This window comes from Lytechinus pictus, chromosome 11 (assembly GCF_037042905.1).
Source record: "Lytechinus pictus isolate F3 Inbred chromosome 11, Lp3.0, whole genome shotgun sequence".
NCBI lineage: Eukaryota > Metazoa > Echinodermata > Echinoidea > Temnopleuroida > Toxopneustidae > Lytechinus > Lytechinus pictus.
The window spans coordinates 2,008,394-2,080,482 of record NC_087255.1 but is presented as its reverse complement, the minus strand read 5'-3'; the positions used below and the strand labels follow the sequence as shown (position 1 = coordinate 2,080,482).

Sequence of the window (72,089 nt, the reverse complement as noted above, 5' to 3'; positions counted from 1 at the left end):
GATAGAAAATAACATGACATATGAATTTTATCTCGACAGGCACACTGTTACATTCGATCATGAAACGATCGCGCTGTTTCACTCATTGTACACGCGCAACTCTATCTGAATTGTTTCATCTGTCCTCAATGCGGCAAACACCAGCAGTGCAGTGACGATAATAAGTTGCAGTTGCACGTGCGCGGAGAATGAATTAAATTCGGCGGCTGAGTAAAGTCTAGCGAGAAAGGTACGTCACCAGCGAACTTCACGATAGACCACGCCTACTTGCCGAGGTAACCAACGTTGATTGACGGCCCATTTAGTTTTTTGAGTAGTATGAAAAAGTACAGGCATGTATAAACTTCATTTTAGTTTGAATTCATTAAAAAAACACATTTTTCTTCTAATATAGATGTTTCAAACATATTCCATGTGGAAAACATAATTTTTAAAACATTTATTGCTATATTTTTATCATGAAAAAATGATTTCTTACGCAACAACAAGTATGATATGTGTGGGCAAGAGAACTACCGTTTTAGCCATAAAGCATATTTTTTATGATTTTATTGTGAGCCTACTCAAGGATTTTTGTTTATTTTTTATGAATTTCCAGACCAAGTTCAACAGCGCCGTCTCGAGCTTGCAATAACGCATGCGATCGCACGCATTTTTCTCCATAGCGAATACACGCGACGAAACTCTGTGGATTTCTCGTGGATTTAACCTCCAAACGTCACTTTCGATACCACATGAAGGTAAGACACTTCATCCCACATAAGTAAATTTAAATATAAAAAACACAGGGCCTAATTTTTTTCACTAAGATGAACTAATTTGCTGAGGAAAAGCATTTCAATGCTCATTTTTGCCGTCGAGAACAGACGATGGTGGCAATGCACACTGTTTACGCACTTGCAATTGACTTTTCATTTGCCCATAGCAATTTTGCTCAGTGGATCGGCCGACCTTTTGGTAACTCTACTAGAAAAGTAGAATGTAAATTCGATGTAAAAAAGCACATCGAAGTCTGGACAGTTAGGCCTAGGCCTAGGCCTAATCGACAAAAGGGAGGATGTGATAACACATGCGAGCTCACACTAACACACTAGGCCTACCGTCGGTGAATGGGGATGATAGTAAAATGTCAGAAATTGTTGAATAAATCCCCAGAAACGACGGTTATTCCTGTCTAAACGAGACCCACACCTAAATATATGAGTGGGACTGTAGTGAATTAGTAGAAACAAAAACTGGACTACAGTTGCATTATTTCATGATATGAAAGTGAATTAATGAATTATACAGATAAGCATACCTAATTCCAGTGCTAATACTCCACAAATAATTTGTCTTATTATTGTAATTCGTAAATATCGTCGGTTTTCCTCACGCCACAGGATTAGACACAGTTCCTGTACGGTAGTTATTGAACCTATCAATCTTAAGTCAGACGTCATCATGGTCATGGTGTCCTGAAATAAATAAAAAATTAGTTCTGCAGAAACGTCTTTCCAAACCGTACGGCCCTTTTTCCGTGTTTCATCATTACATGGTTGTGATTTGAATCATGATTACTTTTGACTAGACGCAACCGTGATTCTGCAGAAACGTCTTTTGACTCATGATTCAAATCATGATTCTAGTGTAGACTCGTGAAAAAAAAAGTGGTGCATAAACACATCCTTAGGCTTGCGCTTAGGCCCATAATTGAGATAGAGGGGAACTTCACGTGACCCTGACGAAAAGTTCATTGTAAAAATAGCAACAACAACAAAATGTAACATATTGGTGAAGGTTTGATAAAAATCCATTTAAGATTAAAATCTTTACTAGAATTTTAGGCTGTTGATTTGTGACGTCATAAAAGAGCAGCTGCCCCATATTTTATGTAATATAAAATGCATAAATTTTCAACTTTTGAAGGTTCACAATAATATTTATTTAAGGAGCCGGTGTGAAAAAATAATTTGTCTGTTGATATACTAAAAGTACAATCAAATCCATTTTCTTATTTTTTTTCAGAAAATGACATTTCATTTCCTTTTTTCTTAATTTGCGATACATGTGAAGCTGTTCGCATGTGACCGTCACACATAAAAAACAAAATTTTAATATTATTCTTTGATGGATTTCCTCAAACCTTCACACCAATCTTTTAAGCCATTTTTCTGCTATTTTTAAAATAACTTTTTTTCATGGTGAACTTCCCCTTTAAAGTGAACTCAAGAATTTCTTGTCTTAAATAATCCCCCCTATTTAATTAAGATGCTAACTTAATGAATGAATAAAAAGGGAATTAAGAGAATGAGGAAAGATCAGGAAAGAGATGAAAAATAATTATAAAAAGAAAGGTATCAACTTAAAGCGGACAAAAAACTTAAATGAAATATAGGAGGGAATTAAACAAATTAAGGAGGAACTTAGGGGGGAAAATTCTAAAATATATTTCGCCAATTGCCTGTTTAGTGATAATGTCCAAGTAACCCAGGTGGGCTCGACGCCACGCCGCATCGAAGCCGCCCACCTGTTTATAACCAATTAGTAGACATGGGGACAGTTGCCTTGCCCCCCCCCCCCCAGAAAATTTGAAAGGCTTACAATTTTTTAACTTTTTTCCACAAAATTTACCTACGAAAAATACACGAAAAAAAAATCAATTTCACTTTAAAATACATTTTATTTTTTAAATAATACAATATTTCAATTTTTACAGATTTGACAATAAGGACACTCGATCTTGTTTGACCCGCAAAATGTTAAAACAATGGTAATCCAACATGTTCAGGAATTAAGGAATCAAACTTTGTGTCACATGACAATGAAACGAAAAATAGAATGTTTAATGTAATTGAATACAAAAGAAATTGTGAGTGGATGATTTCATCAGCCTCATTATTAAAAAGAACGTGAATATAATTGTTTCGTGAAATTAAGCTAGGAAACTTTAAAATGTCACAACTTTTTTATTTTCCAACCGATTATGATGAAATTTTATGCTTGTTTGAGTTTTATTTGAATAACATTTTGTTGAGCTGGACTTGTCCTTAAAAAAAAGATCAACTCAGTCGAGCTTCTTGCTCGCTTTGTGTGTTCTCTATATAATAAGTCTTGCTTAAATTGTTCCTTTAGTATGTCAAAAAAAAAATTCGCGGTTCGAGCTTGCATTATTAGTTATGGTTACAAATTTTGCTTATATAGAGTGTTCTATTTTAGGTATTTATATTGTAGGCCTATTTGTTTAATTAACCAGGGAAGCGGGAGTTATAGTCCCACTTCCATGACTTCACCGTGGTGACCCACATGTATTTAGAAAAGTCTGCCGTTCAGCGAGCCCGTGACATTACAAAAAAGTGAGAAAAATGACAATGCACTGCATACCACATTAAATGAATCGCTATCTCAAACTAGCAAAGATGAGAACAACTTCAAATATCACTGCCCTTGCAAAACTTGTAAATCAGTGGTCGTTAAACATTGATAACAATTTAATTTCTGGAGTTGCGTTCATAGATCTTCGGAAGACCTTTGATACCGTGGACCATGAGCTGCTTTTAAAGAAATTAGCTTGCATTGGTTGTAGTAATAGGACTATCACTTGGTTCAAATCATATTTATTTGATCGACAACAAGTGACACAATTCAAAGGAGCCAAATCGCACCCTTCAATCGTCAAATTAGGCGTGCCACAAGGGTCAATTCTAGGTCCCCTTTTATTTTCAATATATGTTAATAGTTTACCTGAATGTATTCATGAAGGTATCATAGATATGTACGCTGACGACACGACACTTACCGTCAGTGCAAATGATGCGACAGTTTTGGAAGAAAAATTAACTGTTGCATTAAACAAGGTCATGGCATGGATTAAAGATAATCAGCTCGTCCTCAACACTGAAAAAACTTGTGTCATGATAATAGGTTCTCGTGCTAATCTCAGGAAAATAGATTCTTTCACGATTTCGTTAAACGGTGATTTGATAAATAGAGTTCAATTCACCAAATGCTTAGGAGTTTTGATAGATGAAGAAATGAAATGGTCAAAACAAATTGAAAATGTATGTAAACTTACTCAGAAAAGTATTGGCATAATAAAGAGAGCGAAAAGTTCTTTGCCTGTGCAGTCCTTAAAGTTGCTTTATAACAGTTTAGTGTTGCCAAGATTTGATTACTGTTCTGCTGTATCGTCGAATAGATTTCAATCCCATACAATTAAGCTGCAAAAATTCAGAAGAGGGCTGCAAGAATAATATTGAACAAGACATACGACACACCGTCGGCTGATTTGTTCGCAAGTCTAAAATGGATGACACTAGACAAACGATTTGAGCTCAGTCGCGTTTTGATGATATATAAATGTGTTCATAATTTAGCACCTTCTTACCTTCAGGTAAACTTAACCAATCCAAATGATGTACACGAACATCATACCAGACAGAGAAACAGTGGATATTTACGTGTGCCCAAGTTTCGCACTGATTGTTATAAGTGTAGTCCAATTGTTTCTTCAATATTTGAATGGAATAAGCTTGATAATACAATTAGAACAGCTCCTTCTGTCATTTCATTTAAGAGAATGTTTAGAAGAACTTGTATTTTATAAATAACTTGCGGAACATCCACTGTTGTGCGTATTTTGTGTTAGCATGACCTTGATGATTTGGTGTATATTATCAGTATTTTCAAGATGTCGTTCTTAGTTAATTTGATTTATTGATATTTGATTATACGTCAAACGAGTGCCCGTCTACGTTTTGTTTGCTGCTAAGTTTGTTAATGTTTCGTTTTACATTCAAATCCTAATGTGAATCTTAATGCCGTAACATTCTGTACATACGTTATGCATTTTGTAAATATGTTTATTGTTATTCAGGGCCCCATGGAAGACCACTACTCAGTGGCGTAACTACGGGGGGGCATGGGGGGGCACGTGCCCCCCCAATCGGCTGACCAAAAAAAAAAAAAAAAAAAAAAAACGAGGAAAAGGAGAAAAAGAGGGAGAAAGGAAGAGAAACGTAGTGGGAAAGAAGAAATTATTATGCATTATAATGATATATTATAATTATGTTATGTTATATTACATAGGAAACATTTTTTTCTTAACTTTATGAAACATAATTTGCTAAGGGCCTTTGTCTTCATTGTTCTTGGTGCTCGCATTGTCTGTTTATTAAACGATATATAAACCTGTTGTACGAAAACCTCCCGTTTTCAAGGCAATATACACCAAATATATTATTGTTTTATGTAGTGACATATGCTTCTTTTTCATGACTACTTAAAGTGATTGCCCAAGGTTAAGGTCTTGATATAAAACATTTCCTGTCCGTGAGTACGTTCGCATAAGTGGAATGGTGAGATATGTCTGCTCTCCATGAATTCCTAAAAATCAGACCTTAAAATGTCCCTTTTTCTGATCTGAATTTAAAAAAATTTCAGCTCGCGCTTCGCGCTCGCATCATTCGGTTAGTGAAATACGTATGGTCTTAGTGAATTCCTACAAACAAGCCTTATAATGCCCCGCTTCAGGTCTGAATTATCTAAATTTTCAGCTCGTGCTTCGCGCTCGCATCATTTGGTTAGTGGAATACGTATGGTTTCGTGAATTCCTACAAACAAGCCTTAAAATGCCCCTCTTCAGGTCTGAATTTTCTAAATTTTCAGCTCGCGCTTCGCGCTCGCAATATTTGATTAGTGAGATGCGTATGTTATTCATGATTACAATGACTACAAGTGCTTCATATGTGTTTAAATGTAATTCTAACAAAATCAGCAAGCGCTTGGCACTCGCATTAGATGACTATGGTGAGATATGTATATTATTAAGGGATTCATAAAATATAGTCCTTAAGATCTCCCTGTTTGGGGTCAATATATACAAAAATTTCCGCTCGCGCTTCGCGGTCGAATTTTTAAGCGAGACAGGTACGTATCATGATTACAAAAATTATAATGTCCCTTTTTAGGTCTGAATATCAAAAATTTTTAGCTCGCGCTTCGCGCTCGCATTATTTGATTACTGAGATGTGTATGTTATTCATGATTACAATGACTACAAGTGCTTCCTTAATATGTCTCTATTAGGTCAGTATACCTGACAACTGAGTGCGCTTCGCGCGCTCACTAAGTGACTCAAATTTTTTGCTGGTGCCCCCCAATGCCGTGACCCACGGTACGCCACTGCCACTACTTATTGGTGAATGGGCTACCCTGTCAAAATATCAGAAATAAATAAATAAATAAATAAAAACCACATGATTGCAGAGATAAATAATTTTATGAAAATAATATCTCTAGCCGCATAGGCGGATCCAGGAGGGCCAGGCGGCCCATTGGCGGAGCAAAAAAAAAAGAAAAAAGAGGGAAAGAAAAAAGGGAGATAAAAAGAAAATAAGGTAAAAGAGGGGAGAAAGGGAAAGGAAAATAAGAGGAGGAAGACGATTAAACAAGATAAGATGAGGGGAAGACTTGGAAAATGTCACTATATAAAAATTTTGCTAGCGCTCGCATTGACTGATATGATACATATCTTACTCAATAGGCTGACATACAGCTTTGATTAAATATATTAAGCTTGAAGTCATTATACAAAACATATTTTTATTTCGGATATCGAGCTTTCATTATTTTGTTTGATTTAAAAATCAATTTGAAAAAAAAGTGCTTTGTAAAATTTCCGCCAATGGTCTAAATATCATCATTTTCAGCTCGCGCTGTGCGTTAGAATTATTTGATTGGTCAAGTATCTATTCCCAAAGTGTATTCAGTCCATAGGCGGCGGAAGCGGGGGACATGCCCCCCCCCCCTAAATTTGAGGTGGGGGACGATCCCCCCCCCTAAAATTTTAGTTGATAACCTTTTTTTTTTTTTTTTTTTTTTGCTTGTCAAATTTTTTTGCTGGTAACCCCCTAAAATTTTAGTTGATACTTTTGTTCTTTTTTTTGCTTCTCAAAATTTTTTGCTGGTCCCCCCCCCTAATTTGGGGGGCTTCCGCCGCCATTGATTTAGTCATGGAGGTAGAAACCTCCATGATTCAATAAAGTTATAAAAAATATCCCTTTTCAGGTCTGCGCGCCCGCATTTTATTAGTAATGTTACTTATACCTCTATAATAATTTTATTAAAAACTTCTTAATATCCTCTTTTCATTGCAGTTTATCAATGAAAACTTTCGGCTCGTGATTTTTGCTCGCATCAATAGTTAAAAATAGTTACCCATGCATGCTATTTATAATTTCAAAATTGCTCAAAATGTCGTTTTCAGGCCTTGATATCAACAAATTTCGCGCTGTCATTAGGCTTATGAGATCAATATGTAATATTTTTTAATGAATTTATATATAAATAAAGTGTCCTCTTTTTTAGAATGAAATATCGACAAGTTTTATCTCGCGCTTAAGAAGAGTAATAGGAAGATAGTCATTATTTTTATATGATGACGAATTTCCTTAGAATGCCCCATTCCTAAGTCAAAATAATATGAAAAATATGAGCTCGCGCTTAGCGCTCGCATCATTTATTAAGTGCGATCCATATCCACTTCGCAATTTTCCTACACAGTGCTTAAATCGACCCTTTCAAGATCGGAATATCAAATATTTTCAGCTCCCGCTTCGTGCTCGCATTATTGATTTTCATGATAAAAAATGAATTTAGAATGCCCAGATTTCTGGTCTATAATTATCTAGAACACGCGCACGCATGTTTAATGAGATACGCAGCTTGTTCTTTGTTCAAAACGTGCTTAAATTATCCAGTTTCAGATCAGAACATCAAACATTTTCTGCTCGCATTATGTAAGTAAGAAGATACACAATTGCCAAGTTTTCATGATTTACGGAGCATGAATTAATAGAGTGTCCCGTTTTTAGGTCTAAATCTCATTTTTTCCGCTCGCGCTTCGCGCTTGCATCAATCGATCGTTTACTTATCCTGTAGATGGTTACAAAATAGTGCTTAGAATTCCATTTTTATTTCAAAAAGTAAAAAAAAAATAGGTTTGCGCTACGCGCTCGCATTATTTGATTGTTGAAATATGTATTGTCATCATGGCTAACTGAAAAACAGTCCTTAACAGGTTCCTTTTCGATCAGGCTGTAATGTATATTTAAGCTTTCTGCTCGCGCTTCGCGCTCGCAGTAATTATTTAGTTACATACGCATCTTGTTCAGGATTAAAAATATTGCCCTGAATGTTCAATTTTCAGGACAGTATACATGAAATTTCCAAAATTTTAGCTCGCGCTTCGCGCTAGCACTATTCATATTGGGCCTATGGGATTGAGATATATTGACATTTTAAAATGATAAAGCCATAGTGACTGTTAAGACTACCCCTTCAAAAGAACAAACAAAAATCAATTTTGAGCAGCTGATCGGGGAAAATATGGGTGAAAAAAATCGCCCCCCCCCCCCCCCTATTGGCGAAGGCTGGATCCGCCCCTGTAGCCGTCCCCTCCCGCAGATTGGTTATCTATGAAATTAATTGTGTTACGAATAAAAAGAATTTATTTAATTCCCAGGTGCAGCAATCGGAAAATAATTCTGCAAATACATACCTACATGATTGTAAGTCTATAGACCTCCGTTCCTTTTGTGAGAATTATTATCCTGACACTATGATAATTCTAGGACGTATACGTACAAAAAAAGTTGTCTACATAGTTTAAAATTTCAGCTCACGCTTTGCGCTCGAATTAGAATAAAATGTATTCTTGCTTGTAAGAAGAGATATAATATTTATAGAATTAAATCTATGTGATCCCTCCTTCACGCCAATAATTCATTTTTATTTTGTCCTAAATATTAGGTATTATACCCTAATATTGCGGGTCTATTCAGTGGCGTAGGCCTAAGAGCACAAATTTTTAGAGGGCACAAGAAGTACAGGGGCCTGGGAAATATTTTTTAACTTGGGGTGTGCTGGTTTGTTGAAAAAAAAATGACAAGCCGCCCTAAAAAACAAAGAGCTTCATTTGATAACAAAAGGTGATTGATTTGGATCAAATTTATTGATTATAGCATACCAAACTAATTTCAGCAGAGCCCCAGAAAAAAATTTAGGGGGTGTGCCCTCACTTCCCAAGGCCATAGCACACGCATGCAGTGTGTGGCAAAATTAATCAAATGTCCCGAGCGAGCGAAGTGAGCAAGCTAAAACTTTTGCCTTTTTAAAGATCAAGTACATCTCATAAAAATGTTGATTTGAATCAATAGAGAACAATCAGACAAGCATGACGCTGAAAATTTCATCAAGATCGGATGTAAAATAAGAAAGTTATGACATTTAAAGTTTCGCTTATTTTTCACAAAATAGTTATAAGCACAATTTAGTCACATGCAAACGAAAGAATCGATGATGTCCCTCACTCACTATTTCTTTTGTTTTTTATTGTTCGAATTATACATTATTTCAATTTGTGCAGATTTGACAATAAGGACCAACTTGACTGAACCATAAAATGTTAAGCAATGGTAATTCAACATGTTCAGGGAGAAATAAAACTTTGTTTCACAGGACAATCAGGAGAAAATTAGAATATTTCATATTTCATATAATTAAAATACAAAAGAAATAGTAAGTGAGTGATGTCATCAGTTCCCTCATTTGCAAACCGACCGGGATGTGCATATAACTGTTTGTGAAATTAAGCGAAACTTTAAAATGTCACAACTTTCTTATATTGCATCTGATTTCGATGAAATTTTCAGTGTTATGCTTGTTGGATTTTTCTCTTTTTATTCAAATCAAATTTTTGCTAGGTGGACTTTTCCTTTAAAAATGAAAATCTAATTTAATTTGTGATAGATCTTTTACCTTCCATTTTCTTTACTTTTCTCCCTTTTCCTTTTTTTCTCTTGATTCGTTGATACTTTGGGGAGTGGGGTGTCCCATCTGTACATAAGTGAGATATGTTATAGTCGTATTATCTTTATCATCATCTGTTGTAATTTTTCTAAGATTTTGATGCTTTGAAAATCGAAATAAAAAACCGTCTTCTTCTTCTTCTGTATCCTACCTCCGCTGTATCGGAGATCCGCAGTTTAATATTGCATTAATATTAGCGTTACATATTTTGACGTGAGAGTAAGGTAGACCGAGAGAGGTGAATCTTATGCAAGAAATTTAAGACAAGTAGGTTGAGGTCATTTCTGGAGGAATCTGTTAATTCGACGTCAGGTAGAAACAGGACGGAAACGGTAAATTGTTGAGGTTCTTGATCATTGAAATGCTCAGAAAAATACGGCAGTTCCTCGTCTTCTTTTAAGTTTAGAAGTGTATTCCTGTGTGTGCTAAAGTAAACGCTGGGAATTCTCCAACAAAATGTATAACACTTCCCAATTCGGAGTGGCAGAACTTGCAGGACTTTATGTTACTTTGATTCAGAGAGAATAACCTTCTATTCGTTGGGTATGTACTGCAGGATAATTGAGCTCTGATGGATATAGCTTCCCTCAGGAGAGGGCTGGAGACTTGTTTTGGGTAATAATTCTTCTTATCACGTTGGATCATGCCCAACCATAGACTTAGAGAAGATTTTTTAGCAATTGCAATTTCAAGGGCAGCATAGTGGTGTTTATAAATTTGTCCCAGTGCTAGCTTATTCCATATTTTATATGGAATGTGATCTCTGAGGATGTTAGTGAGACTTGGAAGCTGATAACTATTGAGAATTTTCATCCAGCGTCTAACCAAAGGTGTATTGTTGGCTATAGCAATCAGCAGGATCCTTCTTTCGGTGCGTTCGTCTGAAAGGCTTGCATATTGCCCAAGTAAGAGAAGAATTTCATAATCGATTCGCTTATCCATTGGGAGGATATCGAGCAATAAATAAATAGTTTCATCAGCCGCACTCCTTGGCAAACCAAGCACTCTTTTAAACAGGAATGGTTTGAGCCTTGTTCAAACATTGTTCAAACATTGTACCCTATATTGTTTCTCGCCCTAGATGGCGCTTTAACCCTTCTTGTTTTTACAACTTTGCTTCCGCATATCGTGACGTGCCGGTAGGTGCAGAACTGCGTTGATTGTTTCTTCAAATATGCCACTTTGTCACCTCTGAACATACGTATACGAAGTGAGTATGATATTCCATACCTCTTTAATCATCATGTAATTATGTATAATGATAAAATTTATGATTTCATGTGAAAATTATTTGCTTTGAATCAGATAAAGTTGTGACATATCATTGTTGTCGCGGTGCGTGCGGCGTACACTTGTCTCTCAGTCTCTGTATGCCGTGAACTCTGGCGTAGCTATCGGTACAGCGCCGCACAGCCGCGTCCGCTTGGCCGGGTGGGCCGTGGGGAGTGTTTTGTGTGAAAAAAGATCATCATCTGCTATAATCTTCAAAGGGCTCTGCAGCCTATCTCAAAGATGAAATTAGACTTGGATATACGGTATGAGGAGGAGTGAGGCGAGCCTAAGCCTAACTTAAGATTATTAATAATAATAATACCCAGCAATGCATGCCCTAGACAGCTGGCACTAGTGGCAGCTGTCTGTTTCGAGGAGTTTTTTAACATTTTAAATTTTTTTGAATTTCTCCTCGTAGTCGTACACAGATGGCTCGCTATCGTGCAGCCATCATTAGGGGGGTAACAATGCAAAATCCTTCCGTCGGGGCTCATCGATTTTTGTCTTTATTTCATAAAAATATATAAAAAGAACTACCAAAATAAAGATTATTATTCTGTTTTGGCCTGAAATGCACCAAAACGGGAAAAATAAACTTGAAAGGGGAAAAAACAGTGACTTACTTCGGCTGTCACGCATCTTCACTTCCCTGTTTTGGGCCGAACTTAATACATAAACATATGGCCATTGAGTCCCCTGTACAGATCGAGCTAGAACTTCGGTATCTGTATAATGTATTTGGTGAGTGGAGCCAATGGAGTTCAGCGGAACAACCAACATAACAGAGACCGAAGCTTTTGGTCTATGCAGGCCCAAGGGAGCTCTGGCCCGCGAAGCGGGCTGGAGCCCAGTACTCGTCCTCGTAATACTAGTCAAACATATACTCTCCAAAATGGGGTCGCAATAGTAATCCAAATAAAAGGGGAAAAAATAAATTATGCACTTACCTCGATTATATGGATGAAGGTCTATCGTGACACAGAATCCTGACATCGAGGCACAAACTGGACCCTCAAAAAAAGGAAAAGTTCTGTCTCGTTCGTTCTCCTGTCAAAATTGAAAACAAAATGGCCGATCGATACCAAAACGAATGCGACATAGACGTCTATGTGTTTGACTAGTATTACACGGAAGAGTCCTGGGCTCCGGCCCGCTTCGTGGGCTGGAGCTCCCTGGGTTAGGTGATTATTTGCTTGAGTACTAGTACTGTAGGCGTAGGGACCATTTTCCCAATTTTCGAAATTTCATCGTGCCTCCTTTTAAGCGCAACAATATAAAATGTAAAATAAAGGGGAAGATCTGAAAATTTGGGTTAAAAACAAATGGAGAGTTGTCCACAAAATCAGCCATTTTGAAGCATGTTTGCCAATTTGAGGATCCCCATAGAAAGTACAACAAGACTTTTTAAACGTCCATAACTTGCTTATTTTTTAATAACCGATTTTGATGAAACTTGTTTTAAATTGTTCCTCTCATTTCACTCTTTCCAATAAAGATTGATTCTCTTCTTGAGTTTTGATTTCCTTTAAAGCTTAAAGGACAAGTCCACCCAAACAAGAAGTTGATTTTGATAAAAAGAGAAAAATCCAACAAGCACAACACTGAAAATTTCAACGAAATCGGATGTAAAATAAGAAAGTTATTACATTTTAATGTTTCGCTTAATTTCACAAATTAGTTATATGCACATCCCGGTCGGTATGCAAATGAGGGAACTGATGACATCACTCACTGTTTCTTTTGTATTTTGATTTTCTCGTCATTGTACTGTGAAACAAAGTTTTATTTCGCACTGAACATATGGCATTGCCATTGTTTAACATTTTATGGTTCAGTCAAGTTGGTCCATATTGTCAAATCTTTAAAAATTGATATATTGTATAATTCAAACACTGAAAAACAAAAGAAATAGTGAGTGAGGGACATAATTGATTCTCACATTTGCATGTGACTAATTTGTACATATTTAACTATTTTGTAGAAAATAAGCAAAACTTTAAAATGTCATAATTTTCTTATTTTACATCCGATTTTGATGAAATTTTCAGCATTATGCTTGTCTGATTTTTCTCTATTTATTCAAATCAACATTGTTCTGAAGTGTACTTGACCTTTAATATTGACATCATTTTCTGATGCGGATGCATGCATTTGGTAATACAAGGCTGGTCCGTTAATATACAATCACTCACTATATACCCTTTTCCTAAAATACTTGTAAATTACATAAGTAGCATCATGGTGTAGCGGTTCTGACTCTCGCCTTGCAGTCAGAGGGTCGTGTGTTCGAATCCCACCGCGGCCTAGCGTCCTTTTGCAAGGCATGAATCCACAATTTGCCACTCTCCACCCAGGTGTTAAATGGGTACCCAGTAGGATGCGAAAGCCTATGTACTGTAGTATGCCTAGCAATTGAGTCTTGGAACTCTTGTTGGAATGCTCCCCAGGGAGTGGAGAAAGTGCAAGCATATTGTGTATGGGCATGTCAGGATCCGATGACCAGGGTAATAATAATTGTGATGTAAAGCGCTTAGAAACAAGGTGTAATAAGCTAGCCTCGAGGACTCCATGATGATTTTTAAAAATATTTTTACATCTACTTTTTCATCAGGGAGCCTTGAAAACCTTCCCATGGACGCATAAGCGAGACCTATACACCCGGATGGATTTCCCTAGGAAATCCCTATTCAGAGGGTGAAGTCGGTTTGTATCTATTTATTTTATTTATCTATGAACCTTCATACGCCTACTGTGTATGAAGGTGTAAAAAGTGTGTTAGTAAAAAGATGAAAAATTCGAGGTTTCTTACCAGACCGATCTCGCGTAGATCCCTCGATCCATTTGTAAACAAAGCAAATACAATAGGCTTGACCCTTGAACCACTTCGTTATGACGTACCTTCGATTAGCGATGTTACAAAATGCTGTTTTGAAGAACAATTTTTAGATATTATATTATTATTTAATAAATAATAAAATTTGATATGTGATTATAAATAATTATTATAATAATTATTATTTATAATCACGTATTAAATAGATACAAACCGATGTCACCTTCTAAATATGGATTTCCTAGAGAAATCCATATGGGTGTATAGGTCTCGCTTATGCGTCTATGGGAAGGTTTTCAAGGCTCCGTGATGAAAAAGTAGATGTCAAAATATTTTATAAAAGTATCATCACGGAGTCCTCAAGGCTAGTAATAAGCGCGATATAAACGCAACTATTATTTTTATTATTCAGGCTGCAATTATTTCCTTCAATGCATGTACATGTAAAGTTAGATCTAACATTCAAGATCTCCCTGGGCCAAGCCTGGTGGCCAAAGCCTAAATTCTTCTATATAGGCATTCACTATTCCCCATTTATACTTCCAACATTTTCTAGCATTTTTACTAATTTTGTTATTATTCCTTTCACACAAGGCATGTCATTATCATGGTTGGACCCCCTTTAAGTGCATTAATGGGCAAGGAGCTCAGAGAAGACCCCCCCCCCCCCCAAATAAAAAAAAATAATGATTCTGTCAAAATTAGACTGGAAAAACACTGGTCCTCCATACTCAAAATTCTCCCATAAGGTCCACACATGTTAGTCAGTTGTTTTAACTCGAAGGAACGAACGGAAGTAATTCAGGATCATCTACTTCTTTCGCACAGTGATGATGATGATGATAATGATGAATAAAAATGATAATGAGATGACAGTTAAGGCAAAGAAACATTTAGGGCTAATCATCAGAAAATGTACACATGTGCATGACATGTAGATTGTAAGTAGGCCTATACGTATGTTGTCTTTAAAGTTCCCTTAAGGCCACCGCACACCTTACGACCCGACCAGTCGCCGACTGGCTTGCGACTGGGTGAGGGGAGATGTGACGTCACAGCTCTTGTCAGCTTCGAGTCGCAGACCGGTCAGAGACAAGTCGCAAGGAAAATCGGAAGGATTTGACATGTCGAATCCTTATGACTGGATTGCAAGCTTAATCCAACTTCCAACCAATCAGACAGCAGAGTTGCACGACGCGTATATGATAAACAACGCGCATACGCAGTAGTAAGCGCACTTTCTCAGTTGCTATGCCAAAAAGCAAAAAGCGCATGCGTGAGTCGCAGATCGGATCGCAAGGTGTGCGGTGTCGAGGCTTATGACTGCCTTGCGACTCATCTCCCCTCACTCAGTCGCAAGCCAGTCGGCGACCAGTCGGGTCGTAAGGTGTGCGGTGGCCTTTAGCTCTGCTAAAACGTCCAGGAAGGAAGGCTCGACAGAGTTCAGAGACCTGGAAAATCACTATCTGATCTACAAAGAAAGACAGAGCTCATGAAGGAGTAAGAGAGAGAGGAAGGGGGGGGGGGGCACCCGGCAGTGTGTTGAAGCATATATGTTGATGTTGTCCTACAAGAAAGGGCCTGATGATGATGATGGTAATGATATGGTGGCATTGAAAGCTTTTTTTTTTGGGGGGGGGGCAGTTAGTGATGTGTAGTTTGACCCTCCAATTTTTTGTCTGCTCGGGCCATTCTGTGGCTTCTGTTTAACAATTTAATAATGATCATTATTTGTTGCTTTTGATATTGCTTTTGTTGATGTTCCACTTTTATTTGTATTATTTTTTTTAATCAATGTTTATATACATATAGAGAAGATACAGCGAGAATCAAGTTAGGGAATAGTAAAGCCTGTATTTCACGGGGCTCACAAATGTTTTCCGAAAGTTTTGCAAGGATGCGAATGTTGAAAAATGGAAAAGTCCAATATTTGTATCTTTTGTGTGCAAAATATGCGTTAAATGTTCGGAAGCTTTGCCTACTGTTCGTAGCTGTAGCTAAATTTTGTTCGCAAGTAATTTTAGGTTTTCTCAAATGTTCTTATGCTTTTCATTCGTGAATGACCCTCCAAGTTACCCTCGAAAGTATTTGGCAAGTGCACGATGTGCGTACCTTTTTCACATAAGATTTGAATGTTGGACTTTGCCATTTTTTATACAGACTTGCAAAACTTTCATAAAACATTTGTGAGCACCATAAAAAATTAGGCTTTGGAAATTCAGATTCGGGGGGGGGGGGGTAAAGCTATTTTCAGGATGTATCTTTTCTATTTTCATGACAGGTGTAATAGGAGAGGGTTTGTTTTAGAGGAATGTAATGATATATATTGAGATTCGTTTGGGGCATCCTGTATTGTGTTTATTCTAAGAGTGATTTATAAATAAAAGAGTTCAAACATCTGGGATCCTAGGGTCCAATAATTTATTATTTCCTTTTCGAGTTCTGAGCCTTCATTCCATTGTGCTCTCTCATTGTTTTTTTTATCTTTTTGATCTAAAGGACAATCCTTTCTCATAGAGCTCTTCTACGCATGGTGAGGGTTGAATTCTAGCTCAGTAACTTGTGTTTGCAAAGTACTAAATGAAAATCTACTATTATGAGCTTATTGTTGTATGGTTTCAATGTAGGTGTGTACAATCATGTATCATTGATTTAGAGTAACTCCAGCTCAGGATAAAATGCATGTACATGTACATGTAATTATGGAGAGCTTTATGTTAAAGGGTACCCCAGGAACCATACTATTCGATATCAGTTCTACATTATGAAGAGAGGTAATTTATTTTCCATCCTTAAGAAATAAAACAACAACACTTACAGTAATTGGATGTTGTTAGGTATTTCCAAACATTGGCTCAGATTGGCACTATTTAGAAGGGCATGTATGTTGTTGTACATAGAAATTCATGGAATGATTTCACTTCTCAAATTTGATCAGCATTTCTGGTTATACATGTACTAGAGAAAAGCTTTCACCTTTGTTCTGTGTACTGTCCTTCAATGTAGGTATTATTTGGTATCAAGCAATTATAGAAAAAAGAAATGGAGCAAATTGCAATGCAATACCAAGAAAATTATTTCCTGGCAATCTGACATAAGATATTGTATGACTTGATGTCTTTATCCATAGAATGCCAATTCAGGACATTATTGTTAAATTTAAACTACTAGTATGATTCATTTATGTTTTGATTTTCAAATAGAGATTTTCACAGATTGTAACAAAGAAATTAACATTATGATAGCTGCCTTTTAAAAAGATCGCTTTATACATGTATGAACTTGGCAAATACTAGCTTATGTTTTTCACTTTAAAAAAAAGTTCTCATATATATGCAGATTATCATGAAGCTTTGAGATTGATATCTCAGAACTATTTACAACTCAGTTTCTATTACTACTGTACTAAATTTTTGAAAACATGACCTACAATAGCCCCCTTCAAAATTTGCTGAGAAGATATTTGATGTTTAATTCTATTTCTGTGGGAAATCGAATATTTCCTTGTTCTGGTCTAATTTCCTTGAGAGTATGATCACTCTGCTCTACTCTCTGAATTAGCATATTTATCAGTGGCAAAAAGAAGCATGATCAAATTCACCAGGGTCATTTGGAAACCTTCCTTTTTTTTTTTTACAAAAAAAAATTATTGTACAAATAGCAGAAAATTAATTGATGTAGGTTTGAGAAAAATCCATCAAAGAATTAAAAAGTTATTAGAATTTTAAGCATTTGATTTGTGACGTCAGCCCAATCAGCTTTCCTACATATACATATTGTATGTTAAAAACTCAATGAAATGTCATTTTCTGAGAAAATTGAAAATGGTTTTTACTGTACATGTACCTTCATTTAGACAAATCATTTCATACCCGTTCTTAAAACGAAAACAAAAATAAGTCATGACGAACCATTAACAAAAAATTGAAATTTATGCATTGTATACATAACATACTGTATAGGGCAGCTGCTCGTTTTAGATGTCACAAATCAAAAATTTAAAATTTCATTAACTTTGTTTTCAATAATCTCAAATGGATTTTCCTCAAACCTTCACCAATTTTTTGTTTTGTTTTTTGTTGTTGCTATTTTTACAACAAACTTTTCTTCAGGGTGAACTTCCCTATTAAATACCTGAGCAAACTTTCAACCTGTCTCTTGCAGGTCTCCAAACCATTAACGATTTTACGGTATGCCGTAAAGTTCTTGGTACCCTGTAATTTTCTTTTCAGGAATTTAAATCTTGTCTGTGGATTACGGTCACAAAATTCAAGATCATTCATTCTTTTAAAAAAGGTAAAAATATGTTTCCTTTTGTGTTTGACTTGTCAAATGAAGCCCTGTGTGATCTGTAGGCCGACCTGGGATAAGAATCTAAACCAGAAAGGATACGAGGCAGCAGGTAGGAAGAGTTCCAGTAACAAGGATGCAAACCAAGGACTTTGAACAGGAAATACATGTCTCACTAATATTACAGAAAGAAAGCAGAGTTCTATTAGCCCATGATAGCGTCAGAGAGTCATAGACAGCGTTCTCACTACGTTCCTAAAACTAGTTTACAGGAAATAGTGGAAACTAGTTTAACGTGTAATGAGAACGGTCGAAGCGATCTTCCAAACCGGTTCATTAAACCACCTCGCGATGTAGTTTTCAAGATCGCTTTGCCTTGTTAAACTTGTTTTAGCGTATGTGAGGAAACAACCATTTTTCGTGAAGCGATCTTCGCACATTTTGAGCGCACTACTCCACACGACAGGTGTAGGAATGCCTACGCTGCGGTTTCGAATTTTGCGCGAAACGTGTCACCCCACTGAGAGCATTTCCATAGCAACAAGATCGCTTTACGTGAAGTGATTTTGAAAACCACTTTCGTGTGATCAAATGGGAACGCTGGCAAAGCAATCTTTCAAGCAATCTGGTTTCCTGAACTGGTTTCCAGTAAACTAGTTTTAAAAAGCATAAGAACGGTGTCTGTTCTCATCTTCTTTCTTGAACTTATTTCCCTTAAACTAGAGAAGATCACTTTGCTGGCGTCCTCATCACCATCTCCTATGCTGCAGTTTCAAATTTTGTGCGAAATATGTGACTCCAGTGATGGCATTCCCATAGCAACAGGACCACTTTACGTGACGCTATCTTGGGCTAATAGAACTCTGCTTTCTTTTCTGTAATATTAGTGAGACATGTTTTTCCAGATCCACTTCACATGAAGTGGTCCTGTTAATGGGAACACTGTCACTGGACTCACATATTTAGCGCAAAATTTGAAACTGCAGGCATTCTACACAGTGTATGTACTGAGAAGGGCATCCAAAAAATGTATACTTCCATGGAAGATCGCTTCCCGAAGAATGGATATGTCCTCACCTACATTTAAAAAAAGCTTAGCAAGGCAAAGCGGTCTTAGAAAACACATCGCGATGTGGTTTTCAAACTGGTTTGGACGACCACGTACATGTAAGATTGTTTCCAAGGCTGTTTTGAACGTTCCCATTACTCGTTAAACTGGTTTCCACTAAACTGATTTAAGGGGGTAGATGAGAACAGGGTCAGAGAGAAGAGTCCGGTGAACACACTTTCATAGAGGTGTTTAAACAAATAAAATCATTCAGGTCTTTGACCTGTGCATTTAAAAGGTGAGGTTTGGGGAGGAAAGAAGAAATTTGTGGATCTGTTTTTACATTGGGATCATAAAATCATGTGAAAATGTAATTTTGAGCATGGCGGTGAGAGATTGAGGAACAGATATAGATCGATAGTGCAGGTATCTAAATAAAATCCACTTTACAAAAGAGTCACAGTGTGGGAAAGGAAAACTTTACTTGGAAATTATGGGAGGTATATTTTGAATAATATGAAGTGTTTTCTATTTTGAACAGTGAAGGAAGGTGCATTCAAGGTATATCATATTTGTTTTTAACGTTTGAAATTGTATGGAATTCCTGTATTGGTCACTTGCCCCACAGTACAGTCCATTGACATTAAAAGTAAAATTCCCTCTATTGCTGTCAAAATCTGTACGACCTTTAGAACCTCTTCAAAGAAAATTTCAAATTTGGGGGTGAGGGTACAATTTTGTACATTTGGATCTGCTGTGACCTTTTGAAAATAATAGGAAAACGTTTTTTAAAGGCCAATTCCAACTCAACAACAAGTTGATTTTAATAAATTTAAGAATATTAATTAAAAACAAGCAATGTATTCCTAATTCAAGTAGCATCACATTTTAAGTTTAAATCAACTTGGCACTCCCTGTTCTCGACCTTCCCCTCTGAAATATCATAAATCCTTTCAAGTTCACGAATCACGATGATCCCTCATCTTGTCTTATTTCCTTTATAACGTTATGAAGAACTTTTCCTTCACTATGAAGTTACAACGTTGTATGGGGATGCTCTTTATATTATAATGTTTCTTGATCAAATTACAGGAGTATAAAAAAGCATTTTGTGTCTGTCTTCACAGGCTGTGAGATGCATTGCTAAAGGCTATTTTATGCAAGGATGAACAAGATGCATTCAAGTTGACATTTGGACGGAAAATAGAGAGGATTGATTGATAGTGCAGTCATGTATTTGATATGTGTATGAACCCTACACAAGGGGCCCAGTAATCTGGCTACAAATTCAATTCTATTAAGTTATCGAGTTAGTAGCTACAGTGAAGTGTGTGTACATATGTCTACAGAATAAATGTGAACATTTTGTGATCCAAGTAAAAGAAGGGAGAAAGAGATACCTGGGTTATCTATCATTCTTTGATCATTTCACATTTATATTTGCATTAAATCGATTGGATACAAAGGTCTTTACAAATTCAAGGGCTACGTTACGTTTTTTTTAATTTTTATAATAATTCCACATACATGTACAATATGAGCTCAGGGTAATTGGCCAGGGCTGTGCACCCAAGGATTTGGTTCACTATTATTCATGTTCATACATGTACATTTAGCCAGGGGCGGATCCAGGAATTTTCAAAGAGGGGGAGGCACATTTTCTGAGGAAAATTTGACAAGCAAAAAAAAAAAGAAAGGTTTTCACCTAAAATTGAGGGTCATTTCGTCCACATAAAATTTGACAAGCAAAAAAAAAAGTCCTCACTTGTGTATGAATTACATATTCCCATTGAAAGTATATGCTGTGACTTAAAGGGGGGGGGGCACACTTGTGAAATAACGGCATACATGTATTTACATTACAAATTTTGATCATGGCTCTCAAAGGAGGGGGGCATGGGCCGGATGTTACCCCCCCCCCATGGTCATTGTGCATGGTGGCTTAGTTGCGGGATGACAAGATATTCCTCAAGTCCTATCCCCCTTTTTTTCATTATTGTCCATTAGAAGCCAGCTGCCTTTGTGTGTGGTGGAGGCAACAATCTTTTCACTTAATTTCGTTGTCTCATGACGTAGATGAGCATGTAATTGTATGTATTGAGCCTGTACATGTAGTAGACAGAAGAGTCCCTATATGGAATCATACAATGTAGGCGACGACGAGTAGGCCTACATTTTGCAATAAAGCTCATTGCACACAATGCATGTATTGTAAGAATTACTCAGCAGGTACATGTAACTCCATATGACAATGCAAGAAATTGTTAGCAGTGAAATTCATTAGCGGTACATGTATGTGTACATGCCCTTCTGCTCAGATTGGGGTATTTTCATAATAGAGTTCACACAACAAGAAAATGTTAGTTTGTCGAATTTAGTGATTACTTCTGATTTTAATACAATAATCAGTCAGGTTTGTATGGATACAGGGGAACCCATGTCAGTCATATTGTACAGTACATGTACTTCTGATTTTCATCATGATCTGTCAGAAATGCATTACTTTTTTTTCTTTAAATGCCATTGTTTTCGTGAGAGATTTTCCCTGTGCCTCAAATGTGAACACAATCATAATTTGAAAATTCCCTTTTGAGACCCTTTTATACCTGGCATCCATGCGTGAATAACTGTTACACCTGTATGCTTGCTGAATGCTGTACAGACTGGGCTCTTACACCTGGGTGTTTTAGCCAGCATATGCCAATGTATGTGTTGCAAGCTATTTTCACATTTAATATTCTTATTTCTCAATATCAAGAATAACCCTTTCACACAAAGCATAAATTTATGTTTTGTGTTTTATACCAAAGGGCAATTCTTCATATTAAGAATGGATGCTTCATATCAAGACTTAAAATATATTGAGAAAAAGCTTGCCTTGCGTCAGAATACACTGTACATTGGCTAAAATGCCCAGGGGCCCATCGCAGAAAAAGATGCGACCAAACACAACTCCAAAAATCAAATAAAATCAAATAAGAATCATCTTGACTTTCAAATTTTAACCGAGGAAACATGCATATTTAATAATACATGTAGGGACTTGGGCTTGATTATTTGAGTTGAGTTTAAACACAATTAGCCCTGTTTTATCATACTCGGTATTTGTTGAGCCATTGAATGTTTTGGTTTTTCCACCCTCATGTGCAAATGTAGTGTAAAAAGATCTAATTCAAATAGCGTAAACACAGCCAATGTGTACCTCTTACTTCGCACGTTGGCTTGCCATGAGAAAAGTGCACTTTCATTCAATGGTTGGGAATAACAGGAAATGGAACGGAGACAGAACAAGGAAGTCAGAATGTAATTGTGGAGTATTAATTAAATCCAAGCTGGCCCATTTTATACGATATAGGTTGGAGAGGGAGAGGCTGCTGTATAAACTATGGCAGAGAGCCAGACTGTGCCTGCAAAAATTTAGGTTTGTGAGTGAATGAATGACTGACTGCTCTGTTTGGGATTTTTTAAAGAAGGTGAGACAAGGAAAAGAGGATGAAAGATTGGACATAGGAAGGTGGTTAAATCTTTTTTGTGAGAGAGATAGATGGACATTGATTATGAGGTATTTCCGAGGAAAGAAAAACAAGTGGAAATCTCAGTGGCTGCTCAATGCAAAGGAGTCTAATTACTTGTATTAAAAAAGGTAATAAGATTAAAACAAACCTGATGCCGTGTTGGTTATTATACCTGCTTTAATCACCTATACATTTTTAACTCTGGACTCTGAGGGTTTGGAAAATAAAAATGATTTTTGTTTTGAGTGTTAGCTTTGCAGACCTGTGTAGAAGTGGTCTTCGATTTAGGTTCAGATCAAGTCTGTGCGCTGGTATTCTTCAGTAACGCATACTGTAGGTCCATGCTACCTGTTGATTGTTTGCAAGTTTGGTACACTTGGGTTGTTATAATCACCACTTATATTTTGATCAACTTCTTTTTCGGGCTTTTGTATTTTAGAATATAAAGGAGAGATGTGAAGATGTGGTGAAGAAAGATTAAAAAAGAAATTAATTAAATCAAACTAAAAGGATGAAAGTGCAGGGCATTCTAAGTATATTTTACTCTTTGATAATGAAAGCGTTTTATATCATAACATAAATAATGTATAACATGTACATGTTTATACAGATACAGGTATGTTCTGGGTATGTTGTCATTTCACTTTCAAATTCCATTTTATATCTTAAAAACTATATTTTTCTACAGTATTCAGTCATTCCAAAGATTACTATTTTGATATTGTGCAATATCCTGTATTCAATTGTATCTTAAGTACGTTTTTTCTTTCTCACTTAATTTTCTTTCCAGAATCTATCTTGTTCATCTTCATCTTTTATAAATAAGTGAAGGAAGTTGGTTCATTTGAGATCCAGGAATCACCCATCACATGGTGCCACTTCAGGAATCCTTAAGCAAGCACAAGAGGCTGTCTGAAGTGTAGCTCATATCATAGAAACCAGTGTGTGGGACTGAGGCAGCTTGATAATGGGGCCATAGTGATGTAACAGATGAAAGGCCTTTCATGAGCTCCATGATGAAAGTTGAGGATACTTCTGCATCAGGCATACTTGCTTGTAATGTGACGGTTAGTATGACGAATTGTATCCTCCTTTCCGAACGTTTTTTTTTTCACAGTTGGCAAATATTTTTGATTCAAGAGAAACGGCAATGATGAAAATCCTTTGTTTTTAGTTCCTGAAAAGAAAATATCAAAGATCACATTTATGGGGGTCTCCATGTTTTGAATAACACCCTTTTATTGATTTAATTATTTGATTTGCTGACATAAACTGAAGATGGTATTTAGAGTGAACGTCGAATGGTGCATATCTCGTTATGAGATGATTATGCTTTCAAAAGACTTCTGATCAACCTGGCTTTAACTCAGGCAGTTCATGTTCACAGGTATCGATGGGTTCGATAAAAAGAATCTTAATTTTAGATTTGTACACACCTGGATGGGGGTATACACTGCAATATGGATGAATTTCTTGCTGAAGGAAATAGGGTCAACTGAGATTTGAACCTCTGTCCCTCTGATTTAGTAGCAAGCTGTGCAAACAATGGCTGTTTGGTCAATCTGGATCATTATTTTATTCATATTCTGTTCAAATACTGACTAGAAAACCAGTCAGAAATTGTTTTTGAATACTTGCATAAATTTGCAATCCATTACAAACCTTTATGTATTAATGGGGGGCGAATGTCATAGGCTTTTATTGATAACGACTTCACTGTATCGGATGTACTTGATACAAGGCCTCACATCATTTCCATGGTAAAATACACAGTGTCATATCCTTGTAATAGAGAATGTTAAGTTAGCAATGAAGAAAGGAAGTTCACTTTCTTCATGTTACATTACTGTGCTCATTCAAAATGTATGGTAGGAGAAAACAAGCAGTTTTAACATTACTGACCCAAGTGAGTTCAGATATTTAGGGCAAATATTTGCATTTAACACCTACATTTATTTAAAACACCTACAACATTAAAGGTTGTCCATTATGAAACAAATATATATTTCAGTTTTTCAAACAAACATCATATTTGTAGGATATGTTCAGGTATAACTGTATGAGGATGGTAAAAATGAAGTAACATAGATACGTGTACAAAGTATTAATGGGGAGAAAACACATCAACATCAGAATAATAATACTCGCTTTTCCCAAATGGCCTAAAAGCAGTCACAATTTCAAATTACCTAATACTGTACATTGAAATACAAAACCATTAATAGACTAGATAGCAAACCTATTAATAACGAAGGCAGTTGCCTATTAAGAATAAAAGAGTTTTTTAGGGATTTCCTGAATGATTCCATATTGAGGATTATCTTAATGTGAGAGAGAAAAAGGCTCTCTACAACAAAAGTTTCCTGTTTTATCTTGCAGCGAAGTTAAGATAAAAATGGTTTTTATGCTCTGTTCCCCCTCCCCCCTCTCTCTCCCCCTTGGGCCTGTACCACTGGGCCATCCAGGGATGTGGCATACCACAGTGTTGCCTTGCCGAGGAAACAGTTATTGTCCCCCTTTTTTTTCAGCAACAGCAGAGGATGGGTTTAATTTCCTGTTTGTTTGTCCCTGTGGAGCCTACAGAATGCTGCTCTTGCTTGCCAAGTTTTCTTTCCTTTCACCCTTGCCCACATACTCTCTCTCTTTCTGTCCCCCCTCCCGTTGACTCTCTCTCTCTCTCTCATTCTATATTTAAATGCGCACACCTATTTCTGGGACGCAGCGAGCATCGGGGGCATCAGGTTCCGGTCTTAGTTTATGTGCCGCTGCATGTTGACGACTCTCTCTATCAGCTGGCTATAACTTGGTCAGTTAGTTCATGAAGCCATTCAGGGGTGATATCTTGCTGATGTGTGCATGCGAGCTGGAGGGGTCTGCAAGCTCTCTGCATTCCACTTGTATACTTTCACTTGAGGAAGTTCTTGCCAAAGCTCTAGAAGTGGAAGTTCTCTTGTGGATGTCTGATTGATACAGGATTGTAATGGAGATTCATAACAAGTTGTGTAGCCTTCAGCTAGGTGAGATTAACTCAGATTTATTACTTCTTGTTACATCTGTAGTTGCCAACTATTTATCAGGAACGGTCTCTATATTGGATATAACCAAAAAGAGCGATTTGCAGCTGTAACGAGCCTGTGTCTCTATTTTGGTTAAAGTCTTGTCAGTAGTAAGACATGTGTGTAGGAAGTTAAGAAATTTTTCTTATCTTTGACATTTTTATTCATAATTTGTTCCTCTCTTGGACTGGAACAGTTGGTATATTTTTAATGACTTTTTTCTTTAATGTTTCATTTTTGCTTTTATAAAAATTAGGGAGTTCTCGAAACTGCAACGGGGACGGATTGAAGAATGTATCGAAAATGCCTATCAAATCACAATGAACAGCTGGGAGGTCTTTGTCGAAAATTGGTGATCTAGAACAGTAAATTTTGTCCTCAATTTCTGAGCTGAAGAAAATATGCATTTATGTTGTTTGTCCAGAGTCCAGGACGAAACTGCTGTTTTTAATTCACCACTTTTTGACAAAGACTTGGTTGTGCTTTGTCATGAAGGGCATTTGAATAGATCTATTATGTGTCATGGAAGCGAAAACACCCTCATTTGGTATCTGGGAAACACTGATCCCAAATGCAACCTTTTCCATGTTTACAAAATACAAGACTATGAGAAATGAAGAATACGAGCAAGTTTATAGTACATAGTCAAACCTGTCTACTCATGTATAGAGACAGATATAAAGGCTTGGTTTCACTGCACTTCACGGATGCAGAGAGGATGTAAAACGGAAAAGAATCTTGCCATTCGTTGGAATACGTTATGTATCGGTTGTATACTCTTTGCATACGTGTTTCATACGCTCTATATCCATTGAGCATCCGTCCACTGTGATTTCATTGTTTGCACATTTTGTCCATTGTGTGGAGCAGATAAAAACGGATGGAGGCACCCCAAAATATTGCTTGTCTTCTGTATCCGTTATCCAGTGGGACAATGCCGTAAGAACCTGTTTTTATAGAGTTTAACCTGTCTATAAAGATCACATGTGTTTCCCTTGGGTGTTTACTGTATAGACAGGCTTGAAGGCTACACTGTACATGGGCAATTCCATGAAAAATGTCCACTTTAGTGAAAAAATAAAATGTCAGATTTCACTTGAGCTGTCAAATTTTCTTAAAAGTAATATATAAAGTTTGATTTTTCAATAGACAAATCGTAATATTGATAAAATTTTGACACAAATTCATGAAAGGCTACCCCTGAGGCCCCATAAAGTTGAGCATTCACACACCTCATTGATACCCTGATAAAATAATAGGAAGTGACATTGTCATGTTAACATACTTGGCAAACTGACTGAGTTCATGTTGTGCCATGCATTATCGAATACAGGTATGTATCCCCACAGGAGGAAGGAAGTATCATTCACTAATCAGTATGTTGCAGTTGTTCTGAATTTTCCTCTGCCCCCTCCCCCACCCTGCCCTCGTTCTTGGATTATAATGCAAACCTGATATTTATTAATTATGAAAGATATGAGAATGCTAAAGAGCGAGGCTACATTTGTTACATAAATTTAGTGAATTTTCTCCTGTCATTATTACTATTAGTAGTTATTTGACCAGCATAAAATTAAACATACAATGTACAATATTTATAATAATTTTAAAGGAGAATGAAACTCTTGGAGCAAGATAGCTTTTGTGAAAGCAGAAAAATCAAAGAATAAGATCAACAAAAGTTTGAGTAAAATAGGACTAGCAATAGAAGAGTTATGAGCATTTGAATGTCGAGATCACTAATGCTATGGAGATCCTCCCATTGGCAATGCGACCAAGATCTATGATGTCACAGATGAACAACTCTCCCCTTTTGGACACTGAAAATATACCCCAAAACACCTCTTTTTGCTCATTCTAATCATATGACAAACGATTCATCAATGATATAATGTTGTGAAACCTCTGTACTTGTCCTCTCATAAAGAGAACACCTCACCTTGTGATAGACTCTATAAAAGTGAGAATATAAGTGAAATAAGTACTAAAGTAATGAGGGAGTTGTACGTGTGTGACATCACAGATCTTGGTCGCATTGCCAATGGGAGGATCTACCATGCATTAGTGATCTCAATATTCAAATGCTCATAACTTTCTTATTATTCATTCAATCTTCCTCAAACTTTCAACAATATGTTTCTTTGATTTTTCTCTTTGATATGGATTCAGCTGGTTTCAAGGGTTTCATTCTCCTTTAAAAAGCAAACAGAAGAGAAACTGTAAAAAAAAGTTTTTATTTTTGGGGCCAGGAATTACTGTTTCCAAATGCTTGTGAGCCCTCATAGAAAACAAAATTATGAGATTTTCCAAGTCCAATTTTGATCATGTGGAGCGTTGTTGCATAGTGGATTAGTCTTCTGACTTTGAAACAGAGGGTCGTGGGTTCAAATCCCAGCCATGGCGTAATTTTCTTCAGCAAGAAATTAATCAACATTGTGCTGCACTCAACCCAGGTGAGGTGATGGGTACCCGGTAGGAAGAAATTCCTTGAATGCTTGAGCGCCTAGGCAGCCCAGCTATAGCCAAGGTAATAATAATAGCAGGGCCCGCTGTAAGAACAGTTTTCAGAACTGAAGTGGCTTCCCTGGGTAAATATACCTATATTCATTATTATTATATTATTGTTTTAAATTATTTATGATTTCAAAACTTCTCCGGAAGGAAAATACTTGAATACGGTACCCTGGGTCAATATGACATTTTTTATATTACTGTATATGACATTCCAATTGAAAGAGCTAGACTATACAATATGTAGGGCACCTTTTTATATCTTCTAAAGTTGTGTACATGTACTCATGATGATATCATACTTTTGTAGGGTGGGTCATCAGTAGTTGAAACTGGGACACAAGAGTTACCAAAAATAGGCCGATATCTAACCATATTTTTGGTGATGACTCTGTATGAACTTCAGGCGAATTATTTTTGTTGATAAAATACTTGGTGCACTGTTATATGAACTATAAAGGCACATTGTTGATGGCTGAAGGGAACCAAAGTTGATATTGATATTAATACAGAACTTTGTCAACTTTTGGGTTTACACAAGGTGGATTTGTGTTTTGCTTTTCACTGCACACTTGTTATATTTGAACTGTACCTTCTTGACTTGAAATGTTGTTTACTAGCACCATTTGGTGTTTGTACAGTTTTGTATTCATTTAATTTTATTTCAATATTTGGATTCATAGGATATTTGCTGATAATGCTTGATGTACACTTGTTATGCATTAATATCGTGTATGGTTTGAAAGTGTGCCTAGTGCTGTTAATAGCCAAACTGCCAAACCGAACTGAAGTTACCTGAACTTGGCCCTTCCAAATCGACTGAACTGAACACAAAGGCTTGGTTCGGTGGCTCGTTATAAAAAATCCAGGTGCATTTAGTTGAATACCAAATATCCTTAAACAAAATCTACATGTAATTGTGGAAGGTGATTTTGCCTAAATTTACAAATTTTAAAACTTTTTTTCAGCCCCAAAGTAGATTTTCGGTTATTCAAGGAATTTCTTGGTACCCGTTCACCGCACCTACTTGTACATGTAGGTCGAATCCAGCACAATTTTGGAAAATTTCCTGCTGAAGGAAAAAAAAACGCCATGGCTAGGATTTGAACACCCATCCTTCTTATTGGGAGATGGGAGTCAAAACCAATGAACCACAACACCCTCATATGCAAAAGAGGATAAAACAATTTTATTTCTTGGGGATGTTACCCAAAGAAAGGGAAACTTTCCTGTCATATTCATTGTATAAATTATCGATCACCACATACCAGTCACATCCCAAATATGGACATTGGTCAAGTGATGAGCAAGGCTTCAAATTGCACAATGACTTTGGGGGAAGTCCTTGCATTTTTTATTTATCCTACATGTAACTAACAGATATGTAAAACAGAAATAAAAAGAAAAAAGTTGCATTAAATAAGAACCAGGGAAAGCTATTTCTCGTTTATCTCCCAAGACTGATTATCAAAAGAGGCATGCATCTCCTTTCAAATATCTATTAATATTATATGGGGTTTCAATGAAAGATACATTGTAATTGTTATTGAAATGACTGACAGTCATTCCATGTACTGTATGTCTTTATGTGCATTCAATGCACTTCGTAATATGAAAAGGCACTATATACTGTATGTAAAGTTAAACATCATTATTTGTGCAATGTTATAGACTTCCTTACTATTTAAAAATTGGGTTCAGTAGAGAAAAATTAAAGGAACTTCACTACTTCATATGACCTCTGACTATTCCATGATTATACATATAAAGAATGTATGTATGTATGTCTGTAATAAGAATTTATTCAAGGGATTTATTCATTACCATGGTTAAATTAATTTCAGTTATCATTCAACATTTTCATATTAACAGTATTGGCATTTTTGCATCATAGTTTGTGAAAAATATGCTCTAAAGTCTCATCCGTACCTAATTCATTTTACAAACGTCCGGTAAAAGGAGGACAGCAGAAAGAAGGGCAAGCCAATTACCCATGACCTCTGCTGATTATCTGGACATTAAAGATGTCTTCTCTATAAAGTAAAGTCGTTTCAATTAAAGGAAATTGAAGGTGACATCCGCTTCACGGGAAGCTTTGAGGGATATGGTTATTCTGACATACATTCATGAGGATGATTGTTAAAGGTAAATGCTAGTTTTGGTAATGATATCAAAATGAGTTCGTACAGAATCCAATGAAATGACCACCAAAGTGTCTGTTTGTATAAATAAAAGGCATGTGCCAAAGGATTCTGGAAGAAATTGTGTAATTGCTGAGAAATCAGCAAATAAGCACAGGATTCGGGTAGAGCGTCGGGCCCGACGCTCAAAGCAATAATTATACACAGTCCCACGTGCGCTTATCTGTGTTGGGGAAGTTCAGTCTGAACATTTTTCAGCGTAGATTTCAAGATTTCACAAAGTTCAGTTTATGTAAAGTTCTGTACCAGATCTAGATCCTCGATGATATACTGACAATTAAGCCTGGTTTTACAGACTTTCTCATGAAATCAGTGTTTACTGCAACTACTGGAATTTCTCTTTAATGTACAGGTTTCCAATCGTTTGGGGAGAGTCATTTGGAATGGATCATTATGCAGGGCTAGAAACTAACTTTATTTCCTGGTGGTCCGGCCGGGCGCTCAGATTCCATTATTTCAAAATTTTTGAGCGCCCAAGTTCAGTTTTAGGCACCCTGAATAAAATTCCATTAAGGTAGATAATAATACACATTGAATTAACCTACTTCGAATACCCTATGATCACGCACAAACAATCAACCTCGCCTACGTGGACATTTTGTTGTCGTAGGCAATAATATAAATCAATTTAAAGTCCCAATGTGAATCACAGACACCCACGTACACCACTGCACGTGCTTGCCGCTCCCGTGCCGCTCCCCGCATACACTCTCGATCTCAGCACCTCCTCCCGGAACAACTTGCCGGAGATGTACATGTAGTTGCATCCAAAATGAGCTCTAAATTGGTGGGAATAAATATTATACCCCCAGTACGTAATTTTCTCTGGATTGTCATTTAATAATAATAATTGGCATTTATATAGCGCTTCATCAATCTACGACTGTTCAAAGCGCTTCACAATTATTATTACCCGGTCACTGGATTCATAGCATTTCAAGCAGCCTGTTAGGCGCACACTTGCTATTCCAACCACAATGACGGTTGTTTCCTACCGGTACCCAGTTAGCACCTGGGTGAGAGTGGCAATGTGTGGATTGACGCCTTGCCAAAGGGCGCTAGGCCATGGTGGGATTCGAACACACGACCCTCTGATTACAAGGCGAGAGTCAGAACCGCTACACCACAGCGCCTTAAATTGGTATTCTATGCTGATATCATGATTATGAGGAAAGTTTGTTGAATATGAGTTATGCAATGTTCGAGAATTAATCCTGACAAACTGTGACATGAAATCCATTTTAACGCAAGTGCAAGAGCTCGATCGAAATAAATACGAATGTCTCAGATGGAGCTCTAAATTGATATGATTATTTGATGTAAATTATTGTTACATTATTACGATTCAATAAATTTATGTGGCCATACTATTAAAAGATATTGGTAATGTCAGCAAAGTTATGTCGTCATTTCTTTTTTATCCTGAGCTAGCTCCGTAAAGAAGCAATATGCGCAACTGATGAATTCAGAGAGCTCTAGCTACCGAGACCGAGTTGGGCACAAATGGGGGCAAAAATGGGCTTCAAATTGATGGAAATAAATATCAAATGTAATTTTGTCTGCTTGGTCTTGTAAAATGGTATTCTATGTTGATATTACGATCGTGGGAATAGTTTCTGCAATTTAATTAATGTTCTTTGATCAATTCTGACATATTTTTAGAGACAAGTGCAGCTCATCATTCGTTCCTGAATTTGTGAAAATTAAAAATGGAAACAAAATAAAATCAAATACCTCACATCAAGCTCTAAATTAATATGTAAATTGTTAAAATATTACGATTAAATAATGTTCTATAACCATAATAAGAAATATTGTTTAATAAAAGCAAAGTCCATTTTACGTTGATGGTGTCATAATTTTTCCTTTTAATCCATTTCGACCTGGTTTGATTGAAGCACAGTGCGCATTCGCAAGCGATGACAATGCATGAAATCCAGATCCACTCATGAATTCATCGTGTATAAATTATCTCAGCATGAGCAGACGAGTACATAAGACTCAAACTGGGATCAAAATACACTTCAAATTTACGGCGAATAGGCATCATAATTACACAATAGGTTCATTTAGGGGAATATAATTCAAGTAAGTTCGACATTACTGTTGATTTTGATGACACATTTTAAAATTTATTCAATGGGAGGAATCACTTCTAAAAATTTGGGCACCCGGTCTTGGTGCCTAGAATTATTTTTTTCTTCCTTTTTTGAGCGCCTGGAGGTCTGATCTGGGCACCCGCTAATGTCAAGCCCTGCATTATGGGAGTATAAGCAAACAGAATTTCGACCAAAAAGAGAGTCCATGAATGCCACCTGGGGTCATTTTGCTCCTTTGCCTTGCCTGATGAAAGCCTGACACTGTCACCAATTCCAAAATTGTTGCTATTAAAATTGAACCATTCATTCTCTGTGGGACTATAAATCTAAATCTATAAATTTATTAAATAAATTTTTTACAGGTATTTCCATGTAATTTGATGATGTGAATAGAGTTGAAGATGAACAGGAAACTTAGTGTTTGTACAATTCTAGGAAAATATACAAACAGTCCTTGTTTATTTGTAACTTCCTCAATTGACAATGACTGCAAGTCAAGAACGTGTACATGTCGAAAGGCATTTCAACTGACCATAGAGAGATTGGTTCATTTCACATCGACCATTGTTGGGATTAAGTTGCTTTCTTACATCTCTGACCCAGGAACTATACATACAACATATCAGCATGTACTTTTATCGGCTTTTTTTCCATTTAAATACCTAATAAAATCGCATCTATGAAAAACAGATTTGTTTTCAGAAAAAAGTGTTTCCTGACAGTTGCTTTGGAAAAGTTATTTTTGAGAAGTCTATCCTTCCTCTTGGACTAATAATGTTGAAAAAATTTTACAGCTTCAAGATAACCAAAAAAGGTAATTATTTTGTGAAGTTTATGGTCACCTAATAAGTACACAAATTGGTTGTGGAGCTTCACTTGAATAATTGATTGTGCTTTCACTGCAGGTCCATGCATCATGGAACGCACCTCCGTCCTAAATACAGCAAACCATCATCACCACAACAGTCACCACCACCAGCAACACCAGCTCTCCCCAACCCATCAACTCAACCACCACTACCACCAACAACCGACACAACCCAGCCGCACCATGCCTGTGGACCCACTCTCACGACGCTTCTACCATGGCAGGATCACAAGGGAGGAGGCAGAGGCACGGCTGCGCAACGCTGGCTGCCATCAGGGGATGTTTCTCCTGCGGGAGTCCCTGGGCCGGGAAGGGAATTACGCCCTCTCCTTGTGCTATAAAGATGAAGTCTACCACTATGCTATTGAGAGGCAGTACGATGGTACAGTAGCCATTAAGGATGGTAAGAACTTTGCAGGCCCTATTGAACTTGTTACAAATCATATGTCGCGAGAGGATGGGCTATTGTGCAGACTTCAAAGACCATGCAACCTTCAGCATGGTGAAACTCCAAGGGCTTTCAGTGACATGGATCATCAGCAGATGGAAGGAGCGATGATAGCTCTTGCTAAAAGAGAAGGGATGGCTGTAAGTAGAACTTCCAGAAATGAGAAAACATTCTCTTTTTAAAGGACAAGTCCACCCCCGCAAAAAGTTCATTTGAATAAAAAGAGAAAAATACAACGAGCATAACACTGAAATTTCCATCAAAATCTGATGTAAAATAAAGTTATGATATTTTAAAGTTTAGTTTAATTTAACATAATAGTTATATGCACATCCAGGTCAGTATGCAAATGAAGAGACTGATGATGTCATCCACTCACTATTTCTATTGTATTTCATTATATTTTCCCATTTTCTCCTCATTTTCTAGTGAAACAATGATTAATTCCTCCCTGAACATGTGGAATTATAATTGTTTAGTGGTTAGTGGTTCAGTCATGTTTGCCCATATTGTCAAATCTGTTAATATGCAATAATGTGTCATTCAAACAATAAAAAAACAAAGGAAATAGTGAGTGGATGACATCATCAGTCTCCTCATTTGCATACTGACCTGGATGAAAGTTGCCCTATTTGCAGAAGTTATAAATGTTGTGAAATATCATGAGCGTATCATAAATTTGACAATCCTTCATTTGTATGACATTGTAATTTTGAGAATTTTTTTTTTTACAAATACTATATTCACAACAATTTTACCATTATGAACAGAGTAAAAAATCTTGAGGAAGTTCGAAAAAGAAATATATTTCAGTTTTTATTTTGAAGTATCATTATCAAGAACAAAAAACATACAGAGAGGATGTACATGTAAACAAGTTAACACATGTATGTTAAAACCTATGGGTGTTTCATAAAAAGCTGATTTAACTTTAACGAGCAACAGAATGAATGAAACATATAATGCTGCATGTATGTCTTCTTGACACTAGAATATTAATAAATATTTTTTGTTTCAACTTTAGTCAAAGCGATTAAAATGAATCCTTGACTTTTATACAGTACTCCATTCATTCATGAGTTGCTTGTTGCTTGACAAACAGCTTTATGAAAGAGGCCCCTGCATGGCTGCATTGATTTCCCTGAACCAAAGTCATTCATCCCTCACCATTTTTCTTGTACATGTTCATGGACATTGATCAATGGAAACCGCACATTTTTTTGTTCGCATGGGACAGTTAGAAAAGGCGTTAATAACATCTCAATTATGCCGTAAATAGCTTGGCACTTAATCACTCTCTAATCTGGACAATTATTTTGTTAGAAATGTCGTGGAACAGCCAGGAAGTGGTTTAGGAGGTCATTAATTTGTATCCAGTCTGGTTAAGGAAAGCTGTGGTATGTGCAACCCAGATAAAAAGGTGTTGTGAAGATCTTGTATGGTCAGAATTAGATACATGAACATGTGGAATGTTTCAACACTGCCATGAAATTGAAAGATGTGATAAGAAAAGTGTGTTGCGCATGTATGCATTGGAACCCCCTTCCATTTGCTATCTCTATTATAATAATAGAGGTCTCTCTCGTCCTTTCTTCCTCTGTTTTTGTCTCTCTGTGTCTTTCTCTGTTTCTGATTCTCTCTCTCTTCCTCTTAGTCTGTCACTCTGTTAGCCCTTGCTAATGGGTTTACTGACATTCTTCAATCATTTTAGAATTAAAGGGTAAAAAAATAAAATCAATTTGGGCACTTTCTATAAAATAAGAATTTTATTTTTTTTACACATGAATCAAATTATGGTGACTGAATATTCCACTTTTTCACAAAGTTTTTTTTCTTTTTGTACATTATTTTTCAAAAATTATTATCGTTTAAAATACTATTCACTTTATGTTGCAGGTTTAGAATAAACCAATATTAATTTAGTCATGTATTCAAATTATTTATTTAATTTAATTAAATTACTAATTACTACTATATGTGTTTACAGCAGGAGAGTGTACATGTAATTATCATTATTATTAATAACATGCCTGAAAATTTCTGTTAGATCACAGACTTTAACCCTAGAAAGAGGTACCTTATGAAAAATTGATAAAGAGTAATGATTTCATATGATACAACAGTGCATTCTTCATTGGCATTGAATTTTCTTTCTTTGACTATAAAAAATAGCCTGATGTGATTGATAAAGCACTCCATTCTACTCAACGTCCCCAGCTTGAGAGAGCATTGAAGAAGATCATGCATCAAGATAAGGCCTGGTTTCACAAAAGACTTTCAAGGGAAGAAGCAGAACAGAGGATTGTTTCATCGGGTCTTCAGGAAGGAAAATTCTTGTAAGTTACAAGTACATCAATAATATAATAATATACAAATATACCCGGCTTTGAGGAAGTATAGCGGGAATTATTCGTCCGAAGTTGGACTGGCAATTACTATTTTTTTCTTGAGAGAGAAATAGTAATTTTGCCAGGACAACTGAGGATGAATAGGTCCCTTTATAGTTTTGAATTAAAGGCCTGGGGTGGTATTCTGAAAACGTTCTTATCTTTGTTCTTATCTTTGTTCTTATCTCAATGAGATAAGAAGACGCTAAAATCATTGCAAATCGGTATTCTGAAAATCTTTTTAACGCGTTCTTATCTCTGTAAGGACTGCCTCCTTCTTATCTTCAACACGCCCATTTTTAGGATATTACCAATCAAAATGCGTGTTATATTGTAAGTTTAACCAATAGAAGCGTTCCTTGTGTGAAGAGAATATCATGGGCGCTGCGCGTACACTGTTTCTGGCGCATTGCGCGAAATAGGCATTTTATACGCAATGACTGATTATTATTTCGAGACACGTGCACAAAATAAAGAAACAAATTAAAGAAAAAAGGTAAATAAAGCAAATACGAATAAAAAAAAAAAAAAAAAGAAGACAGTAAAGGGTCAGAATGAAGCACAAATAAAAAAATATGAAAGGAACAAAGCAGAAAACAATGAAAAAAAGAAAAGGTAAACAAAAGAAAGCAAGCAAAAAGAACTTTAAAAAAAAAGAAAAGAAAGAAAGAATAAAGAATAAATAAAAGAAAGAAAAAGGAGGAATGAATAGAACGATTATTAATGATAAAAAGAGGAATAAAAAATGAAAGAAAATAAAGAAGGAAAAAGAAAGAAACTTTACAAAAAAAAAACCAAAAGGGACAAAATAAAAAGATTACAAAGGATAAAATGAAAGAATACAATAACCTTAAGAGAAATAGAAAAAAAAACGAATGAAAGAAAGTAATCAAAAGAAAAAGGAATGAATTAAAAAACTGTAAAAAGTAAAGGAAGAGAGAAAAAAGGAAAATAGACCAGAAATAAAGAAAGAGAGAGAGAGAGAGACTCGGAGAGAAAGAAAGAAAAAAGGAAGAAAGAGAAAAGATGAAAGGATAATTAAAGATAAAATAAAGACTAAAGAAAGATTGAAGGAACGAACGGTAAAGCAATAAAGAAAAAGAACGAAAAAGGAAAATAAAAAGGCGGGAAAAATAAAGAATGAATGAAAAAAAAAGAAACGAATTAAGATTGATGGAAAGAATAAAGAAAAAAAAGAATAAAAAATAACAAGAAAAGATGATAAGAGAAGGAGAAACAAAGAAAAATAAGGAAAAAATAAAAAATTAAGGGAAGGAAGAAAAAAGGAACAAACAAAATGAATAAATAAAACAAATATAAAGACGAAAGAATGAATGAAAGAAAGAAAAAGAATGAAGAAATAAAAAAGATAATGAAAAAAAAATAAAGTGAAGGAAGGAAAAAAAGGGGGAAGAAAGAAAAGAAGAAAGAGGGGGGAAAATAAAGACTTAGTAAAGGAAAAAAGGAAAACAAAGAAAAATAAGGAAGAAAAGAAAAGATTCAAAAGAATAAAACAAGAGATATAAATAAACAATGAAAGAAAGGAAGAAAGAGAGACAAACAGAAATGAAGAAAATGAGAAAATAAATAAAGAAAGAAATAAGAGATAGAAAAAGAGACGGGCAAAATAAAGGGTGAATTAAAGAAAGGGTGGAAAGAATACTTGTTACTACCAGTGGCCATCGATTTTGAGAAAGAAAGAACGCGGACATCCTGAGATGTGATAACCCTCTAGCTATCTTAAATATTATCATAAATATCGTAAAGAGATAAGAAAGATAAAAGATAAGAACGTTTTCAGAATACCACTTATCTTTATTTTGTTCTTATCTTTTAGCGCGCTTTTGTATCATATGCGCGAATTATAAATTTACGCGCTCAGCATCGATGGAAAGCAAGATAAGAAAAAGATAAGAACAAAAGATAAGAAAAAGATAAGAACGTTTTCAGAATACCAATTTGAGAACGTGACGTAGATAAGAACAAAATTAAGATAAGAACGTTTTCAGAATACCGCCCCTGGCATATTTATTTCATATCCTACTTTAGATCTTGTACTAGTAGATCATCCCTTACCTGAACCAAAATATAGAAAATGCACTGCGCTTGCAGAACCTGATGCGTGGTGCTGACTGACCTACTTTTCCTGAAGCCACGCGCTCAGCTGAACCTGATGAGTGCCTTTGCCATCTCTTCATGACCCAGTAGAGACACCCCGCTGACCGGCGCATCTGAGAGATTGCATGTTTAATGATGGAATAGTGCACTATTTGCTATAACTAACATTGATCTATCAGTTGTTAAACTGCAACAGAATATTTGCAATTAATCACAAATATTTTCTTGCAACACCCCCTAAGTCAGCATGGTGTCGGGATATTGTGTTCCTTAGAAGTGATAAAAATTTGTGACTGCTAGATCCTGTCATAAATTTTATCATATCTTTAGTTCTGCTTGTAATGGGATTATGTGCCTTTATAAAATGGCATATTTTATGTGCGCGTTGTAGAGAAGAGACAAAATCCACCAGGATACATATATGTAGTCAGATGACCAATTGAAACTCTGTTGCATTGACCAATATAGAACACTTTCTTTGTTACTGATATGTTCTGTCGAGCTTTATGTCATAAATTTGCATTGTACCTTTGATTTGCATATACATGTATATGTATAGTACTTTTCACCTACAATTTACAAGTTTTCACTCATTGTTTTTCTATTAACCTGTAGAGTACGAGAGAGGACAGAAGAGGGGAGTTTCGCCTTGTCGCTGTGCTACAATAATTTTGTATACCATTACAAGATTGATAAAGATATCACTGGTCAACTCTCCATCAAAGAGGGACCCAAATTTGATAGCCTTATTCAGGTAATTATGGTAATATTCTACTTCGCTTGCCTCCGCCCAACATAGATGCTTGCTGGGGGCATTAAGATATTGGGTTGTTCATTTATCAGTCCAGTTTTAAAGTGATAACTTGACCCTATTTAGGCCGGGGTATTTTAGTAGATCATATGGCCGGGGGGGCGAGATCTCGGCCATTGACCTTGCGATCGTGCCAATATTGGCATGCAGGTTGTCTTGGACATAATCTACAAAATTGTATGGTAATTCATTTCATGCAAATTGCTATTAATTGATTATGCTAGTTTGTGCATAGGGGGTGGCCTCTGACTAATAATCTAGACAAAAACGTATGATAAAGAGACAAAATTATAAAGATGAGAAAATCTACTCCAAATGTCATTCTTTGTGCTGAAAGCATATTAACATTGATTTTCATTCTGCTATGTCACTCTCATCTCCCCTTCTTAGCCCTCATTCCGTACATCACTGTTTACTTTCCATATTGCTACACATGTTGCTTTGAACAGCCGAGGGAACAAGCGGGGAGGCTGGGACCGGGTTAAGAGTCTAGCAAGCTGCACTCGTTTCTACATCCGCCATCTGTCTAGTCGAGCTGCCCCCCCAAATTAATATTTCCTGTTGATATTACCAGGGGGACCTGGGCGCGGAAATTTGCGGCTCAGATGGGGGAAGATGTTGGGTGCAGGGTTTCCGAGATATCTCCCTCCTGCACTTAGGGGGAAGGGGTGAGACTCACTTTAGATTGCTGGGGAGGGTTGAAGAGATAGCGCAGTGTCACCTTGCAAAATTCCATCTCCCGACGACGAAGACATTAATGTTGTTGTTCCGTCGCGGCAACAGGGGAGTATTTCATAAAACAAATAAGTTAGTGCTGTTGTAAGCTACTGGGTTTGCTTGCATCTGATTGGCTAAGATCAAGTTTATTAGTGAAAATCACTGACTGTATACTTCATGAAGCAATCCCCAGGTCTGTCCGTTCCCGTTTGTTATTGTCGCATTTCTTGACATCTTCTTTCCTCTCTTTTTCTTATAAAAAAGTAATTGATCTTGTCCTGTAGCAACTCTACCTGACATTTAAATCTTATTTTGTCTCATTCCATCTTCTATTTTCATCTTGATGAACCTATGTCAGAGATAACTTGGTGTCTGCCAATGAAGACATCAAGTCATTCTGCTTTCATCATCTCTGAACAAGGTCCTGTAACACAAAGGTTGGCCACTAATCGCTAATTTGAAAGAGCAGTTCTGATTTGTTCCTAGTCAGTGTACTGAGCAAAGTGCATTTGCAACAATAATTGATAGGCCATTTCATTTAGTGATTAATGGCAAATCTTTGTGTTATGGGTCTATCCAAATCTGGGCAGATCTATCCAAACCTGGGCAGCTTTTCATTAAGCAATTAAATCATTAATGATTTTCACTGATCATTGTTACAAGCTACTGTAATCAAAGCATCTGGTTGGCTGAGAGTAATTTGAGTGAAAATCACCACTAATATGCTTCATGAAATGTTGTTCAGGCGCATGCATACTTGCCAACTGTTCCTAGTTTGTATGGAGAATCCCTATACTTTCCATACATATGCATGTATATATATAAATACACCTATAAAACAGAATTTTGTCTAATTTTTTAACACTTTTCTTTCTCTCCCCTCTAATTGGATTCACTATGTTTGTAGGACATGTATACTTAATATGCTGGTGATTTTTTTTATGGTCAGAACAGTTGTGAACTATAATATGCAATGAAAATCTCAAACTTATATTTTTTATGACTAGTTCTTGGCCCAGTCTAGATTGTTTTCAATTGTATCTACTGGAATCTATCACGTTTCCCCATGGCCGTTTAGAACACATGATTATACATGCATTTGTAATTTGCTATTAATAACATGGATGCAAGATCCAAGTAAGATCCACATTCCCCTTTTATTAGTCTTGTATTACTTGTCTGACATCTCTTTTTATGTCAGTGTTCCTATTCCTTTCAATTAATTGATCTTGTCCTGTTCCAATTATACCTGACCATTCAGAACTAAAGCTAGAATTGATATGTCTCCCTTTTTTTTGGGGGGGGGGGGGCCTCACATTTAATTCTGCTTCCTTTTCTTATTAGCCATCAGGCTAAAATTGAACTTTGTATAAAGAAATCATCACATTTGTTTGTTTTAAATTTGATGTTTACACATAAGTTCAGTATATCACTGGATAAATGCAAAATGGGAATCAATAAATGCTGCTGGGGGGAGGGGGGGGGGGTATTATTAATCAAGTTCATCATATGTATTCTGCATTCCTTTCATGGGTGAATCCAAACGCTTTTTCAAAGGTTTTATGTTGCATACTGGAAATAAAGAGAATAGTATGTTTTAAACAGGTTCTGTGACTATGAATACATCGTAAGTAAGTGGAAGCGTCGTGGTGTAGCGGTTCTGACTCTCGCCTTGTAATCAGAGGGTCGTGTGTTCGAATCCCACCATGACCTAGCGTCCTTTGGCAAGGCGTTAATCCACACTTTGCCACTCTCCACCCAGGTGTTAAATGGGTACCCGGTAGGATGTGAAAGCCTATTATGTAGTATGCCTAGCAATTGAGTCTTGGAACTCTTGTTGGAATGCTCCCCAGGGAGTGGAGAAGGTGCATACATTTGTATGCGGGCGTGCAAGGATCCGATGACCGGGGTAATAATATGTCTGTAAAGCGCTTAGAGACGTCGTTCTGATGTATTAAGCGCTATATAAATGCGGAATATTATTATTATTATTATAAGTAATATCTTCTGTCTTTCTGAAATATATATGTACTCAGATGGTTGACCACTACCAGTTGAAAAAAGATGGTTTATTATGCTGCCTTCTTGTCCCCTGTAATGACACAAACCGAGACACCCCCACTAGGAGGCGGCACTCAGGTAACTATGACAACTTCTCTTTATTTGTAAGATTTGCTAAACTATGATCATGTTCACCCGTACAACAGATACATAATTCATCTTTTGTTTGTTCATGCTTGAAATTAGTGGACATCATCACCTTCATGATGTAATGAAGGCAGTTTTTGTTTTTCCATTAATTGCTTATCAATGAACTAGAATTTATATTTTCATGATTTTCATTTTCCACCATCTAATGAATGATCCATTGTAGTTTGAAGTGGTGTGTGTGTTTGCTGTGTTTGTGTACTTGGGGGAAAAAAAAACATGATCATAATTTGAGAATACTTGAGTTTATTACCACCCAAGTGCCATATTTCATGTTGGAAAAGATTGTTAAAAACATGCCGTAGTTTAGAAATGCAGATAAACAAGGAAATCAGAAATCATGCAATGGTTTGATACTTCTAGTCCTACACATGAATATTAAGCTTATCATGCACACATCTGTTTTATCGATTTTTTTTTTCTAAAGCAGGAGCTCATTAAATTGATTGACAATCAAAATATTTTGTGATATCTTGTCTTTCTGAGTTCCATATCTTCCTGATGTCAGGTATACTCCCTGAAAACTTTGTTACACTTCAGTAATTATTTACCCTCTTTAAATTATGTGTACTGGAAAAGGATGATTTGCTATTTTTTTTACAAGGTGAATATTATACTTGTTGCTCCTTTATAGTGTCATGGGTAGTCATAATGTTTGACATTTCTGTAAAGCTCCATTTTCACAGGGCTTATAACGTTTGCAAAGGTTTTGGAATGACACAAATATGAAAAGAATGGCAAAGATCAACATTTGTATTTTATGTGACAAAAGTGAACCAAACCATACGCTTAAATGTTAAGAACCTTTGTCAATAGTTTGTGGGGTTACTTGGAGTCACCTTTCATTTGGAAGTAGTTTTATATTTTTTGAATTACTCTTTAATGAAAAGCGACTCCAAGCAACCCCCGCAAACCAATAGCAAAGCTTCCTAAGATTTTAGTGCCCGTTTTATCCACTTTTGTCGCCTAAAATACAAATGTTCGCCATTTTGTTGACATTCAAGCCCAACACCTTCGCAAAATGTTTGTGAGCCTCCTAAAAACAGAGCTTTATAAGTATCCATGAATCCCCATGATGAGAAGCAACAGTTATATTGACTTTTAAATCAAACAGTGTAGCAGATCTGTGGTTTTTTTTTCAAGTTTTAGTACAGGATTTGTGTTTAATAGTATATTGTATACATGTATATGTGGTAAAATGTTCCATTATATTAAAGCTATTGTTAGCTCATAACACATTCATGTTTATTTCACATTGCTCAAGTTTCTTTCCACACCTTACATTACCCATATTCATGTGCTTTATAGTATAATGATCATAACCACTTAATGTACATTGAGTACTTGTGAAGAGCTTGGTACAGACATCTTACTATCCTGTTCTACATCCTCTTCAGAATTGTCTATTTATTATCAATTTACTCTCAAGTTTAGAGAGGATGGCCTGGGATGATTTGTTTTGTACATGAATTCTGTACAAGTAAGAGTGTATGTATCATATTAAAGGAGAAGTCCACTCTACACTGATAGAATTGTTGGTTTTTAAAACTACTTGTAGAAGGAATGGCAATGTACGTGTACAAACTGTAAAGAATGAAATCAACTATCTTAAATTGGTAAAGGTGCTGTTTATTAGAAGGTTCAGCTACTTGTAAAGCCAATGTGCACATGGAAAGCTGTTTTATCATTTTCTACATACAAATTGTATGAAATAAGATTGAATTATAAAATGGCTTGCCATGCTTGCACACCTGTAGCTTGCTATAAAATAACCCAGGTATATTAAAGTGCATTAAACGAAAGTTTGCTCATTGTATCTATAGGGAAAGTTTTTGCTGCCACTTTCATTTCATGTCATGCAAAAACCAACTTTCATGTCACTTGAGGTGGACTTCTTTATTATTAATGAATAGCCATGAATCAATCTTGGCTAGATACTGACAAATCAACAAGAGTGTACGTAACAAAATGAAATTGGAAGCAATTCCAGTTCGGAGTTAATACTGTATGAGTATGTACATCTACACATAATAGGGTAAACTGATGCAGATTTATGTGTTTTTCCTTAAAGGTGCATGTAAACAGTCAGAATATGAACATGTAGACGAAGATGATAACTACAAAATGTATTCTGGTATGTTATTGGTAACTTTCCGCAAGCCAATTTTTAAAAAGAGATTTTTTTTTTTTGCATTTATTATTTTATTTATTTATCAACTCCCCCTCTTTATACCTTTATGCTCTTGATGTCTCTTTAAGCATTATAAATGCACTGTAAAAATAAAAAAGTGATAAGCTTACAATTAAATATTGATCAAAATATAAGTAGACACTTTAGAACCTTTTAAGAAGAGATTATTTAAGTTGGCAATAAGCCACATGATTTAATTCTTTATTCCATGAGATGATGTTGCGTGTGAGATTTCATTTTTTTAGTAATTCTACCCATATTTGTGGAAATCTGTTTGAAAAATGGTGATGAAATCTAATGTGTAGATTTTGGTAATTATGCAGTCAAGATAAAGGAGTACAAGGCCTAATTTTTATGGAGTAAACATTATTTGCCATATAAATGTCAAGAGGCATTTTCATTGTATGAAGGATTATATACATGTAGGCACAAGGAAGTGAAAAATACATTGTAAAATAGAATATGCATATTTTGTAGTATGGAGCCACATACATGTACTATGATAAATTCTGTTATGAATCACTTTGCATAGATATATTTGTTTCTCTGCAAGTTAGGCATGATCGTGATTTTTTTAATGGTTTCCTGTAATACTTTACGATATTGCTCATTTTGAGGAAAATTCTTAAAAAAGACTCTTCGATAAATGTATTCCACTGGGATTGCAGGAAAGGCTGAAATTGAAAACAAAAGTGCAATATTTTTTCTTGACACACAATGATTGAATTATATTAGATTATTGGTTCTATAATATATTATCACACTTTCTTATATTACTTTGAATTCATTGTAAAGGTATAGATGATGCCGATCCTTATTCTGGTATGTTTCTAACTACTACACTTACACAAATCCTCAGTAGATTTTTTGCTTTGCTTTGATTTGTTTTTATTTTCGCACAATTTTCTCTTCAGTTTATTTGATGCTACATGGGAAAAGAACTGAAGTTTCAAAATACTTTATATGAATTGTGAACCAACTTTAATACATAGGACATGTATACATGCTCAAAGTTAATTTTATACTGATTCGTGCTTTGTCTACATGTACAGTTGAAGGAATTGAATTGCAAACTCAAATATTTGAAGAGTTGCTTAAAACCTTTTTAAGAAATTGGGTAATAAAAGCTACATGCATAAAGACATGAACTGCATACATTTTGTTGTAGAATCTGTTCTTTTATGTTTCAGGTATTTATTTCAGATTCAAAACTACACTTGACAATTTTGTTCCTGAGTATTTTTTCAGTTCATATAGAAATTGTTGTGAGCTATTTCTTTCTCAAAATATTGAAGACTGTCAAAACAAAAGCAGTGGACATATAGATGTCTTATTTAATCTTCATGTAAAAATGAACTTACACAATGTACTTTGCTTCTATATCAAAGGTATTGATGATGAAGCTCTTCCTTATTCTGGTATGCTCATGAGTATTAAAGGGGAATGAAACCTTTGGAACAAGTGGGCTTGTGTGGAAACAGAAAAATCAAAGAAGAAGAACAAAGGAAGTTTGAGAAAAATCTGACCAATAATGAGAAAGTTATGAGCATTTGAATATTGCGATCACTAATGGTATGGAGATCCTCCCATTGGCAATGCGACAAAGATGTGTGATGTCACATGTACATGTATGTGAACAACTTTCCCTTTGATGGACTATAAAATGCCCACAAAATGTCTCTTTTTGCTCTTTCTTATGGTGATACAAACTCTTTATCCATAATATATTCTTTGAAAAATCTGTAGTTCATGCCCTCTTATATATATATATATATATATAGAAAGAATACATGATCTACCGATAGTTGTGATAAAAGAGGCAGCTTATAAAGTGAAATATACTAAAGTAATGGGAGATTTGTTCACAAGTGACATCACACATCTTTGTCGCATTGCCAATTTGAGGTTCTCCATAGCATTAGTGATCGCAATTTTCAAATGCTCATAACTTTCTCATTATTGGTCCAATTTTTCTCAAACTTTCGTTGACCTGTTTCTTTGATTTTTCTGTTTTCACACAAGCTTTCTTGCTCCAAAGGTTTCATTTTCCCTTTTATTGTTTTATTTGTGCACATTTTCTCATTGTATTGAATGAAACAGTAAAAACAGTATTACATGTGTATGAACACTAGAAGTCTAGAACTCTACTCAAAACTGATATAAGTGCAGTTTAAAATATCATTCTAAACAATTTTGATGCTTTGAGTTTTTCTGTTTAATTATTTTGTTATAATGTTTGCACTGATTCACAATTGAATACTTGTACATGTACCTGTACAGCTGCATATACATGTACAGTGCGTCCCAGAAAAAACGAAACCGAGATTAAACGATGATTTATCATAACTTATTCACAAATACAATAAACAAATGACCTACCATTTTAAAGCTCAGAATCTCCTCTTTCAGCTGATATCACTTAGATTATTCTTCATTCACGCATGAGTGAGTAAAAACAATTTGAAGAAAGGATACCAAAAATTCATTTGGCGGGGGGGGGGGGTATCTGAATTTCAAAAAGTAAATCACATGCCTTAAAAGTTCAATATCTGCTATTTTATTTGATACCTTAATCACAAAAAATTGTTTTTTGTGGGACGCACTGTATATTGTCAGTTTAAAACTTAATACATGTGCATGTAAGACGAAAGTGGTAAAATCGTTGTGGAGCTGTTAAACTTTGTATCTCTAATACTTAAATATATATTAAAAAATACTTTGTATCTCAGAATAATTAGGGCAGGTGCAAAAAAGCTGTATTTTAGTAATACGGCATGGTGGCAACCATATGTTTTGTCTGAAAAGAGTCTCCTGCAGAGAACTTTTCTAGGCAAAGTAAAGTCATTCTTTCAAACTCTAAAAGCAAGGCTCTTTCTGAATTTTGAGATATTAGAATTGAACAGCCTAGCAACGATGGGGAGCGCAATCACATTTTGTATTTAAGCTACAGTACATGTATTCACTTTTGTTTTGAATAATTTTGATTGTCCAAGAGGCTTTTGTCTTTAAATGCTGGAAGAAATAATGGTTTATTTGTGCAATTATGTGTTCATGTTCATGATAAATTGAAGTTAATTTGAGGAAGTCTTTGTACTATTTTTTATACTTAATCCCATATTTGTTGTTCTTCATTATTTTGTAAAGGTATTGACGATGCTGTTCCTTATGCCGGTATGTTCTTACAGCACTCAATAACAAAATCATTAATATAAAGAATAAGTAGCGATTTCATTTTTCTAATGTTCTTATTTCTTATAATACACATGTGGTGCCTTTCAATAAAAATGAAAATTATTGTATTGTTCATAATGCAGTGCTCATCTATTAAAGGGCATACCTTTTATTATTTTGCTTGTTATAATATCCAAACAAATGAAACAATATGTTACATGTATCAGACTCTGAATTATGTTTTATTACATTATATTGTTGCTTTTTTATTCATTTTAAAGGTATAGATGATGCTGTTCCATATGCTGGTATGTTCTTGATCTATACATTTTATTAATTTTTGCACAATTTTGTTTATACATCTTTTTCAAAAAATATGAGGGACTGAAATTCGATAAACTCTAATGTTATGTACAAGTCATACAATTACCTTCCGTTTTCAAAATATTTTCCTGTGATTTTTGTCTATATGCAGTGTACTGCTTGAAATTGCTACATGTATTTCATTTAAGATTTATGCTCAATCTTTTTCATGTATCATAATGAAAAAAAAAATACTTATACTTCGGATTTTCATAAACCTACAAATATATAGTATCTAGGACTCTATGTTGGTTGGTTGAAATTTCTATGAAAATAAACAAATGAATAATTTACAGGGGTTATTCAATGTGGTTTGATAATTCTATTTTTTATATATAGATCTTTTATAAAATCCACAACCTATTACTGTGAGTATAGATTTAAAATATGAAAGTTGAAATATGAATTTACTGTCTCACTTTCTTGCGGCTTTTGTTTTAAAGGTATTGATGATGTTGCTCCCTGTTCTGGTAATTACAAGATTGTGAATATTTTTTTAAAAATAAAAATACACCTTTAAATATATTTTGCTAACAATTTTTCATGATGCAATAGGCACAGTTTTGATGATATCCTGTATACTGCAAATGTACAGCTTTCCTCTGAAAATTTATCTATGATTTTGCAGCATTTTTAAATGTTATTTTCGCATAGTATGATTTTTGCGTAAATTCACATATTTATGAATTATTTTTAGTTGCTTTTTTTCAAGTGAAATATGATTGTTGTAACGACTCAGGTCTGATATCTTTCATACAAAGATTTGGTAGTTAGCATTTAAACCAATTTTCTATTGATCTAAAATTTGACCAGGATAACTATGCAAGTTCACCTGAAAGCAATTCACCTTTCACTTGTTTTTTCTTATTCTGACCCCACCCCTCATGCAAGATTCCATGGAATAAAGTTATATCAAACATATTTTATTGTTATTATGTATTTTAAGTTCTTAAATACTGTACATTGTCACTTGTGTAGTTGGTATGGCTTTATTCACAGTTATCTATAAAAAGCTAAGTATAGGGTTTGGTTCTTCTACGGAGCATTTTTTGCAAGAAAAGTAGAGACACAGAGTTATGTTGGAGAAGGCAGCACAGCCTGCACAGGCCTCCACTGGTTGATTCAAGTAGGAAAACACTGAACATGAACAGACTTCTGATACCCTTTCATAAACCCAATTATGCGGATAATATCCGCATTATTTGGTCGTAAAATCGGAGCGGGACCAGAGTTTTCCGCATTATTTCGATGCTGCAATTATCCGCATAATAGCGGCATCGGACCAGATTTTGACTTTATGAACGCATTTCCAAAGTAATGCGGAATATTGCCATGGTGCGTTCACAAGGTCACCCTTTTCCAACGCAACCCCATCGGAGGGGGTGTGTGCAGTTCCCATGACAATTATCTGCCTTTTTCAGGTCGGGCGCTCGTAAAAAATAGTGCGGATTATTTTCGGAGTTTGTGAATTATGCAATTTTTATTGAATTATCCGCATTACTCTTAGGCGGATAATTGGAGGATGGGTTTATGAAAAGGGTATGAGATAGGCAGATGGAGCTCCAGTACTGTACTGTACATCAAGACTGGGCCAAGGATGTGAGCCATGGACACCATTGTTTAGCAATCACCAAATGGCCTTGACTATACATTTATATGTTCATCCATAGTGTGTGTGGATTGCAGATCTTCCTCACAACAGAAAACGACATGTTTCGCACCGACATTCAGCTCTCTGAATGGAATTCAGCAAACAGAGGGGTCCCACAGGGGACTCAACTTGGTCCTGCCATATTCAGTATTCTACACTTTTCAACTTGTTCTTAACCACTAATTGCTTTATATGAAAACTCTAGGATAAAAGCAAATATGGAGTGAAAATATAATGAGACACTTCATTAGCAGCACTTGCCTGATATTTATGTTGATCGCTTTTTATGTTATTCTTCATTTTGTTTTACTTTGTTTTTATTTTACCAATCAAGTTATTTTTTGAATTGTCCAAACAGATGACAATGAAATTGATGGTATGTTAACTTGAATTAATTATACTATTGTATATTCAAATATTAATCTGTTCTTGTGTATTGTACATGTACCCTCTTCCTTTGCTTTGACTTTTGGGGTACATATATTCTTGGTACAGCAGCTGAAATGTTCCTTTTCCAAGCTTGACCTCTTCTCACCTTTTACACCAATATCTACCTCTATTCACAGTGTTCACAGTAATATAGAATGAGTGCATGATTTAGTTGTGAAGTTAAACCTTGGTGGATAGAGACCACATGAGTGTAGAACTAGAAATAGTACTTTTAATGATGATATATAAACCATTTTTCATACATATGTATTTTTATATGACACCTAAATAGATCCTTGTGATTTGATTGGTTGTTTGATATCGTTCATTCAGCCCATTTTGTAATGACGTCATCAATCGTGCAATTTTTGATCCGTTCATTGTGCAATTTTGGATCCATACGATTTTGTCCATTGCACGCGCGCACCGAGACTGCAGCTGCAGGCACCAGCGGTGCGCGTGTTGTAATGACGTAACAATCAACAGACCGAACTCGCACTGCATGAGCATGTTTCGCATCGAAATTAATAAATTTCACATGAAAAAAAAAAAAATTTAGGTGTCATATAAACCAAATAATGATTTTTTTTTCATTCGGTGAAAGATGAAAAAATGACCCATTCAACTGGTCTACGCCTCGTTGAATGGATCGTTTCATCTTTCACCTCATGAAGTATTCTGTCCATTGCACTCATAAACATTCATTATTTGTATAATATCTTCAAATACTGAGGGTGATTAGTTATAATGTTAAAGTATTATTCAGGACCTTGTTTTTTTCCCCTTGGGTAGGGGGGGGGGGAGTCAAGCTCTCGACAATAGGGCACTTTACATACATTTTATTAGAATTTTCTCTTCTGTTTTTGGACTCTTGATTGCATTTGATGTGAATTGGTCCCTTTCCCCTTTGTATTTTCCGATGAGTTCACTAACAATTTGCTGTGATCATAGTTTACAAGTAGAAAAGTTTAATATTTGGTAGTTTTCCCTGATCTCTCTTTCTCAGTCTTGTCAATAGATAGGGGAAACCAGTCCACTCATTGGACAGTGTTCTTCCTTTATGGTGTATGTGGTATATTGAAGTGCTTTTATTTCTTTTTAAGAGGAAGTTCTCTTAGTCTGTTATTTCACTATTTTCTGTGAAATATGACTCTGTTTCGGGTGACTGAATAACACAGATAACAATGTCTACTTGTATCCATTATTGAACCCAAACATTCTTCTGTATCTAAAAAAGTCCTGTTTGTTCTTTTAAAAAAAATCTCCAAATGTGCAAATTCAGTATAAATTATTATTTGACTATTTGAAAAGTATCTGGTATTGTCTTTTGATTTTAAGATAATTGTAGATCTATGTGAAAGTAAATTGTCTTTATTTCAAAATTAATGATTTTATAGTTGATGGATGACAGATTGGAAGGAGGTCATTCACTAATACAAGCACACATATTCATCTTTCATTCATTTATGTGCACGCTCTCTCTCATATGACTTAACTAATACCTATTATTAGGTTTACCATACAATTGCCAATTTACAGTTAGGTTTACAGATTTTTGCTGGCAGTGAAGGGGCTTTATGATTTGAAGGGTTTTTTTAAATCTAAAATCATTCAAACAATGATTATAATGCTATCATCTCAAAGATGTCTCATATGTAATAGCAATTAAGTCCTTAAAAACATTCATAAAAGGATGTTGATGAAGATCAACAAGGAATTAGAAATTGACTAATTTCATTCGATTGTATGCATTGCTCAATTTCTTACAATCATTTAAACTTGTGATTTTAATTACCCACTTATTATAATTGTTGAGCCTTGGCTCAAATTAGTATGATTATTAGATATCATTATGTCTTCAATGTTGGTATATATATATGTACATGTTATGTAAACAGCATATTGTTCAGTTTGCCTCTAGAGTAAAAATATGCTTTATAAATTAAAGGGGGGGAATAAAGAAGTAAAGGTAGTGCTTAGACCTTTTTACAAATGCACAAGTCACAAAAAGCTTTTTTGCACAAATTTTTCTCTATATCAGTTTTACACAAATCAGTATTATCAGTCAGCTGCACTTCACAGCTTGCAACCTGAACTATGATAAAACATTGTACTATGTAGTTTAACCCTTTGCGCGCTGATGTTGCAATTTTGCACATTCGTACAATTAAATCCAACAATCGTAATTAGTTTTCTCCCCTAACTTAATATTAGAGAAGCTTATAAATGGCAAAGGTTCTTGGACAACATCTATATGATAATTATTAGTATCAATGGTTAAAAATGAAAATCTTGATTCAAAGAAAATAACATGGAAACAATTATTATTATTCCTAAAAAATTAATTCAGCGTGCAAAGAGTTGTTTGAATTATTTTCCCATTATCATTATATTTCTTAATTAAACTGTCCTATTTTACGGTTTGTCCTCATACTACTGTATGAAGTTCATTGGCCATGATGATTTGTTCATGTGTAAAATTTCTGGCCTGCATTCCAATTTGTAAATTAATAGCTTTTTTTTTTCTTGTTCTTTGCCATCTTGATCATTGCTCTTGAGTCACTACTTCAAAACTACCCCATGAATACAGCTTTTCCATTCACAGCATTTGAATAATTGTCATATTGATTTTTTATCAAATGTTTTTATAAATAATATATATTTTCCACATGACATTCACTAAACTATGAACTGCTAAAATATCAAACAAAACTAATTCTAGCCTATATTGCTTTTTCCCTTTTGCTTCTTGCATTCCCTTTCCTTATCCTCTTTTGCTGATCTCTTTCTTCCTCTTGTACCATTTCTCTTTCGATCTCATTCTTTTTCTTCATCCAATATATATGTCTATCTCTATATCTACCTTTCCATCTGTTTAACTTTCTTTCTTTCTTTATTTTTTTTTTTTCTTATTCTTTTCTTTTTTTTTTCTTTTTTTTCTTTCTTTCCCTTATATCTTGCTTCCTAATTTACTCTGAATGCTGCATCATGCATACAGACATTCCACCCCAGAGAGCTGGTAAGTTGTAAATACCATTTATTCTTTATTATATATTCATTCTTCAATCCATCTCTAACTATTCCAAAATAATATATACTAAATGTATAAAACCACATATTATATTCATCCCATCCCATTCTCAGTGCCCTTAACATTTTGAATTGGTACTCTTGATTTTGTGGTCATATTGTTCTTTAAATCATTAACATCTTTAATAACCTGAAATGTATTTTTTCATCCAAATTTAACTGCCATATTTACATAAATCCTTTTACAGCTAAATATAACTGTTCATACAGTATGCAATGTTGCAGACATTGGTGTGAAATCCCTCCTTGTATCTCAATAACTAGTTTTACAAATTTGATTAAATTTTGATGAGCCTGTTGATTCATGTTAAACAGAATTCAAGAAGTAACTATCAAACAAAGCACAATATTTCATTGTAACATCAAAAACCATGGGAAGAATTCCTAGTTGTATATAATGTTCATTTTTGTTTACTTCTGATATCTCACCATGTTGGGCACAAAACATACTATTCTATGTACTATCATTTATCTACTAACCTTCTGTGTTTCTTATTATGTACAGGTGATAGAAATCAAAGACGAATTGCTTCAGAAGACGGAGGTGGTCCTCCAACACCAGTCAGACCAGTAAGTACAAGTTTGAGAGGCTTATCAGATGATAGTAATGATAGCTGGATTTCTATAGACCTTTTCAAGAGGACACAAAGTTGACTTTAACATTGGCTGGTTTCAAGTTCAGTGTTGACCTTTTGGGTTTTGGTGTTGGGTCAATTTTTACACGTTTACAACACAAAACATAAAATGAAGAGGGTCCCGAAAAGTCACTCACTAGTTATTGAGATGTCAATAATGTGATCTGGATCAGTTTTAGAAACCAGGGGTGTGAAAGTTCAGGTTTTTATCTGATATAAGATTTTTTGATTTTTTTCAGCTTAATTTCAGCTTATTTTTGCCTTCCTCTGTACAAAAAGTATGGGAGCTCTTTCTATTTCAGACTTTTTCAACACTCTTCAGCTTTTTTTAGATCTTTTTATTTGTGACCACTCACACCCCTGAGAAACTCAGAATAGGTTTTGAAGCTAGGGGAAGCAATCCAATTTCCAACACTAACACCAACGCAAACACCAAACTTGAAATCACCCATTGACTTTTGTGCTTTTTTCTTTACAAGGAATTCATCATCATATTCATCTTCATCATCCCCACTACCATCACCCACTACCACCACCATCATCATCACCACCACCACCATCATCACCATCATCATCATCAATCAAATATGTGCTGATAACTGCATTCAATGATTTGCTATCTTGAACCTTTCAATTTTATATTACAATGTATCTACCTAATGCTTCCTTTAACCCTCCCAGGCCCTCTCAGTATCGGTGTCAAGCCCCCCTGGTATCAGGTCTCATCTGAACCCCTCTCCTACCCCACCCGACAGGGCCAACTCCACCAACAACATGAACGATCTCCACCTTCCGCACATGTCAAGCAGTCACGGCGGTTGGGATGAGCCGGAACATGAAGGTGAGACATCGATCGAGGAGTTTATACTTGTGGGTGAGTGGGCCTTTGCCATATGGGGTCTTGGTTGGTAAAAGGGATTTCCCCTGATATCAACAAGGCTTCTGGTATCGTGGCATGAAGGCATGGTGATGATTGCATGGCCTGGGAATGCACTGTTTGGAAGTTGGTGTATCTTTAACTCTCCTGTGCAAAATGAAATCCATGACTGCTACAGTACTTTAAGAGGAGGTGTGGCCAGCAAGCTGCAATTTCATTTGATACCAATTCTTGAATTTCATCATAGACGAAGACAATGGAGAATGCTGGAAAACCACTATGAAAAGATACATTTGAGCCTTTATAAGAGAATTTATGTTAAAAGATGTAGCATGAATTTTTGGTAATTGGTGTAAAGAGATGGACTTATGGTTGAGAATGCCTTTTCCATCTGGTACCCTGAACAATGTCATAGAGATTCTCAAATGAAAAGGCCTCTCCAACTACTAACAGGCAATATAGAGAGTGCATGGAGTAGGACTGATTATTAACAAATTTGAATGCGTGAACGTGATGAGATATCTGCCAATAATGCATGTACGTTTCATACTGAGTGGAGTCCGCTATGAAACCCAGAGAACATCACAATTTGGAAGAGTCTTAACATTTTTTTATTATGAAAAGTTGACCCTCAGATTCAGAACAGAGATTGAGATTAAAACAAGAGTTTCTAAATCGAGCCTCTTACCTCACGTTTTAAACTTTTCATGGATTATGAATAAAAACATGAAGGATTTGAAGCACATTATTGTCTTGCCAAAGGAAAAAAAACCCAACTCTTTCCATCCGGTTTGGTGACAATTTAAAAATTTAGCAGTCTTGATACTGCCCAATGCCCCAGAGTAAGAGCTAGTCGGGCAGGGTTTGTGCTGATGTTAGTGGCCCAACGCCTCATAGTAGGAATCAACTTGGCAGGGTGAATGCTTATGTTAGTGGTGTGGAGAGAGAAGGTGTGCACTAGTTCTTGCATCGCTTTGTGAAATTTGAAGGACTGTTTGAGGTTTCTGTGCTCTTATTCTGATAGTTGGGGATGTGCAAGAGTTGCAGTCTGGGATGGTTCTCAGGATAAATGAGTAGTTACATGTACATGTATAACAGATTTTGAGGGGTTGAGATTGGAATGAAGCATATCTAGTTGTTCAGGTAACACAAAGCTTGGCAATTGATCTTGGGGCTGATTTTACGATTGATAATAAATAATAATGATTACTGCAATCAATCATAGAAACCATCTCCACAATCAATTTCTAAGTTGTTTATGTTGCAAGGCCTAGATATATCCTCTTTGCTTTGAGTTCTTTCAACGGTAAAGGTTTTTTTATATAAATGGCCTATCACTGCATGTCATTGCACATATCCGGGCTCTGTTTCACAAAGATTGCCATCACATGGAAGTTGTACTTGCAAGGCCTAGATATGTCCTGTTGGCTTTGAGTTCTTTCAACGGTAAAGGTTTTTTGATATAAATGGCCTATCATTGCATGTCATTGCACATATCCGGGCTCTGTTTCACAAAGATTGCCATCACATGGAAGTTGTACTTCACTTAAAATTTCAGTTGAAACCCTTGGTTTTAATTGGTTAAGAAGCGCTGTAAGTAAGGTCTGACAGTGAATGAAAACTTGCCACTGATAGCAATCTTTGTGATATTGTTTCCAGCTTCAATAACTGATTCTATTCTTCATCGATCACAGAGGATCTTCCATCTGCACGGCCAAGAGAATACCATGACGATGATGACAAGATTTACGGAGTACCCAATGACCAGGAGAAGCTGTATGACTACCTTGCCAAGACCAAGACTACCAAGAAACTAGACTCGTCCTGTCTAAACCTGGGTGATATGTTGGGTAAGCTGACTGAACCGATTAGCCCAAATACACAATGGAGGTTTCAAATCCATGGATTTAAACCATGGTTCATGCGGATTTTAAGAATCGATTACACTCAGTTGAGCATGTAACTAGCGCACTGTTAATATTTTAAGAGATTGCATTTAGTATTGGACTCTTTCTCAATTTACAGGTCATAAACCACAGTTTCAAAACCACCTTTGTTGAATCAGGCCATAGACTTTATGCAGGTTTTGCTTTTTGTCATTTGGTCACAAAGTGAGAAAAGGTCTTTCTCCTTAAAAAGTGCTATTGGTGCTACTGCTCATTATTTTTTACCTCATCTATTTTGGCCCTTGGTAATCCTTGTTTAGGTTGGGAAAAGATGAAAATAAATATAGTTGATGGTGTGCCAAACGTTACTTCTCTTTTTTAATTTAATTTGGACTGTGATCAAAATCACTGATTAAACATGCCTCATAATCAAGGTCATATTTACTGTATCTACATGGTCACCTGTGCATATTGGTTTGCTAACAAATATCCTTTGAAATGGAATATTACCTTTTCTTTTGAAATTCAATTAAATAATGTATAAAAATGAAACACTAAACGATATTACATAATTCAGTTTGTTGTTTGTTAGTTTAGTGAGCGACATGAAAATCTCTTTAAGATCCTTCATTCATTGAAAGTTGTATGAAAATTGGACTTGCTAGAACTTGAATTAAGGATATGCTATGAACAATCTGCCCAGTACAAAATCGTTTCTTACATAACATTTGAATGGCTGTATTGGTAGGTATTGGTAGCCTTTCTCTCTTCATGTCTTTTTTTTTAAGGGGGGGGGGGGTACTTAAAGGAGAATGAAACTCTTGGAGCAAGTTAGCTTTTGTGAAAGCAGAAAAATCAAAGAATAAGATCAACAAAAGTTTTAGTAAAATAGGACTAGCAATAGAAGAGTTATGAGCATTTGAATGTCGAGATCACTAATGCTATGGAGATCCTCCCATTGGCAATGCGACCAAGACCTATGATGTCACAGATGAACAACTCTCCCCTTTTGGACACTGAAAATATACCCCAAAACATCTCTTTTTGCTCATTCTAATCATATGACAAACGATTCATTAATGATATAATGTTGTGAAACCTCTGTACACCTCACCTTGTGATAGACTCTATAAAAGTGAGAATATAAGTGAAATAAGTACTAAAGTAATGAGGGAGTTGTACGTGTGTGACATCACAGATCTTGGTCGCATTGCCAATAGGAGGATCTACATGGCATTAGTGATCTCAATATTCAAATGCTCATAACTTTCTTATTATTCATTCAATCTTCCTCAAACTTTCAACAATATGTTTCTTTGATTTTTCTCTTTGATATGGATTCAGCTGGTTTCAAGGGTTTCATTCTCCTTTAATTGCATGATTTTAATTGATTGCTGGTTTGCTTCATACAAGACGAAGAAGTGATTGATCTATCAATTGCAAATCTGTCATTGATACTTGCAATTGACTGCAGATAAGTTTTATGAAACACCCCTACTACAAGTTATTTTGATTTTCATTCCTAACAGGCAAGGGTAACTTTGGATCAGTATTAAAAGGCACCTGCATGGTCAATGGTCAGCTGATACCAGTAGCTGTCAAGACACTCAAACCAAACTTATTGCAAGATCATCAAGAGGTAAACTACATGTATTACTTTATTCACTTCTTTTGTTTAATCTGTTTAGGTCATGTTTCAGTGATGACACTCTTTTTAAGCTCCCGTGCCGTGTTTGTGGAGCCAACTTTTGGCTCAAATACTTGTTTTACAATTCTTGAATTTTTTGTCTTATCAGAAAAACCTTTCTTTTTCTTGAAAGCATACATGTATGTAATGACTACACATTCTGTCATATATTAATATACCTTGGAATAGTTCTTCTTTTTCTTCTTATTCTTCTTCTGGTATACTGCCCAACTAGCTTGTCATAGTCCAAATTTATATCAATCTTAGTGCATGTCTTCACCCCTAAGAAAGGTGTTAATGAATTGAAAAATGTATTGAAAAATAAATGTCAGAGAAACATCCCTCATAAATAACATAAAATGCAACTGGCTTCACAAATATGGTATGAACTGTAGCAACTTGGGGAAATATAGCCCTCCACAGTAAAAGAAAATTTCCCTTCTTATTCATCCCCCCCCCCTATTCATTTTATTCTCTTTTCCTTCTAATGATTTATTATATATTTTTTTTAAACAGTCTGAAATAATGAAAGAGGCAGAACTGATGGCAGTCTTGGATCATCCACACATAGTAAGGATGATAGGTAAGAAAGCCTCACAAAATCATATTTCCTAGTCTTCTTCCTAATAAAGTCCACCATAATATGAAATTAGCTTTGATTGAAGCAGAACAAATGATAGAATCTGGTCTGTAACATTTCTGTATGATGGTGTGAGGCATTTGGGAAACCTTTTGACTCTGTAATCAGGAGAACAGTAATTTCTGTAATAAACAAAGATAAAAAAGAACAAAAAACATAGAAAAAGTGATGTGTGTGAATCTGCAGCATGGGCTTTGAAGATATATTCTTCAATACAATGAGGTGAACACTATTTTTTGTGTTTTTGTTGTAAGTTGACCAGATTTACCATAAGTAAGCCTGTACTAATTACGATGATATTCATAGAGCAGGTAAATGGTGGTATGCAAAAGTCATTGCAATAGCATTTGAAGCTCATGCTACATGTATAAAGCTCCACAGGGAGTTGAGAAGGTGCATGCATTATGCAGACCTGCCAACCAGTACGTTTTAGCCGTATTTAGTACGTTTTTGCAACCAAAATACGGCAGTACGTTTTTTCTTTGAAATATGGTTATTAGATCAATGTAATTTCAGGTAACTTTTTTTTTTTTTCAATCATTTTGTTAAAACCAGGGTGACGATATACACATGTTTTAATGTTTTTTTTTCATCTGCAAGAGCAGTGCGCATTTTAGCTTGCATGCAGCTTGAGCGCCGCGATGAGCGAGTGCGCCAAGCATTTTATTATGAAATACACTTTTTTGGGGAAAAATACAGTTTTTTTTATCACAGAATACAGTTTTTCATTCCCAGAGGTTGGCAGGTCTGATTATGTGCGGACAAGCCATAATTGTGATAACAGGGGTAGTAATACATAGCTGTAAAGATGCACAGAGATGTTCTGATGTACTAAGCACTGTTTTATAAAAACATGATATATTTGTATATTATTCATACCATTTATGTTAATATTATTGCAGGTATATGTCATGCTGCTGAGATGATGTTAGTACTGGAGCTAGCTGAGCTGGGACCTCTTCATAGATACCTCAAAAGACATAAGTAAGTTTTTCACAGAAAGATAATATTCTGCCTAAATAACTCCTAAGTGAGTCCCTTGTGACAAACAGTTTCTTCTTTGTTACCCCCAATTAATTCTGCGGCCAAAGAATTAAGTTTACTCTTACTTTCAGCAACCCTTCTCTGCAGGAAAAAATTATTGTAAATATTTGAAAAATTGAATACTTTCCTTATGTGCCAAGAAAAAGTACATGAATATTCTAAATTTAAAGTAGCCCTTAAAAAAAAAAATGTATTGTATAGAAAGCATCCCAGAAATTAGAATCAGAATCAATACCTACTTCAATGATGATGATGTTGATGGTGATGATCATGATAATGGTGATGATTATGATGAAGACGATGATGATTATGATGAAGATGATGAAGATAATTGTGATGATGATGATGACGACGATGATGATTATGATGAAGATGATGAAGATAATTGTGATGATGATGATGACGACGATGATGAAGATGATGAAAATAATTGTGATGATGATGATGATGATGACGACGAGGAAGGTGATGATGATGATTATGATGAAGATGATGAAGATAATTGTGATGATGATGATGAAGATAATTGTTATGATGATGATGACGACGATGATGAAGATGATGAAAATAATTGTGATGATGATGATGATGATGACGACGAGGAAGGTGATGATGATTATGATGAAGATGATGAAGATAATTGTGATGATGATGATGACGACGATGATGAAGATGATGATGATTATGATGAAGATGATGAAGATAATTGTGATGATGATGATGATGATGAAGGTGATGATGATGGTGATGGTTGTTGTGATGGTGGTGGGGTCATGATGATTATGATGATGATTAATTAAAACAACTGTGTAATTTGAATTGCTCTCTATTTCTCTGTGTCTTTAGGGAAATGAGTACAAGGAATGTATTAGAGCTGATGTACCAGGTTGCACAAGGTATGTGTTACCTTGAAAGCAGACAGTTCGTCCATCGTGACCTCGCAGCACGAAACGTTCTTCTCGTTGACGAGACCTTCGCCAAGATCAGTGATTTTGGCATGTCCAAAGCTCTAGGACTTGATAACCAGTACTACGTGGTAAGTAGGGTTTCAAACAGTTCCACTTGGTCTTCCAGCAAATGGTCTAATTCTCTTATCTTTTTAACACCATCATGTCTAAATTTACTTGATCCAGTAACCATTTGATCCAACTTACACCTTGTCTAACTCTCATTTCGTATTATGCCCAGATGCTACCTGTATAATTCCCAACTTGTCTATTAATTATTTTGCATATCATCTAATCCAATAGACCAAGTGGTGTTGCACCAAGTGGATATTATACAAAGTGGGCATTGTCAAACTGGAAATTAGGTAAATTGCAGGGGGCCGCGGAAACGGAAGGGCTGTGAGGGCTTCAGCCCCCTCACTTTTTCCAAAACCGTGTACAAAAACGTAAATATGACCATATGATTGTGATTTTTTGCATGGTCAGCCCCCCCCCCCCCCCTCCCACTTTCAAAACTGTTCCATGGCCCCTGCATTGGTAGATGCAAGTGGGCCAAGTGGCAATTATACCAAATGGATTGTAGATAAACTTGTTTGAGATGAAACAGGATTAGGCCACATGAGATGATCCCGAAGGGAAGGTAAACAGTGCGGTTTTAGTGGCAATTTTTCTGCCAAGTATTATTTTGTCAATATTAATCCTCCATGTACTTTTCATATCTTTCCATTTCTTTGTAAATTTGGGCTTTATACAGTCTGCCAAACTATTATACATGAAGCAAAATATTAACATTTCCATTTTACATTCTAATAATTTCTTTGCCAAATTTGCTCTGAAGTTCAGAAGTACTGTAAGTAACCTTTTTTAGATACAGGAAATATGCATTGAAATAAAAACGTGTGTGAAATTCTACTGCCCCAAATCAGAATAACTGGTGATACATGTAGTAGTGAAGCCGTGCACAAGGTATGCATAATTTTGAAGCATAAAATGTGAGTTTTGGGAGTCATTAAAGACTTTATCAGAGTAATATTGATAGTATTTTCTTCATGTCATTTTGTGTTTACAGGCAGAAACTGCTGGCAAATGGCCACTGAAATGGTATGCGCTTGAATGCATCTATAAATTCAAGTTCAGCAGTAAGAGTGATGTATGGAGCTATGGTGTCACGCTATGGGAGGCTCTGTCATTTGGCAAGAAACCATACCCGGTATGTCAATCATTCTCTTTATCAAGTTTTCTTGAATGTTTGGGTGTTGTATGATATCAGGTACAGTATAGTTTTGCGACATTACATGCCTACATGTACATTGCCACATTTATTATATTGATTGTAGTTTGTATTGTAAACCACTCCTGTAGTCGATTGTGTTTTGTTTATTATGTACTGCCTGTGGAGATCATTATTCTGTGTGTTTGAATATATAGATTGAAGTAAGTCTTCTTTACATGTATATTTGATGATCATGTTTCTGCATCACTTTGAACTTCAAATCACACCTTCAGAAATCACTCTGTACACCCAGATGCATTCTATTAGAATTGTCATCACTGGTTGAACTCTCTGTTCTGACAATATCTGTGATATCCTTGTTTCAGAGTGGCTAAAAAGGACTTGACTCTTACTGTTACTACACGGTAACTGTCAGTTAATAGAACTTGTCAGTACCGACAAACTTCTTGAAATGGTGTCCAGGGGAATTTTCCTGAAGTGACTTTTCAGATGTTTAAATCGGACAAGGTCTGTTTTATCTGACAGTTACCATAGTAACAGTCAGACACCTATGCTTCTCAGTGAATCAAAATCTGACAGATGAATAATGATGATGAAATGCCCTCTGTCACAAAATGCTAGGCTCTGTCACACATTGCTTAGTATTTAATTATTCAATATCTCACACCTTACTGAACAATTTGCGTTTCACAAGAATTTTTGTTGAAACATCTACAATTTCTCTTGATCCTGGACCTCTAACCCTTTATACCCTTGATCTCTATCATGTTTGCTAAACATTTACCTCTACTATTTCCCTTGACCCTTGACCTATACAATTTCTTTTGACCTTTTCAGGGAATGAGTGGTCAGGATGTAGTGGAGTACATCCAGAACGGAAACCGATTAGATCAACCAGAGAGATGTCCTGATGATGTGTATCATCTCATGTTGAAATGTTGGGCAGATGAGTAAGTTCAAATGTCACTTGTATTTCACAAGGATACCTGGGCTTTGTCTTACAAAGAGTTGCAATTGCTCTGATCAACCACAAATATGGAAAGCGAGCAATGTCAACATCTAAAATGCATGTTTGTTCAAAATATTTTCTACATGTGATGTATAATCATACATTCATAGTTTTCTTAAAAATTCAGTGCGCTTCTCTTCGTTTACACAGGACATCATGCAAATTTCCGAGAGAAAGAATTATGACATTGTTGCATTTCCATGTAGTTTAAGATGATCAGATCAATCGTAACACTTAATAAGAAGAGGCCCAGTTCTTGAAGGAGACAAATCACATTATTGCCATAAAATGACCACATGAATAGAATAATGCGCTCTTGGGCAGCATGTACTTTTAAGCCAAGCACACACTACACATTTCTTTAACAATCTGATTGTGGAAGAAATTGCAACAGCACGTGATATGGATATTTCAACGGATAAAATCTGAACAGTCAAAGTTCTGAATAGTGGTATAAATGAGTGAACCCACTCTTCTTTAGTGTTATTACATTACTTAATTCATCCTCTTGCCTGATGAATTTCACTTCCCTGACATTGTCCGATGCTCAATTACTTTTTATGATTAGGCCCATAATAGACCAGTAGGGATTATTGCATAATGTGCATTGTAGGACTGTGATAACAGCCAATTTTTATTGATGCGTTTATCTTACAGAGCCAAGGATCGACCAGGCTTTAGAGAAATTGAGTCAAGCATGTCAGATATTCTAAAACGCCTGCAGGCAGGGACCTTGAAGATGAGACCTAGACAGTTGCCTGTCGCCTAGTGACTCGACTAATACTCTGTGACAAGCAAAAGGAACTTTATGAAGATGGTTGGGGAAACCCTGACTCTTTGACATAGAGGTAACATAGAACAGGCATGTACATCAGATCAGGACTGCTAAATGGTTTTCCAATTAGGAGTATCCTCAAGAATGGAAGACGGCATTCCATCAGGAGAGTTAAACTGTAACTGTGCTTGAGAAACACCAGACTTTATTCATGAGAACATCTGTGGGCTGTACGATATACATAGGTGTAGTTGAAAGGATTCAAGCTATCATCAAGAACTCCTGGAGTGGATTGAATCATGTAGGAATGAGAGACATTGTGGTAGGTGTTCCTCAGTAGAAGGTCTCTCAACCTTGTGATGCACTCTGATGCTTAGTGTCATCACGAAATAATTTATTTTTTAATGAACGCACCATTCCATCAGAAATGAGGATCCGAGCAGAAGTATTTTATTCCAGTGATTCCGATTCAAGGTCTTCTCTCTCTGATCAAAGACTGATTTGTTTTGTTAATGTAGTAGGAGGCTGCGATATTAAAACCCACCTGACCAAGTTCACATTGGAACAGATCTCTCTGAGGTATTTTTGCATCATGAGCTTGAAATATCAGAACTTAATACTTCACCTTCGTTTCAAAACCAAGGATTCACTAGTTTCATTATTATTATTTATTATTTGCAATAACATTGATATGAACTATAGGTACTCACGTGGTGGAAGAGCAAATATGATAAAGGCACTCAGTGAAAGCTTAATTGTTCATGTACTTGTAAAGTGAATGATGAAAGAAGAAATGTAACATCTTAGCCACCAGAATATATGTATAAAATATATTTATATACTGTATATGAGATCAGCTATGGATGGTGATAAAGTATATTAGAGCATTTCTGACTCGTTCAAATGTAGAGTAGCTATATTTAGATCAAAATCTGTGTAGTGTATTTACATTGAAGAGAGGATTGTTTTTTTGTTCATAGGGAAAGGTTATATCTTACAGTAGTACTGTTTATGGAAATTTTGAATATTTCATTCCGTTTTGGGGGTTTTGATTTGGGAAGGGGGATGGGGGAATGAAAGCCTACGGTAGTAAGCGTTACCAAACTTATACTGGATTTAAGAAGATGTCCGGCATTGGTCCGGTGGTAGATGGACAACTTGAGGCATCTTGTCAGAAGTCAGAGCTGTGTTTTCTGGAGGAAAGTCACAAGTAGCTTTTCATGATTAATTCTCATATTTCATTGTAGATAAAACAGTGGGGGATGCAGGAAACCTGCTATGATAAGGTGTATAGACAATGGCCAATATTCTGACGTTAGGGCCCCGTCTTACAAAGAGTTACGATAGATCTGATCAATCGTAACTATGGAAAGCCAGCAACATCAGCATCTTATAAATGCATGTTTATTCAAAATATTTTCTAGGGATAATGTATATCCATAAATTCATTGTTTTCTTGACAATTTGGAGTTTTCCCCTTTGATTACAAAGGACATTTTGCAAATTTTCTGAATAAAAAAATATGACACTGATGGATTTCCATAGAGTTACGATTGATTGGATCAATTGTAGCTCTTTGTAAGACAGGGCCCAGGTTTACCTTAGACCATGGTCTAACTTTGCTAAAATTATGGGAAGCCAAACGTTTCAAAATTTTGTTTACAGTGATTGCTTCTCATGTTTACTGTGCTCTTTACTAATTCTTTAATGGTGAAGACAACTGTCGTACAAGTACTTATCCTTCCCAGGTGGTAAATAATGTTTTGGTAGTCAAATGAGCTGATACATTGAACCTCTACTGTTAGAGATTTATGTAACAACTGGCTTTCCATAGGCAAACCACAACTTAAAACCAGAGTTTAATTTAAACCCGAGTTCAGAATACGGGCCAATGACACCGTTCTCATCACATTTTCTAAAACTAGTTTACTGGAAATCGGTTCAGGAAACCAATTTGGAAGATCGCTTTGCTAGTGTTCCCAACTTCCCACTTGATTAGCCAAAATTGGTTTTCAAAAACACTTCACATAAAGTGGTCATGTTACCATGGGAACGCTCTCAGTGGGGTGACATGTTTCGCGCAAAATTTGAAACTGCAGCGTAGGCATTCAACATACAGTGTGTGAAGTAACTTGCTTAAAATGTTTGAAGATTGCTTCCCGAAGAACATTTGTGTCCTCACGCTAAAACCAGTTTTACGAGGCAAAGCGATCTTCAAAACTACATTGCAAGGGGGTTTTCTGAACCAGTTTGGAAGACTGCTTCTAAGACCGCTGCTACTGTTCTCATTACACGTTAAACTAGTTTCCACTAAACTAATTTCCAGTAAACTAGTTTTAGGATGGTAGTGAAAACGGTGTCAATGTCAGACTTATGACAAGGTGTCTTTAATAATGTACTCTGGCCTAAATATGTCACATAAAGATTGTCAACTCTGATCTAAGTGCTAAACAGATATCCACCATTACTTCTTCCAGTGTGAACAGTATTTCATTTGGCCATTTTTGTACTAATTAACTTTTAAAAAAAAAGTATGGAATTTTGAAAGGTGTTGGATATAAGGGCAATTTTGATATGGTTTTGAATGCCTCAAATAATGTAGTGTCTATATGCCTTTGTGTTAGTGCCTCAAATGTCAGGGTGTAATTTCATCTATTTCCATCTAAACACAGTTTTAAATACACTGTCCCTCGATCACATTTGACCTACTCCAAAATGAACTAAATATATTTACATTAAATATTTGAATATTATCAATCCCAAGAGGCCAGCACTAAATTATACCATTTATACAAACAATATGGTCCGTATTCTCAAAAGAGGTTTCAGTTGTACCATGGTACAAAACCATGGACTGTGCAGATTTATTTCATTAACATGCTTCATTTTAAGCGCACTTTGCCAAAAGCGCGCATTTCGATGGATTCAACTTTGTGTACGCGATGAAATAAGCGTAATTTTTTTTAATCTGCATAGTCCATGGTTTTGTACCATGATACAATTGAAACCTCTTTTGAGAATACGGGCCAATGAGTATAGTTCTCAAAATTAATCCACAATTTATGTCCTGAATAATTATAGGGAGCATTCATCAAAAATGCTACATTCCATAAGAATGAATGTCAGTATTGAAAATGTGACTTAATAATTGTTACTCCATAGTGACTATTATACACCCCTGTTATTCATCTGGTAGAGTTTTTATGTTAATATATATGTTTAAAGAAGTGATGTATGTTTGGTATTTTTATGATTATTCTTTTTTTTTATTTTATATAGTTCTATTTTATACATCATGTAGAGTTTATGATAAATGCAGTTAACTGTCTTTCAAGTATGGTGAGTAGTGATATCAATTGTAGCATTATCAATGATATTGATGAGAATGGAGGAAATCAAATAAAAGAGAACTGTGTTATTTTGGGGGGTCATCCGTCAGCTGGGAAACGCTTAATCATGAATGTTGAGAAACTTTGGGATGCTTAACTCTTTTTTCACTCAAGAATGCTAGAGCTAATGTTTGAAAAATCTTCAAAGTCTTCTGACTTTCTTGCAATAATGATCTTCCTGGCATTACTGTAGTATTGAAAGCTTGCCATTCCCAAAAGCATTTGATAAAGGAACAAGCAATGTATACGGTAAATGTTAAATGACTAGGTTAAGTGTTGAATGAATAGTGGTTAGGACTTTCGTCTTTCAATCTGAAGGACATGGGTTTGATTCCAAGCCATTGGGTGTTTTCTTTCTGCAAGAAATTTATCCACACTGTGCTGCACTCAACCCAGGTGAGGTAAATGGGTACTGGCAGGAAGCAATTCCTCAAAAAGCTGTGCACCGAAATTGGTAGACTAGTTTAGCCGGGGTAATATAGGAGCGCCTTAAGCACCTAGCAAGATGGATACGTGCGCTATACAAATCCTATATTATTATTATCTGGGGGCGTTTCATGAACACTTTCCATTTGTCAAGCTGTCAAATCTGGCAATTTTTCTTACCTTCGATTGGCTGAAAAGCATAGTTGTTTGACCATTACTATGGTAACTGTCAGATAATGACAACTTGTCAATGCTGATTATCACTGCTGATAATTTTCTTGAAATGGTCCTGCAGTATGACTTAGATTGATGGTTTGAAAGCATGGATTATAATTGTTGCCAGTCCTCCAAGTATTAAAGATGTGATATCCCTGATATGTTGTTAGTTTGTTTGTATAACAGGTCATGTAAACCTGTATAGTGTGAACAGTCTGATTTTATGTGTGGGAACAGGGTTTTATGTCTGTTCAAACCCAACAGAAAACCCCATTGAATTTAATTCCCTTTTTTGTGTTCATCATAGTACATGTAATTAAATTCCATGATGTTACAGGTCCTTTACATGATATGCTGAAGATGAAAATAAAGAAAAGCTTGCAGCAAGTCTCTTAGATTGTACATATTGATGTAAGCTGCAGCACGCTAAATATGTAAATATATATATAATCTATGGTACTACAAAGACATTTGTTAAGTAAATTGACAAAACAAATGTGAGAGAATTTTTATGAAAGCATTTGTAATTATATAGTAGAAATGAAGATATATGCCCGCTTTGAAAAACATTTATTTGTGAAAATGTGATATTCTGTTTTTTCATCTTGTTCTTATAAGCTGGGGGGGGGGTACAATGCACTTTGCATTATTATCTGCAATGATTCAAATAGGAATTGTATTTCAGTCATCTTGATCTTAGTAGATAGATAAGATTATTTTAGTCCAAAGCAAGTGCTGTTTTTTTAACGTACATGAATATTGTTATAAGAATATATGCACCAAACGTTTTGATTTTTGTGTGGTAGCTTCCCATCATTGATTATATAAGCCCTATGCACAAGTAATGATTGTCAATGCATTGTCACTGACACTAAAACCCTTTATTCATTTGATATATCACATCAACAAAAAATTGCACTTGTCAGTATTATACCACTTATATGATCAAGAGAGTTTTAATTCTTGTTTTGAATAATGGAAAGAAGATGATACGAATATTATTTTTGTTAAAGGAGAATGAAACTCTTGGAGCAAGTTAGCTTTTGTGAAAGCAGAAAAATCAAAGAATAAGATCAACAAAAGTTTGAGTAAAATAGGACTAGCAATAGAAGAGTTATGAGCATTTGAATGTCGAGATCACTAATGCTATGGAGATCCTCCCATTGGCAATGCGACCAAGATCTATGATGTCACAGATGAACAACTCTCCCCTTTTGGACGCTGAAAATATTCCCCAAAACATTTCTTTTTGCTCATTCTAATCATATGACAAACGATTCATCAATGATATAATGTTGTGAAACCTCTGTACTTGTCCTCTCATATTAGAACACCTCACCTTGTGATAGACTCTATAAAAGTGAGAATATAAGTGAAATAAGTACTAAAGTAATGAGGAGTTGTACGTGTGTGACATCACAGATCTTGGTCGCATTGCCAATGGGAGGATCTACATGGCATTAGTGATCTCAATATTCAAATGCTCATAACTTTCTTATTATTCATTCAATCTTCCTCAAACTTTCAACAATATGTTTCTTTGATTTTTCTCTTTGATATGGATTCAGCTGGTTTCAAGGGTTTCATTCTCCTTTAACAGAAAGTCTGTTAATATTTTTTGCCCTCTTGATGTGAGCTTGATAGATTGAGATGTGTTGACCTATGTAGGCCTACAAGTATAAATGAATACATCTCATAAGAATGTTGCTACTAATATAATTGGAATACATGAGTGTAATTGTGAAAATTAATATTTTTTTCTTAAAAATTCTCTATTTTTTATTATTTTTTTTCTGTAGGTAATGTGGAAATTAAATATGATGGGGCTCAAATCATGCTGTGTTTCTTAAATAGCAGCCATATTAGACAAGTGCAATTCAGTCATTTTCCCCTTAAAAGCGTAAAGTAATGCAATTGAAAATGCTTTTCATACCAATGGCAAAGACTTATTTTTTGTTACTTTTTTTCTTGTCAACAGAAGTACTTACATCCAACAATATTCATTTTATGGATATCCAAATGAAATAAAAGATAGATATATTTATATAGTTATTAATATATGAGGACGTGTGCATCTTTGTAAATGTAAGGGAATTATTTTCATACATTATTGAAATGTAATGTTATAGAAAGGAATAGTATATTTAGAACAGTGTATTTGGTATGTTTTTTTCTTAGTTACTGTGAGGTATTTTTAATTAAAGATATTTGTATGAATTTCAACCTTAATTGTTTGGAAATTGAATAATGTAGTATTGATCCACATGTATAATTTTGCTTTCAGAAATGAGAGTAAACTTGATATAAATAATTGTCAGAGTTAAGAAAATGATATAGATGACTTATCACATTTTATAATGACATAGGTTATCATGTGTCTGTGATATGTTATGAAAATAAAGCCAGAACAAAAAACTCACCCCAAATTATTTAGTGTTTCAAAAAAAGTGAAATATAATTGGTGATAAAAAACACTATCGTAAATTCATGCCATACACTAACATGTGTTTATATTAATTTCCCCAGGAGATTTAGTTGATGATTTTTCAGTCACAGATACCTTGAAAGTGTCTGAATGAATTTGATTTTTTTTCTTCTTGGTTGTTTCATCTTTATGAACAAAATTATATACAGCATGAATCAAAGTTCAGTATGTTTTTTAGATGTTACATTTGTAGCATAAGCCTTTAAAAGAATTTATTGATTTAATCAATGCTGACCACCTTTATGTGTAGGTCCTTAAGATTTTCCACCTTTATGGGAATTAATACCAGTTAACATCTAGTACATGTTAGGCATATCCATATGTTGATATGCATATTATGACTTTAAAAAAAAGCTCAAGCAACATTTTTAATCTCAAATATTATTTATCCATATTGATAAGAAATGCAATAGAAAAATATTGGTACGATAAAATAGAATGTGCACTGTTATATATCAACTGCAAGCACTCATTAAACATTCAAACTGATGAAAAAAAATACAATTAAAGCTAAATAATAAGCTTCATTAAGATTGAAATTGTCAAGTGTAACATGTACTTACTAAAACACATTCTAATCTTCGTATGTTCAATTTGTCAGATTTAAGTTGCTATGAATTAGGTGCTCACTGCTCACATTACATTGTGTCACGTTTATTGATTCAAATATGATTTGTTTCATGTAACTAGGCGATCATCTTCTGTTAAAAATATCTGTCTTTGTTAGTGGTTTATCATATGAATTTTGTCGGAGCCAATATGTATGTTGTGTATATTATTAAGATATCCATCATACAATACTTAAATGATGTTACTGCCTTGGAACCATAGGGTATTATGTTCATAAATGAAACTTGAATAAATGAGATCCATGGAAAGTGTACTTTGACATAAATACTTTAATTATGCAAATTGTTATAATGTGTGATCACAAGCAGAAATTTATTTGTAAACTTCTGTTGATTATATCAATGCAGGTTTTTTTTAAAATCATTTCCAGTGAGTTAAAAGGGTTAACTTTGATGATGCAAAGTAAAATTATGTTTGATGGAAATCAAGGTCTTTGAATAAACCAATCGTAGAACATTTTACAATAAAACATGTCTTGTTTGTTTGTTTTATTGTCCCAATTTTACGTGCATATAAGGGTATACTATGAATCCTCATACAGCTTGTACTCGGCTTTCAAATGAGACTAATTCTATGCAATACATCTCAATTCGGCCGAAAAATCACTTTACAATGTGTTCCTGTGCGATAATTTTTCATTTTTTTAGGGTTTTCTTACTTATTTTCACTATTAATTAATTGGATTGTGAAGAATGTTGGATCAAGCTTTGAAATAAGCCCAAAATTAAATCTTTAGCCCCTGTATACCAAAGTTATTCACATTTAAAATATGAATCGTGTCTCTCCCATAGAATTTGTGTACATCCACCCTCGCCCTCGTCATGTTTCATTCTATACCAATCGCGGTGTGGAGTATATTATTCAGACATATAGAGCTTAAAATGATACTAATTTTATGATAATATCTCTCCGTTTAACTGAGATATATCGTAAATTGAATATTAGACAAAAGTGTAACAAAACCACTTTTCTTCTCGGCCGAGTTCAAGACGCATGGCCATCATTAAATTCAGAATATGAAATACTTGATTATTACCTCCCTCTTTTTTTTCTCCACTTTTCTCTGTCCCCCTCTCCCCTCTC

General features: G+C 35.4%; 1 protein-coding gene across 3 annotated transcripts; it reads left to right on the top strand.

Annotated features, from left to right (window-relative positions):
• The first annotated feature begins 22,788 nt into the window (after positions 1 to 22,788).
• Positions 22,789 to 71,475, top strand: LOC129271264 (tyrosine-protein kinase SYK-like). Of its 3 annotated transcripts, XM_064106434.1 has the most exons (18): positions 22,789 to 22,935; positions 23,598 to 23,874; positions 33,580 to 34,130; positions 36,163 to 36,326; positions 39,111 to 39,249; positions 42,060 to 42,162; positions 44,303 to 44,365; positions 53,035 to 53,055; positions 53,632 to 53,696; positions 54,443 to 54,635; positions 56,333 to 56,488; positions 58,054 to 58,163; positions 58,728 to 58,794; positions 59,754 to 59,835; positions 60,742 to 60,931; positions 61,912 to 62,052; positions 62,914 to 63,026; positions 63,743 to 71,475. In XM_064106434.1, exons 3-18 carry the CDS (start codon positions 33,591 to 33,593, stop codon positions 63,852 to 63,854), a joined length of 2,259 nt encoding a protein of 752 aa, XP_063962504.1. In that variant the 5' UTR covers positions 22,789 to 22,935; positions 23,598 to 23,874; positions 33,580 to 33,590; the 3' UTR covers positions 63,855 to 71,475. The 3 variants fall into 3 exon arrangements, with proteins under 3 accessions (XP_063962504.1, XP_063962502.1, XP_063962503.1); XM_064106432.1 differs by lacking the exons at positions 22,789 to 22,935; positions 23,598 to 23,874 and adding an exon at positions 25,557 to 25,824; XM_064106433.1 differs by lacking the exons at positions 22,789 to 22,935; positions 23,598 to 23,874; positions 44,303 to 44,365 and adding exons at positions 25,558 to 25,824; positions 49,966 to 49,983.
• The last annotated feature ends 614 nt before the right edge of the window (positions 71,476 to 72,089 follow it).

Coding starts and splice junctions, on each gene's coding strand:
- LOC129271264 (XM_064106432.1), top strand. CDS start 25,788: ATGGAGATTCATAACAAGTTGTGTAGCCTTCAGCTAG. Junction 53,697..54,442: donor CTCCAACACCAGTCAGACCA/GTAAGTACAAGT, acceptor TAACCCTCCCAG/GCCCTCTCAGTATCGGTGTC. Junction 58,164..58,727: donor TATTGCAAGATCATCAAGAG/GTAAACTACATG, acceptor TTTTTTAAACAG/TCTGAAATAATGAAAGAGGC.